Source organism: Theobroma umbraticum, unplaced genomic scaffold (assembly GCF_002168275.2).
Source record: "Theobroma umbraticum cultivar Fairchild unplaced genomic scaffold, ASM216827v3 scaffold_20.0, whole genome shotgun sequence".
In the NCBI taxonomy this organism is placed as follows: Eukaryota; Viridiplantae; Streptophyta; class Magnoliopsida; order Malvales; family Malvaceae; genus Theobroma; species Theobroma umbraticum.
Window position 1 is genome coordinate 3,761,014 of NW_018397266.1, and position 71,201 is coordinate 3,832,214.

General features: G+C 34.4%; 6 protein-coding genes and 5 pseudogenes across 7 annotated transcripts in view; 5 read left to right on the forward strand and 6 right to left on the reverse strand.

Moving 5' to 3' along the window:
• Nucleotides 1-7,057: 7,057 nt before the first annotated feature.
• LOC110423247 (stemmadenine O-acetyltransferase pseudogene) lies at nt 7,058-10,190 on the reverse strand (annotated as a pseudogene).
• A 937-nt stretch (nt 10,191-11,127) lies between these two features.
• LOC110423224 (stemmadenine O-acetyltransferase pseudogene) lies at nt 11,128-13,149 on the reverse strand (annotated as a pseudogene).
• A 3,461-nt stretch (nt 13,150-16,610) lies between these two features.
• On the reverse strand, nt 16,611-18,200 carry LOC110423342 (stemmadenine O-acetyltransferase pseudogene; annotated as a pseudogene).
• Nucleotides 18,201-26,146: 7,946 nt separating this feature from the next.
• Nucleotides 26,147-29,182, forward strand: LOC110423310 (putative carboxylesterase 11). The gene is made up of 2 exons (XM_021437497.1): nt 26,147-26,990; nt 28,305-29,182. Exons 1-2 carry the CDS (start codon nt 26,341-26,343, stop codon nt 28,840-28,842), a joined length of 1,188 nt encoding a protein of 395 aa, XP_021293172.1. The 5' UTR covers nt 26,147-26,340; the 3' UTR covers nt 28,843-29,182.
• A 1,299-nt stretch (nt 29,183-30,481) lies between these two features.
• LOC110423574 (GRAS family protein RAD1 pseudogene) lies at nt 30,482-32,005 on the forward strand (annotated as a pseudogene).
• Nucleotides 32,006-32,767: 762 nt separating this feature from the next.
• Nucleotides 32,768-35,425, forward strand: LOC110423045 (multidrug resistance protein). Its single transcript, XM_021437144.2, has 5 exons — nt 32,768-33,275; nt 33,893-34,030; nt 34,728-34,814; nt 34,967-35,014; nt 35,279-35,425. The coding sequence occupies exons 1-5, from the start codon at nt 32,982-32,984 to the stop codon at nt 35,423-35,425; spliced, it is 714 nt and encodes a 237-aa protein (XP_021292819.2). The 5' UTR covers nt 32,768-32,981.
• Nucleotides 35,426-35,790: 365 nt separating this feature from the next.
• On the reverse strand, nt 35,791-38,952 carry LOC110423044 (tryptamine 5-hydroxylase-like). Its single transcript, XM_021437143.2, has 2 exons — nt 37,650-38,952; nt 35,791-36,606 (listed from the first exon to the last, which is right to left on the reverse strand). The coding sequence occupies exons 1-2, from the start codon at nt 38,577-38,579 to the stop codon at nt 35,986-35,988; spliced, it is 1,551 nt and encodes a 516-aa protein (XP_021292818.1). The 5' UTR covers nt 38,580-38,952; the 3' UTR covers nt 35,791-35,985.
• Nucleotides 38,953-44,799: 5,847 nt separating this feature from the next.
• Nucleotides 44,800-46,068, forward strand: LOC110423399 (small heat shock protein, chloroplastic-like). The gene is made up of 2 exons (XM_021437621.2): nt 44,800-45,272; nt 45,383-46,068. Exons 1-2 carry the CDS (start codon nt 45,053-45,055, stop codon nt 45,856-45,858), a joined length of 696 nt encoding a protein of 231 aa, XP_021293296.1. The 5' UTR covers nt 44,800-45,052; the 3' UTR covers nt 45,859-46,068.
• Nucleotides 46,069-47,862: 1,794 nt separating this feature from the next.
• Nucleotides 47,863-52,389, forward strand: LOC110423157 (TPX2 (targeting protein for Xklp2) protein family). The gene is made up of 8 exons (XM_021437307.2): nt 47,863-48,291; nt 48,701-49,279; nt 49,362-49,958; nt 50,218-50,276; nt 50,364-50,435; nt 50,788-50,890; nt 50,985-51,056; nt 51,920-52,389. The coding sequence occupies exons 1-8, from the start codon at nt 48,223-48,225 to the stop codon at nt 52,196-52,198; spliced, it is 1,830 nt and encodes a 609-aa protein (XP_021292982.1). The 5' UTR covers nt 47,863-48,222; the 3' UTR covers nt 52,199-52,389.
• Nucleotides 52,390-52,518: 129 nt separating this feature from the next.
• Nucleotides 52,519-57,537, reverse strand: ARR11 (response regulator 11). The gene is made up of 5 exons (XM_021437308.2): nt 57,055-57,537; nt 55,127-55,279; nt 54,615-55,001; nt 54,353-54,429; nt 52,519-53,805 (listed from the first exon to the last, which is right to left on the reverse strand). Exons 1-5 carry the CDS (start codon nt 57,182-57,184, stop codon nt 52,807-52,809), a joined length of 1,746 nt encoding a protein of 581 aa, XP_021292983.1. The 5' UTR covers nt 57,185-57,537; the 3' UTR covers nt 52,519-52,806.
• A 12,955-nt stretch (nt 57,538-70,492) lies between these two features.
• The window catches only part of LOC110423160 (E3 ubiquitin-protein ligase AIRP2-like), a 2,916-nt pseudogene continuing 2,207 nt past the window's right edge, over nt 70,493-71,201 (reverse strand). Inside the window, exon 5 of the transcript XR_016351686.1 lies at nt 70,493-71,201. This exon is cut by the window's right edge and continues 72 nt beyond it. The product of XR_016351686.1 is annotated as an E3 ubiquitin-protein ligase AIRP2-like (transcript).

The following is a 71,201-nucleotide window of genomic DNA, read 5'->3' on the forward strand; positions in this document are numbered from 1 at the left end:
CCCACATATGAGTTTATCAATGTTTTGTAATCTTATCATGTGACTTAAAAAAAACCTTATTATACCCAATAATTCCATACTCGAAGTTTGCTTGAATCTTGAATTTTGAATCTTAAGTGTGTCGTGTAACTGTAGGAGAACCCAAGGGGCAGGCAAGGAGACAGACATCAAATCACATTGGATAATGGCATAGCCCGCATGGCTCTCATTCAAACACGCGAGTAAGGGTCATGCAAACCGCATTCCTACTGCATAGGGTTTCACCCATCTCAATCATTGATTTATTGAGTAATGGTAGGATCCCCTCTATTGGTTGGAAAGATAATATCTTTGTTTTTCTCATCTTTGATTATTGAGCTAATTAAATTTTTTTTTCAAAGCCAATAGATAATTTTTATTAATAAAAGATCAACAATAGAATTAGACAAGCTACTAAAAACCCAAAGACTTGTTTCAAAATAGAGAGAAAAATTAGCAAAATAGAAGTAAAACAATTCACCTCCAAATCACTTAACATTCCTTCCTACTACGTTGTATGTCATGAACTACACTCTTTTATTTAAGTATATGATAGTCTATGCGATGCTTGAATAGATTCTTTCATACAAATAAGTCAATAACTCATTTATATTTGAACAAATATCAATAATAGTCATAAATTAGTTTAAGCCAACTCAACATCGAAATCATAAAGGCATAACAAATGTCATATACGTAACCACTAGAGTCACATAAAAAAAATGTTTTCTTAATATCAAAATAAGTATAAAAGGACCAAGTTACGCCATCATCGAGTCATAGGAGTAGCCCCAGATGGTTAGCTACAAATATACCTTTACTAGTGAGGCGATCCAACAATTCATCGACTACTCACTCCCTAAAAAGAGTTTACAAGGTTTTATAAGTATTTCACCAAGAACCGTTACAAGACGTGAGATAGGGATATTTCTTTCTTAAAGGGTGTTTCCCCTAAGGACTTAACGAGCATTTTTAAAGATATCCCCAAGTCCCATTATAATGTTTAAAAGGGGAACATCTCCCTTAAGGGTACAAAAGACTTAATCTCCTAAGTAGTTTTACCCTGTCATAGCCTTATACAAGGTTGGCTCATGACATTCTCCCCCACTCAATTTGTCGATGTCCTCATTGATTGGTTCACTTGGAAGTCTTCAATCTTCTACTTGAAGACGTGAAGATCAACTTCTTTTTCCCAAGTGATTTCATCTGTCCCCAAGCCTTCCTTTTTCAGTAGACACTCCTATGTTGCTCGTCAGTTGATTATGATCATATTCTTTGCTAGAATTTCCTCTACTTGGTGTTATGATGGTGGCTTAGTGGTGATGGTAGCTCTCATGGCTTGATTCTTGTTTGCATCTGCTAGATTTGCATGGAACGACTTCAGGTTGCTGACGTGAAACACTAGATGCACTTTCATCCACTTGGGTGGATCAATCTTGTAAGAGGTCTTTCCTACATTCTTCATAATCTGTACGAAGCCTTTATACTTCTGCACTAGTCATCTATCTCTTTTTTTTAAGAATCTGAGTTGTTCGGGTACCAATTTCAATAGCACAAGATCCCTCACGTTCAAGTGTTGCTTTCTTTGATCTTTGTTTGCCCACTTCTTCATGTGACTAAAGGATTTTTCTAAATAAGCTCAACGATTTTAGCATTCTGTTTCCACTCTTTAGCAAAGTTAAATGCTTGAGCACTTTTCTACTTATAAGATTCCACTGAGGTGTGGGGAAGTCTAGGTTGTTGCCTAGTGACAACCTTAAAAAGGGTTTTGTTTGTGGTTGAACTTTTTTGCAAATTGAAACATAATTGAGCCACATCTAATAGATTAGGTCAATTCTTTTTATTTACTTGTATGAAGTGTTGTAGACATTCCTTTAATAGTTTGTTGAAGCATTTTATTTGACTATCTATTTGTGGATGATAATTAAAGAAGATGTTGAGTTCTGACAGAATAACTTGAAAAGCTCTTTCCAAAAGAAATTAGTAAATCGCTGATCTCTTAATTGAGCCACATAGATTAGGCCAATTCTTCTGATTTGCTTGTACGCAGTGCCGTAGACGTTCCTTTAACAGTTTGTTGAAGTGTTTTATTTGACCATTTATCTATGGATGATAATTAGAGAGAATAAGATCATAAAGAGAGACTAAGATTGATTCAAAAAGTTGGGGTATTACATCATAAAGATTCTTAAATGTGCCTTTTAACCATTACATTAAGGAAGTGGTCTTTAAATCCTTGTACATCTTTGTAACAATAGGATGGATTATATAGTTACTATAATGAGCTTATTCCAAAATTTTCTTCTTTAGTTCCAAATCATTCGGAACACAAATTCTAACAATAAACCTCAAAGACCCATCATCATGAATACTAAAGTTTGGTTTGAAACCAAATTTAACCTCAAATTTCATGTGTTGGAGTTAAGGATCATTTGCTTGAGCAATTTTCATCTTTTGAATTAGAGTTGGTTGAACTAGTATGTTAGCCAATATTACTCTAAAACCATGCACCTACACATCGATATCCATTCTTCGTAAGTCTTCTAAAATCTATCTTTGGGAAGTAATTATTACAACCATGCTCTTAAAAGTTTTTCTACTCAAGGCATTAGCTACTTTATTTGCCTTACCAGGGTGATAACAGATGGTCAAGTCATAATTTTTCAACAACTTTAACCATTTCCTTTGCCACATATTCAACTCCTCTATGTGAATAGATACTTTAAACTCTTATGATCTGTAAAAACCTCACAAGACTCATCATACAAAAGATGTCTCTAAATTTTAAGGCAAAAACTACTATTTCCAACTTTAAATCATGGGTAAGATAATTTTCCTCATAAGGTTAAAATTGCCTAGAAGCATAAGTGATCACCTTGTAACTTTGCATAAAAACACTCTCAAGTCCTTTATTAGAAGCATCACTATAAATGGCAAAACCTTTCCCACCAACATGTATAGTAAGAATAAGAGCATATATTAACTTTTTCTTTAACTCATCAAAACTTTTTTCCCCATCATTCAACCATGCAAAACCACTCGACCATTAAAAATGAACTCCTTTCCGTATTAATCTAGTCAAAGGTAGTGCAATACTAGAAAAGTCCTCCACAAATTGCCTGTAGTACCTTGTTAAACTTAGAAAACTACAAATCTCAAAGACATGATTCGATCTCTTCCAATCCACCACTGCTTTAACTTTCGTTAGGTCTATAAAAATCCCATCCTTTAAGACCACATACCTAAGAAAAGTGTTTGTCAGATAAACCACGTAAGTGCACATATCATTAACAAGTAATAGAATGAAAGTAAAGTTTGTTTCCATGAAGAATTGACCAAATCTTTTTGCTAATTATTAAATTTAAAACAACCCAATCTTATCCAAACAACCGAATTTAAAACAACTAAAAATTAAATAAACTAAAATTAAAACTAAAACTAAAATATCAATTTAACTAATTAATTAATTATATTCTCTCTCTACTTACTAGATAGTTGAGTTGTTAACCCAGAGTTCTAATTTATTTATAAGTCTCTTTCAATGTTCATCAATATCTTTAAGAAATTACACATAAATATTCCTTTTACTGAAGGTATGGAACAAATGCCAAGCTATGTCAAGTTCTTAAAGGACATCTTCTCCAAAAAGAGAAAGGTATGTGAGTTTGAAAGTGTCTCCCTTACAGAGAAATGTAATGCCATTCTAAAAAATAAATTGTCACCAAAACCCAAAGATTTAGGTAATTTTACAATACCTTGCACTATTGGTAATTTATTTTTTGCAGAAGTTTTGAGTGATTTAGGTATAAGTATAAATTTAATGCCTTGGTCAATTTTTGAAAAGCTTAGTTTATGGGAATGTAAATTCATTTTTGTTACTTTGCAACTAGTTGATCGCTCTTATGTCTACCCAAGGGGAGTTATTGAAGATGTTCTTCTCAAGGTAGATAATTTTATTTTTTCAATAGATTTTATAATCCTTGGCATGAAAGAATATAGGCAAATTCCAATCATCCTTGGGAGGCCATTCTTGGCAACTATTAAAGCCTTGATTGATGTTGAGAAAAGTGAGCTCACTTTGAGAGTAAGACCAATAGGTAACATTTAATATTTTCAAAGCTTTAAAATTAGCTGTGACATCTAAAGATTGCTTTTTTGTGAGTGTGGTAAATGATTTTACAAAAGATGTCATTTTAGGAGAATATCCTAATGATCTTCTTGAAACATGTTTCGTTGCTAAATTTGACAAGGATAATGATGAATTTATTGAATATTCAAATTTGTGAAATACTTACTCCAAACTTAGAACTAAGCATCGATTTGAGTCTTAGATGTTTCAGCTTCTTTGATGCTTGCTTCTAATCCTTCCATTGAAAAACCACCTACTTTGGAACTCAAACCTTTGCTCGCACATTTAAGGTATGCTTTTCTTGGAAAATCTTCTACTCTTCTAGTTATTATTTCTACTTCTCTTACTAACATGCAAAAGGAGAAGTTATTGAAGATACTTAGAGAATTCAAGAAAGTAATAGGGTGGACCATAGCTGATGTTAAGGGAATTACCCCTTCTCTTTGCATGTACAAATTTTTTTTTGAGAAAAATTACAAACCCACAATTGAACAACAAAGAAGATTGAATCCATAATGAAAGAAGTGGTCAAAAAAGAAATCATTAAGTGGCTAGATGCTGAAATAATCTATCCTATTTTTGATAGCTCATGTGTAAGGCTAGTTCAATGAGTTCCTAAAAATGGGGGAATGATTGTAATTGCCAATGACAATAATAAGCTCTTTCCAACAAGAACTGTGACTGGATGGAGAGTTTGCATGGACTATCATAAGTTCAACAAAACTACAAGGAAAGATCACTTCTCTCTCCCATTCATTGATCAAATGTTGCATCGTTTGGTTGGTAAGGAATATTATTGTTTTCTAGATGGTTATTCTAGTTATAACCAAATTGCTATGGCCCCTGATGATTAAGAAAAGACTACATTTACATGTCCTTATGGCACCTTTGCTTTTAGAATGAATGGCATTTGGATTATGTAATGCACCTGTCACCTTTTAGAGATGTATGATGGCCATCTTCACAAACATGGTGGAGAAATGTTTAGAGGTATTTATGAATAACTTTTTTGTCTTTGTAAATAATTTTGATGATTGTCCTCTAAACCTTGCTGAGGTACTTAAGAGATATAAAGATACAAATTTAGTGCTCAACTGGGAAAAATGTCACTTTATGGTGCAAGAAGGTATTGTTTTTGGGCACAAGATCTCTAGTAGCAGCATTGAGATAGATAAAGCAAAAATTAAAATAATCTAGAAACTACCACCTCGAATAAATGTCAAAGGTATTAGAAGTTTTCTTGGTCATACTGGTTTTGATAGAAGATTTATCAAGGACTTTTCAATAATTTTCAAACCACTTTACAATTTATTGGAAAACGATGTGCCATTTAACTTTGATAATGATTGTTTTGTTGCTTTTGAAGAATTAAAGAAAAGATTAATTTCAGCACTTATCATAATTAGTCTCAATTGGACTTTCCTCTTTGAACTAATGTGTGATGCAAGTGATTATGTGGTGGGAGCCATTTTGGGACAAAGGATAAACTCTTTCATTCCATCTATTATGCTAGCAAGACTTTGAATGAGGCACAGAAAAATTATACCACAACAGAAAATGAGCTTTTAGCTGTTGTTTTTGCTTTTGGCAAATTTCGCTCCTATTTCCTGAGGACAAAGGTGATAGTGTATATTGACCATTCAGTTATCAAATATTTGATTGTCAAGAAAGATGTTAAGCCAATATTAATAAGGTGGATTTTTTTTCTGCAAGAGTTTGATCTAGAGATTTGTAACAGAAAAGGAACAGAAAATCAAGTGGCATACCACTTCTCAAGATTGGAGATTGAAGCTCAAGGTAAAGATTCAACCTTAATCAAAGAGACTTTTCCTGATGAACAAATCTTTCAAGTTGGTAAGAAATCACTTCCTTGGTATGCTGATTTTGTGAATTATTTGGTAAGCAATATTATTCCCCTTAATTTAAATTTTCATCAAAAAAATTTTTTTTGCATGATGTTAAATTTTATTTCTAAGGTGAGCCTTTCTTGTTTAAGCAGTCTAGAAACCCGATTTTTAGAAAATGTGTCCTAAAGGAAAAGAAACTCAAAGCATGGTTCACCATTGCCATTCTTCATATTATAGAGGACACTTTGGAGGAACAAGAACTGCTACTAAAGTCCTCCAATCAGTTTTGTATTGGTTTACATTATTCAAAGATGCTCATAATTTGGTTTTGCATTGTGACAAGTGCTAAAGAATAGGTAATATCTCAAAGTGACATGAAAACAAGGAGACATTGGTGAAGATTTCAAACAAGGCAATTAAAATCTGTAATTATTTGAGAAACTATGCAAAGGTGAGTATAGCCAAGTCGAGCATGCCAATCTGTAAGAGACAACCGTTCTCTAGCCAAGGCTTCTTTCTTTATTGGCAAAGTACGAAGAACTTAAATTCCATCTTTACTTGATCCTTGCAATAAAACCTTCCTGGTGTTCTGATCCTTAATAAGAAAAGTGTTAGGCTAGAATTCAAAAGAAGAAGAAATGTCAGTATCAAATTTTTGAACAGATAAAAGATTCTTGGTAATTTGTGGGATGCATAAAATATTTCGAAGTTTGAAATTGTCATGAGAAGAAAGAAGAAATAGAGTGCCAGTATGAGAAATGTGCAAACCTTGGCCATTACCCGTATAAAGTTGATCACCACCTTTGTAGACATTAGCGATTGTGAGATTAGAAAAATCTGAGATAGTATGATAATTTGCCATAGTGTCTGGAAACCAAGGTGTAGACTAGCCAGCATGAGTGAAATATGCAGATCGATAGGGTGAATAAGGAACAGATGAAGAAGATGGAAACGAGCCATAAAAGAGATGGCGAGCTTGTGGATTAGAAATTTGTCATGGAATATAACGCTTTTTGCATTTATCTGTTGTGTGATTCTTGAGTCCATAAATCTAAAAAGGGCTCTATGGGCAACATGAATGGGAGATAGAGGATTTCAGTTTGGAAGATGGTGGCATAAAAGGTGTACGAAGGAGAGGGGCAAAATTGTTGGAACAGGTAATAGATTTATGAACAATATTAGCAATTGGTTGTTCATGAGTGCTTTTAAGAAGAACAGAATTGTTGGAAGAGGTAGTAGATTTATGAATAATGTTAGCAATTGGTTGTTCATGAGTGGCTTTAAGAAGAATTTCATGAGCAACTAATTGACCATGCAACTCATGAAAAGGGACAAAATCAAGCTGAAGATTAAGGGCAGTGATAATATTATGGAAATCATTACCTACATTTCGATAAATAATGGCATTGAATTCAGCAAAAGTCATTGTTCGCCCAACAACACTCAATTCATCAGCGAGACTTTTAGCCCGTTGTAGATATTCAGAGACAGAAAGATCATTTTTCTTGAATTCTTGAAGTTCAATATGAAGCTAGAGTTGACAATTTTGAGAAATAAACCCAAAAGCATTGGGAAAAGCATGCCAAACAGCGAAAGAAAAGGATAACCAAACCACATATAAAAGATCTCTTCAGTTAGAGAAGATAACAGCCAAGAAAGAAGCATCTGATCTTTTTGAAACTAGGATTGATATTCACGATTGGAAATTTGTTCTTGGGGTATGGTGGGAGGAAGAATAATCTTGGCCGGTTCAAGAGAGGTTCCATCCAGAAAGCCATTAAGGTTTTGATAGTTTGTTTTCCAGGCTAGGTAGTTTTTGGTGGTGAGTTTGATAGAAAAGGTGTGATGAGCAGTTATAGGAGTAAAGAGAGGAGAAACAAAGGTTTGAGGAATAATACTCATGGTCATAAAGCTATGATATCATGTAGAGATTGGAAATATTAAGTTTTATTGATGGACAGAACGATATAAAACTAATTGATAAAACTAAGTATCTAGATAAAGCTAAGATGATAGGAATAGAAATTACAATAATAGATAAGGTCTCTGACTGTGTTTTGGATGTTGGTGGGAAGGTTTGTGTCTATTTCTTACGTTCTCCAGAGGGGCCTTGGATGATGTTCTTTACTTTTGGCCATGATGAGGTTCTGGTGACATTGACTACTACTGTTTTTTGTGATTCATGGTGTGAGTGGTGGACTCTGGTCTTTGAGATGTGCAGGAGATGTTGATGGGTTGTCTGTTGAAGAGCACCTATTGATCAGTGATCGCTTGGTTTGTAAGACCTTGGTAGCTGGTGCTGTGATGATTAAGGACTGTCAACCCTAAAAACACTCATTTATCTTATCACTCTAATAAAATTTCACTAGTATTAGACTTTTGTTTAGGGATTTATCCAGAACTTTACTTGTTTTTGAGATTATCCGTGTTGAGATGTTGCCAAGTGCTCCTTGAGCAACTGCTCCTCTTGTAATTGTTCAGAACAGGCTCTTTTTATGATAACTTCCATGCCAACAGGAGTCTCCAAACCTCAACGTTGAAGACTCCCCACGGCATTCCAGCTTATCATTAATAAAAACTCATCTTTTAAAAAAAAAACAACTCTTTTCCTAACGTAAAAGAAAAAGAAAAACAAATAATGTACATCTGCACCATAATATGCAAGAGAAAATTAGAATCTTTCTGACAAAAAAAAAAGAAAGAAAATAAAAAATAAAATAGTTTAAGATTAAAAAACCCCGATACGTCGAAGCCGATATTGTCACTAAACAAATACTGCAAATATCGATCAACTTCACTTGGTAGAAAGATAAGAAGTTTAAATTCTTTAGCAGCCTCTTAGGGAACACAACATATGCGAGTAATACTTCATCGCTTAACATAGCCATATCTTCCTCTTTTAGGCTGACCCAAGCCTCTATTCCATCCCCAGATACAGTATCCATGAAAACTACTAGATTCTTAAAAGTAAGGCTCGCGGAACTCACCCAAATAGGTTTCCCCCAACCAAAGTCAGCTTTATACATAGGAAACCTACATAAACTAGTGAAGCTAAAGGAAACCATCTCTCCTCTAATGAAACTTTCAGTGCTCTCTTTCATGACGTCCAAGTGACTCTGCCCATTTTGAAGTTGCCTACAATATTCCATGTCAAGTTTTCTTATGGAGTCCCTTATCTGGTAAACGAGACTACAACAATCTTCTTCAGAGTTTATGGATGGAACTGTCATCGCAACGCGGTAAAAATTTCCAAAAGAATGTTCTGTTAGCGGCGGTTCTAATCTTGGGCGTAAGTTTACTGCATGAATGATTGTGTGGAAGCAGTTATCAGGGATTGGTTTTGCTTTGGTTGCAGCAACAAAACGACTCCATATGAAAGCTGATAATGCCACAATGCGTGATGGGCCTTTTTGGTTTTCGGCACTTGCAGTACTCTTAGTGTATTTTGCTTTGATTTCCTGTATTTTGGAGGCAGTAAACACAAACCTCTTCGTTACAATTCTTTCTGTTGATATGCCAGTTCTCGGGTCAAACCCTAATGTGCTCTTTGGAGGGAACAATTTGGCCGATGCAAATTCTGGAGACACTATGTAACTCTCTCCACGAGCAATGGCTGCCCAAGTATTCACAAATGTGAAAAACGACAGGGCATCTGCAAGTTTGTGAGAAATACACACACCAATACCTATGCCTCCAGAATAAAAAACGTTGAATTGGATTCCTAGGGGCAATTCCTCAGCATCATCTAGTACAAAGGGAAGTAATTTGTTGAGTTCACTAGGAGCAGGGTTTTCTAGGATATCTGAAAGTTTGCACTTGACTTGGGCTTCCAAAGGGTATGCCCTCATCATTGCAGTCTACAAGCTGGTTATCCTTAATCCGTCCGGCTAGTGGGTAAAAATAGGATAGGGCATTGGACATGGACTGTTTAAGGTGGTCGGTAATCTTGGTTTTGTTTACTTGGATATTGCATTTGGTCATCGGGTAGAATAGAACCAAAGGGTTATAGACGGGAGGAGATATTTGATCAAGAAAAGAGAGTTGGTAATGGCGAAGATGATCAGGGGTTGGGGATGATGGCTTGATAATCTCTTTGGACATTACTTCAACCTCGAGCTTCATCTTTGCCCCAAGCTATCTTCGTGAACAAATTATACTTTGCTGATCTCTGTACCGTCCTGTTCCTGCTTAATGCGGCTCCAATATAACATATATTTATATAGATGTTAATGAGAGAAAAAAGGTTCAAAATCCCAAAATTATTTGTAAGGCCAAATCTCGGCTGTGATTCGAATGAATGGACAGCAGCAATTACGTAACAGCATACACGGTCCAAAGATATTACAACCAAGCATTTCTTTTCTTGCAGCAATTTTCTGGTTAACCAAACATGGTAGATTATGATAGGGGTAGCGTGCTTGCTGCTCTCAAGAATACAAATAATATGACTATAATAATTGTAGTAGGTCTAAGTATTTTATCTTCCATAAGAGGATTAATTTGTCTATCGACAAGACATAGCTAGGAAAGAAGAAAAGTTGCAGGCTAATTGTTGTAGCCATCACTCATCCCCTTGTACCTAATGAATTTCACATGGCCAGAGTGATTTCTTCTGAATATTAAACTTATCTTTTTGACTAAATATCTCAATTTTAGCGATCTTGTTAAGGTAGATTGTTTGAAAGATATTTTGTTGTGACAGATTAAAACATCTCTGGAGATATCTTCATTTACTATTTATCCAAGCATAAGGTTGTTACTCAGATGTTTCTTGAGCTAATCAGGGAGCAGAATATTTCTTGGCTCCTGGAATTATCACTTCTTGGCTATCGTTTACAGAATTTACTTCTCGCATTTCTCCGAATGTCTAACAATATTCACTTACCATTTGAAAAAAAATGAAGCTTCCAAACTTGGTGAGTTTGTTATAAATTGGTTCTAATTTTCAATTTATGCGGCAAATTCTCCTTTTTCTTTCTTTGTTATTATTATGTATGACTTGTATCTCATTAGAATTATTAGGTGTTTTAAAATTCAAAAGAATTATTTTTAAAAATTGACTGCCAACTACTATATTTTCAACATGTCAACAAACAGGGTACACAAACCCACACGCCTTGACTTCCTAAAACATAAAAACAAAAAATTATCACTTATTTGATTTCATTTGTCTTTGCATTAGACATGTTGATTCAATACATGTCATTTATTTTTCATTTTTTTATTACATTGGACATGGCATCTAAAGATATTAAAACCACTTCCAAAAACTTCAAAATTAAAAAAAAAAAAAAAAGAAAACAAATTAAGTTTTTAGTTTCAAACATTGAAGCAAATATCCATCTACCCTTTCCAAGAAAAGCATGGGAGCAGATTCGGAGGTAAAGTAAACTAAAACCCACAAGTTTAAGCATCCGAAGCTGAGCAAACAAACGCAAGCAACTCCTCATCACCTTCGAACCTAGCCATGTCTTCCTCCTTCATATTAATCCAGGCCTCAATGCCGCCACTTGAACCTGTGTCCATGAAAACCACCAAATTCTTGAAGGTGAGGCTAGCCGAGCCAACCAAATAGGTCTTCCCCACCCAAAATCGGTTTCATAAGAGGGAACCTGCACAAACTAGTAAAGCTGAAAGAAACCACATCTCCTTTTGTGATTTTCTCAGCTCGCTCTTTCATAAAATTCAAGTGTCCGCTTCCTTCCTGAAGTTTCCTCACGTAATCGCCATCTATCTTCCTTATTGCATGTCTCACCTCGCTCACGATGCCAAAACACTCTTCCTCGGAGTTTATAGACGGTATTGCTATTGCAAATCGGCTGATATTACCGAAATAGTACTCTGGCAATGGCGGATCCATCCTTGTGCGCAGGTTCACTGCGTGAAGCACTGTGTAGAGCTTTTCAGGGTCTGGTTTTCCTTGAGTTGTAGCCATGAAGCGGCTCCAAATGAAGGCTGAAAGTGCTTCGATTCGTGTGGGGCGCCTTTGGAATTCTCCATTACTTGCACCATCATCAGCATACTTAGCTCTAAGTGCGGCAATCATTGAAGCACTGAACACGAACCTCCTTGTCACAATCTTGTCTTTAAAAATTCCAGTGCTGGGTTTAAATCCGGATATGCTTCTGGCAGGAAAAAGGGTGGCCAAATCAAATCGTGGAGGGACCGTATCACTGTCCCCACGAGCAGTGGCAGCCCAATTATTAAGAAACATGATTAGAGATAACGCATCAGCAATTTTATGAGAGATGCAAACGCCGATAGCCATTCCACCACAGTCAAATATATTGGCTTGAATTGCCAAAATCAAGTCTCCTACGTTATCCAATTCATAAGGGAGTAGCTTGTTGAGTTGGGCAGGCTCGGGTTGCCTTACGACATCTGAAAGTTTGCACTTCACTCGGGATTCAACGAAAGGGACGCCTTCATCGTTGCAGTCAATGAAGGCATTGTCTTTGACACGTCCGGCTAAGGGATAAAATCGAGTTAAGGTCTCGGACAGGGATTTCTTCAGCCACTCGGTTCTATTGAAATTACCCACATTGACATCACAGTCTATTGTATAGAAAAAAACCATTGGCATAAAAACAGGGGTAGCAATTTGGTCAAGGAAAGAGAAGTGGAGATTTCGAAGGTGGTCAGGGGTTGGAGAGGAAGGCTTAATAATACCTCTGGCAATGACTTCGACCTTCATTTTGGCTTTTAGTCTCGAAGCGAAGTGGAGATTTCGAAGGTGTTTAGGAGTTAGAAAGGTGCCTGCTTGGCATTTGGCGGAGATTGCCCCTAACTGCCATCTTATATAGTGCATGCACAGACAGGAGGCAGAAAGCAGATGCATGTGGGTTTTAGTAACATTATTCTCTTAGCAAAATCGAATTTGCATTCTGTAGTCAATATGGCAGGTTAAGTGGAAATTTCTCCTGAATCTCGAGGCCCCGGGGACTTTGATTTAATTAGCATTCACACATGAAAGACGCGGATTTTGCATATCGGTAGGTTTTTTTGCATATTCAACGCACTAAATTAATTTACAGGCCAAATCCAGTGCACCCCTTTTCTATTACTTAAACATTTACTTCCAGTTTTTAAGTATACACTACTCCCATCCCTTTGTCACATTTTGTCTCCTTTTACTTTTCACTGTATGGCTCTTATGTCACGTTGAGGTCAGTCTAAGCTAAAACTTCACTCTAATTGATTACTATATCATCATTTTGTGTGTGTGTGTCTATATATATGTATATATATATAATTTGGGGGGCTATATGGCCTAATTGAGAGCCTATCTTCTTCCTAGTCCTATTGCAGATTAAGAGTGTATTTATTGCAAAGAACATAAACATTAACACATACTGAATCATATGGTAATTAATGATCATTTCATAAAACGGCTCATCTATGGTAATAGACACTCTCATTCTTTGGACTGATAGCTCTAATTAGAGTCACCAAATTCTTTTAGAAGATTTGGCAGAAATATCCTTGTTTTTCTCTCGTGTTTCTGGGCCCGGCTGCATATCCGATCTCCCTCACCAGCATGCCATATACCTGCTCAGCCATCTGACCTTACGGTTGCAATACTTACCCCAGGGGTTAGAGGGATTAATGTCAAAGAGCTAATTACATGCAATCCATTAATTGGAAAGGGAAAGGCAAACTCTTAACCATTGGTAAGCAGAAAAGGCCCCATAATCAATGGATGATCAATCATATTCACATATTACTATCAAAGAGAAGGAAATTCAAACCAACAAGCCTAGATTACTTCTAGAAAATCATCACTATGACTTTTCTTTCTTCATTCTTTCCGTGTGCTAAAGTACTTATCCAAAATTTTGAAGTGGCCATTACTATTTTCAGTAGCAGGCCACGGATTTCAAAAGCAGAATGTCAAATTAATTAAGCATTGCCTGATAAACGAATGATGGATATAATATATGTATGCATATATGAATATATATATATAACCCAATTGCATTGCAGTGACAAGGATACGTACGGTAGAGAACGGTATTGTTAGAAAGATTTGATTTCAGCAAATGTTAACCCAAGCCTTGGTGTTTAGTTTATTATATGGACATATATTTTTAGAAAAACTTGAATTTCTAGAGACACTATGTTGAAGAATAATGATTGTTCCATTTCTTAGAAGCAGCACAAAGCTGAATTTTAATTCATATTATCAACTATAAACATTTTATAATTAATTGTAAAATAAATTACTCATTTGGTCACTTAACTTTCGAAGAATTTGTTTTCAATTACTTTTAAAATAAATTACCCATTTCATTATTAAACTTCTCAAAAGCTTATGTTTTAATCACTCGATTTTAAAAAATTACATTTCAGTCATCAATAATTATAAAAATTAATATTTTAATCATTCGATTATCAGAAGTTAACGTCAATCTACGTGACTGTCAGGGAACCCCTAATTCAGTGATTTATAATGAAATATTCTATCTTTCAAAAAAATAATTAAGTTATTAAAATATTAAAAATGATTTTTTTAAAATTGAGTGATAAAATAACTCTTAAAAAATTAAATAATTAAATAAGTAATTTACCCTTAATTCCATTCTTCGATTAGAATATGCATCTGATCAAGGTTCTTTCGGGTTACAACTTACCAAAGGTATTAATTTCAGATTATTTAGCTGAATGAGGTGTTACCTTTTGCCCTGCTATGTCGTGTTAATCCAGAAAGAGCAACAAAATCTAAACAAAACTTGAATTCTCGCATTCAAGCAATATTGTTTAAATTTGAAATATGCTTTATTTTCATCTTTTATGAGTATAAGATACAGGATCGCTACTCAAGTTTACTTATAATCAAGAATCTACCACCATAGATAAGTCTCTTTTTTTCTCCAATAAGAAATTCCAAACAAACTCTTCCTTCTCATTAGTACCTCAATTTGACAATGCTTTAAGCTGACTTGCAGGTGATATATATTGATTCTTCATTCTGGCACATAAATTAATTGTTTTCCAGATTTGGGAATGCAGTGTACGATCAAACCTTTTGTCAATCAGTTTATTACCCGACAGGCAAAATCTTCATTGAGAGCAAGGATTACACTATGCATTGTATTGAAGCATATACAGTAGATGAAATCATCTTGAAGTCTCGGAGCAGGCCGACTAACAAAAACAGAGAAGATCTCATCTGCATCTTTGCATCCTTCCCCACTACAAAAAGGGCTCTCGAAAGTTACCCACCTCTTCAGAACCTGTTGCAGCCCATCATGGCAGCCAACTGAATGAATTAAACAAATTTTATTACTACTATATTTAGGTTGTGAACATATTGGTTTTCATTAAATTTGAAGTTACTATCGACGTTCTTTGGTGTACTCTTTTTAAGTTTTAGAAGGAAGCAAGAGTAGTAATCAAACCCCTAAAGACTGGGGTTTATTAGAGGGGGATATTTTGTTGAATTCTTGGACTTGGAGATATGAGGAACTAAACCCTAGTTAGACTTCTTGATCTAGATTCTTTTACCAGCTTGGATGCAATAAAATGCTCTAATTTCATACGCCGACCCGCTAGATCTAGGTCGTCATTAATGAAATCCACTTGTCTGAGCAGTCCTTTTATTGGACTTATCATCACTGCTCGGGCTTTGAAATTAAAATTGGAGATCCGGTTAGGCAAAAGTATAACCTTGCCATAATCGGTAGTCAATTATAAACATAGTAGATTCGACTTGGGAAAATAATAAGGCTAGTTAAGACAGGCGTAATTAATTCACCATCAGACAATAAATTTACCGGCATATGCATGCAGTTGTTTAGCAACTAATTTAGGCCACAAGCTGGATTAAATTTAATTTATTAGAAATCGTAGGTGATTATAGCTCAGAAGTCAGAACCCAATCTGCTTCGAGGGTTACAAGCGTGAAACTTGTCAACGTTCAAAATTGTCTAGGAACGGCCCGTACGCTTATTTCAACAATTTTTGCTGTTGAAAACAGAGAACCAGAATCAACCAGGTCGACTTTCCTTTTGCGAGAATGTGATAAGAAGGGGGGACAACATCAACTTGGAGTAAAGCAAAAGGAAACTTCTTAGTTACGGTTCTATAACAGAAGACTTTTTGCTTTTTTGGCCCAGCACACAATGTTGGCCAAGAAGAAAAGAGACCTGCCCCCGGAGGAGCAAAGATGAACTCTTTCTAAAAGTTGGAATCTCTTTATTATTTTACCCTGAAACAGCACATCTAAACAACTAGACAGAGCATCGATGCTAGCTTAAAACCGAGCCCAAATCAGGAGGGGCTGGAAGTCAGCCCCTGGACAAAATCTCAACCAGGGAGGAAAACTGTCGTGAGTCTATTTCAGCAATAACCTTTTAGGAACTCTTTCCCTGGGCTGCTGTCTAGATCACATTTTGTGTATAATATTGGTACGGGATATGAAATTAACTGTATATTATCATTAAAATTATTGATTTATTCAGGATTTTAATTGACATTGAAAGGAAAATTAAAAAGAAAAATCTCATTTATAAACAACCTTGTTTATTATTATTATTATTATTTTATAATTGAAAGAAAGGAAATTTGAATCTACTCTTTAAACAATAACTAATGAATCAAATGTTTGGATGTAACTTTGTTTATTACTTAATTAAATAATAAGCTAATAAATTAAGTAATAAAATCTCAATGCTTTTTCACACTTACAAAGAAACAAGATAAAATGAACCAGTAATGACTTTTTTTTGCCATTTGATTCAGATTTCAGTCCTCAGAATCCATGAAGCTACTTAACTCTGACTAGATTCGTGAAGGCCTAAAACCCAGAAGCTTTGACGTTAGAAGTTGGAGAAACATACGAAAGGAAATCCTTGTCAGCTTCAAGTTTAGCCATGTCTTCCGCTTTCAAGTTAATCCATGCCTCAATTCCATCTCCATATTTGGTGTCAAAGAATGAACACAAGTTCTTGAAAGTCAAAAGAGCAGAGCCAAGCCAAACGGGCTTTCCCCACCCAAAGTCAGCATCATACACAGGAAACCTGCACAAACTGGTGAAGCTAAAGGTGACCACCTCTCCTTTCATGAAGCTTGCAGCCCTGCTTTTGATGAAATTCAAGTGCCCGTCAGTTTCTTGAAGCTCCTTCACATACTCGGCATTCACTTTTCGAATTGCTTCTCTCATCTGGTTCAGAATGTCATAACATCCATCTTCCTCATCCATTGATGGCAAGGCAATCGCTGGTCTGCTGATATTCCCGAAATGGTGATTTGGAAGCGGCGGATCCATCCTTGTACGTAAGTTCATAGCATGAATCACTGTGTAGAGCTTTCCTTGGTATGCTTTTTCTTGAGTTGCAGCCATAAAGCGGCTCCATATGAACGCAGATAAGGCCTCAACGCGAGTTGGACGCCTGGCATCGATGCTTTTGTTGTCAGTGTATATGGCTCTGATAGCTGCTATTGCAGCAGCATCAAAGACAAATCTCCTAGCCACTAAATTCTCCTTTATAATCCCAGTCCTCGGGTGGAACCCAGAGATATCCTTTGGTGGGAAAAGGATGGCAGAATCGAACTGAGGACTTATCATATCAGTGTCACCACGAGCAAAAGCTGCCCAGCAGTTTAAGAACATGAAAAATGACAAGGCATCACCAACCTTGTGCGACATGCCAAGGAAAACTACCAAACCGCCACACTCAAGGTAGGTGACTTGCACCATAGCAGGTAAGGCAGTGGCTTCATCAAGCTCAAGAGGAATGAACTTGTTGTGATTATTTGGATTTGGATTTTCAAGAATATCAGAAAGGTGGCAACTAGCCTTGGCTTCCACAAAGAGAACACCTGCATCGTTGCAGTCAATAAAGTTATTGTCCCTGACCCGCCCTGCCAGCGGGTAGTACACAGATAATGCCTCGGATAAAGATTTTTTTATCCTGTTACATTGTTCTAAGTTGCTAGCACCATGTTCTTTGGGGTAGAACATAACCAAAGGCATGAAAATTGGGGGTTGAATCTGATCAAGGAAAGAGAGTTGGTAATGGCGAAGGTGGTCAGGGGTTGGACATGAGGGTTTGATCATTTCTTGGGAAAGTACTTCGACATCAAGCTTCATTTTTGGTGTGTAACAAAATGGCAACTCAGAATTGATGTGATACGCAAAATGGAAATTGGATATCTGCACCCACGACTACCAAACTGGGGTTTATATAGAGGAGATAACAACACAAGTCTAGCACCATTGTTGGTATTATATATATCTTATAATTGATAGAAAGGAAAATCTTGGAAAATAATAATGTGAAAACATGCAACTTGTGGGCGGTTATTGATCTCGTCTAAAAGCATAATGACTAAATTACATACTGACGGGCAGTTAATGCTGACATGGTTTCATTAGAACAATCGCTGTTTGAAACTTGAGGCATTCACAACTTAACCCAACATACTTTCAGAGAATTACCCAATTCCTCTCATCTTGTGGTACATGCATTGCTTATAACAGATAAATTTACGAAGCAAGAAAGGTATTCAAAGATTAACCACTTCTTTACCTACTCTGCTTTGATTAGAATATATCCATGCGTACCATTTCAATTCAAAAGCTAATCGCCAATTAAGACCTCATGTTAAAGCCTAGTTTGATAGATGAATAAAATTAAGGATTATATGCATCCGATATACTAATGAATTACTCAATTAAAATTTTATGTATTTATCTCGTATCTAGTGGTGAAAATAAGCTTTTTTGACCTCAAATGTGAATAGTGATCAGCTCCCATGGGCCATTGAGGAAGAATAAAACTAAGAGTGCCAAAAATTCAAAAAGGAATATTGTACAAAAAGCCATGAACCGACATATATGTCTAGGTATGTCTAAAAGAAAAAGTGAGATTTGACAATACTCATATTCATGCCACTTGGAGGATTAATCGTATTTCCATGATTGTGATTGAATAATGTCTTTGCATCCAGCCCTTTCTGCATCTATACAGCACTTTTTTTGTCTTCCTCCAACTTAATTCCCTTTTCTTAGTCAAAATCCTTCTTTCTTTCCCATGGAATCAAGAGAATAAGTGAGGCATTCAAGTATGACACGGTTTCCTGGGGCAATTGTTTAACTTAAGAGTTTACTTGCACATATAGATTAACATTGTAATTAAAAGATTGACTTGAAGAGTAGGGTTTTTTGTTTTAAATTTAAGAAAAGGAGTTTTTTCCTTTTAGCAGGAGATGCATGTATGTACGGTTGTACTTTTTCAACGGATGTCAATTATTGGATTTAAGTAGTATATATACACACACACATGGGTACTAAAATAGGAAGATATCAATTTTTCATTTTTAACTTTTCTTTAATACATAGTTTTGAATTTACAGTATAGCACCAACTTCCATCTAAACGACCACAAGGATTTAATTTACATTATCTTACCACATGCTTTTCATTTACAACATGATAAAATTCTTGAATATTGTTAATGATGAGTTTAGTTGGTAAAGCCTCACTTAAATCCAATATAAGAATTAATTCCTTTCCAAAGCTGGACGTGGGCAAGTGGGGGACAAGACCCATGCAAAGTGAAGGAGTTCCATTTAAGTTTATGGATCATACTGACGGTTGAGCAGTTCAACATTTTAAGAAAACTCCCATACAAAAATTCTTTCTTCTTTCTTGAATAAAACAGAATTTCTTCAATGAAACAGGCACCAATACAGAGTTAAAGGAAATGGAAGGAAAAAAAGAGGAAACTAAATAAAACTTTTTTCTTTTAGTAAAACGATATGTTCTTTTTCTTTTCTTTTTTTTTTTTTTGAAGGAAAGAATAGAATTCATTTCATTATAAATTTACAAAAGACTACCACATGCGGTAGTGATGGCAGCTTCCAACTGCTTAAAAAAATCCAGTAGGCTGTAGAGAACATAAAATCAGAGGGCAAGCCACTGGTTGCCTTTGAGATCAAACCTACTGCCCATTGACAAGAAGAGAAACCCCTATCAAGAGTAATCCCATAGCAGCCAATTGTAATGATGTGCAATAGCTAATAATTTGAAGAGTATTCAAAACTGTAATCATCGTGTATAAATTTGAATGATATGGTCCATAATATTATATATCGTACAAAGTAGGGGAGCTAAAGCATGATCATACCAAGTGGCTGGTAGCGGTACTAATTTCAACATATAAATCTCCCATTAATTACTCAAAGCGTATTTGCTTAAGCTAAATGATTACAGGTGCAGCCAATTAATTATTTATCACATTTTTTTTGTTCCATAATTTACGTTGCTATGATCACATTTGTTTTGTACACAAAATCTTAACCATAATAGTTAATTGGATAAGCTTTATAGATCATTTCAGGTATATATCCATTATCACTTGTAAAACGAAAAACCCATCAGTTTTCAACGCTTCTTTAATTATTAAATAAATTTCCATTTCGCAAAACCCTAAAAGGCCAAAGCGCGTGTTATTGATTCGCTGAGTCAATAGAAAAAAGGATTCAAAAGCTGTCCACATCTACGGGGAGATTGCAGGCAAACAATATTGCAAAGGGCAAAACTATTCAGAGAATAATATTCACTGCAGCCGACTGTAGAGTCTTAATCAAAGAAACAAGCGATCGTGATGAAATTGAAAGGGTAGTTTTTATTATTAAATTACTAGAAGAAAAGAAAATCGTGAGTTTATCCAGAAATTAAAGAAGGGCAAAACTGAATCAAACTCAATCTTCTGCGAACAATTCAAACATTTTTGCTTAGTGCTCAAGGTAGCCAACGGGGAAGCACTTTCTCCTACACGTTTTTGACAAAAAGGAAAGCGATTAGTTGAATGATACATCATACACGTATATTTAGTTTCAAATGTCAATGGACTATTATTTAATCACAGTATTTTTATATATGGAACCAAAGCAGCTAGCATCAGGATTCAAGCTATGGTGGTTAGTGATTGCTGCTTGCTAATTAATGGCTGCTCTAGAAATTCAGATTACTTCTCTAACACTTCATTTACTATTTGAAATATCTTGTGCTCTTAAAATTGAATTAGCCTTCAATTACCTTTTCTATTATTGAAGAGGTAGTAGCTTTCATATATTCCGTGAAATTTTCTACTTCTAGATGTCTCAAATTTCTTTTCCTTGTAAGCTTTAGTTGATGTTAGGATAAACTTTGTGAAGGATTTTTTTTTTTTTTTGAAAAGCAACTTGGTGAAGGAGTTAACATATTTGATTTGTTTTGTTTATTATTAAAATAAGATAATAGAAATTTGAACTTAATTCTTTAAACAATATAATATGTACAATGATGAACTCAGGATTTTGCGTGACTAAAGAGTAATTATAAAAATAATTATACAATATATATCAAGTTTTATACACATGATAAAGAAAATTAAAAATTGAAGGGTGACGACTGTCACCACCTATTATCCTCTTGATTTCTTTTTCACCTTTGAATATAATTTTATATATATATATATATATACTTATCCAACCATAACTAGTCGTTAACTATATATTCATTTAAGATTAACATAATCTATAGCTATATTTAAAAAGACTTCCTTACTTAACACTTTGTATTATTACTTTTTCTTTCTTTTTTTATGATTTTTTAACAATTATAATTAAATATTAAGTCATATTTAATAAATAGCATAATAGCACTTGAAATGTAATTATCTTTTCTTTACATTAAAAGTTAAAAAAATTTAAATCCAACTATTTACTTAAGAATAAATATATATACATGTCAATTACTGAATCAAATTATATAATATAATTTTCTTTTATCAAATTAAACTATATAGTTTTTATTTATAAAAGTTCAATTTTAATTTTTATAAATCTTAAATTTTAAAAAATAAGTTTTCTTATATTTAAATATGCTCTCCATTTTTCACTTTTTAAAATAAAAAATGCTAACTAATAAAATAACAATCTAAGGGAACTTAAATATGTCCATCGACATAACTATAGTGTTCATTTGCAAACATGGCAAGATGGAGGAAAAAGAAAAAAAAATAGACTCGTACATAGTCTTGCTAAGATATAAGTATGGCCTTAGGTAATGTTTGGTACAAAAGACGTGGGAGCATATTCTTGTAATATGCTCAATTAAACTAGATTGCAGTATTTATTTTATAACAAATCACTGCAATGAATGTGATTACAGTCTAAAATCAATACAATCAAATTGTATTGTACTCTGTAATATTATTAAAAATAATTTTACCTTTCAATGTTGTTACTTTGTTAGAAACATTTTATAATGTTATAATTTTTTTTATATAAATTTCGATGATGTCTTTTTATTATTCTCAATAATTATGGTGACTGTCAATAAAATTTATATAATCTTTTCAAAAAATTAAAATAAAATATATAATATATAAAATTATATTAAGAAATAAAATAAAATATATAAGATTATAATAAAAAAATAAAAATAAAATATATGATATTAAAAATATATTTAAAAGATGATATTATATAAAAATTAATAATAAAAAATACAAGAAATGATGATTACAATAACAATAATTATATATTTTGTAAAATAATATATTTTCATGTCAATGTACACCAACAATTAAATATAATAATATAATTACTATGCATATCCATTTTACAAAGTATTCTCAACTCAATTGAAAAAAAAATATTATCATCCCGAATACATCACACAAGTAACAAATTAGTCTTAAGAAGAAAGATTCTTTCATGCATTCAACATTTTCTTTGTTCGTATAATTTTAAATGCGAAGCTAAAAGATAGGTGGACTTGTCTCTCATGTTTTTTTGTTATATGTTATTAGACTTACTTCGAGGGGACAAGAGGATGTTCAACATCTACCAAGTCAAAACCATGCTTAAAGTCCAAAAGGCCGACTAGCATTTTTCCATTGAAAATTACTTTTTAAGTTGACTTTTTTAACAAAATAATTATGTAGCACAAATGTTCTGATTTTTATTATCCTTTCACTTAGGTTGCATATGGTATATTATTGGAAATATAATTTTTGAGAATGTGATTATTACTAGGAATATAACTTTGCAGCATTTGGCATAAGAAAGCAAAACAATCATTGTAGGGAATGTGATTGTTGAATGAATTATATTGTAGTGATTAGTTTGTAAGCTCGAGAATGTAAGGTAAATTGATAAAATTATCTTTATGTATTAAAAATATATAAGTTGAATAAATTTATAATTTTTAATATAAAAGTCAAATTTTAATATAAAGGTCAAATGCTTTATAGTCAAATTATATATTTTTTATAAAAGTTCAAATCCTTTATATTAAAATTTGACTATAAAGGATTTGACCTTTATATAAAGGTTAAATCCTTTATAACCCAAACACCTTTTCCTCTCAAATCCTCTCAATTTTTTAGTAAATTTTCTCCATTTTAAACTATTTTTTATATAAAAAACATAAGTTTTTCTCAAAACACTTTTAAATTTTTTTGAAACTTTGAATTAGGGTTTCATAAAACTCAAAGTCCAATCTCTCCAATTTTCGAATTTGGCAATGAAAATTGACCTAAATGTATTGGTGACGAGCTACCCTTCCTACCGGCGGTGAGAAAAAGGAGAAGAGAGCAAGGTGAAAAGAAGGAGAAAAAGGTAGGAAGGGAGAAAGTGAAGAACTAAAGAAGAAGAAGAGAAACGTTGGGAGGTTAAGTTGGGGAATAAAATTTTTTTTTACTTTCCATTTGATGAGGGATTACTTTTTCATCCCCAAAACATCAATCAAACGCTGTAATGTGCTTTCTTGCAAATGTCCCGCACTTACTATCAACCAAACGCCCCCTTACCTTTTTCCCCTTAAATCCAAGTTTGGGCTAGCGAATGGGCCTCGGGTAATGTGTGCCGCTTGGTTGAAAGCTCATGGAACCTTTCTATTCAACTTGGACTCCATACATGCGTTTGTCTTCAATTGGAATTAGGCCTAAACCCAGTTTTATCAGTACCATTTCCGTACTGAAAACTGCCTGTGCCCCATATCTTGCAGGTCCAAAGGTATAGTTGAGAATGTTCAGGGTTATTGATGGTCTTTTGGGCCTATGAGTACCGATCTAATCGAATGAATAATATAATAAATATTTTCTTAAATTAAACTTAATTTTCAACATAATTTTCCAAAAAGCCCATTAGAACTTTACTAAAAAAGGTAGTCATTACAAAAATTAAAATAAAAAGAAAAATTAATCAAAGTCTTGGTACTACAACTATAAAAGAGTTAGATTATATCAAGTTTTATACATTAAATAAGCGTTTTGATTTTTGAAATTATTAAAAATATTAAAATAAAGTCTTTATATTTCTAAAAATTTTTGAATAGTAAAATACTTTAAATTTTAAATATAAAATAGATAAATTTAAAATATTACATCAAATTATTAAGAATTTTATATCAGCAAATTACAAAATAAATATTAACTTTATTTATAAAATTTTGTATTTAAAATGTGAGATTATAGTAAAAATACATGGATACGGGTACATAGTAGTATGTTTAGAGCAAAATTAGTAACTTATTACTCGCTATAATAAATATTTGTGATGCTATGTGTCAGAGATTTGGGGCAGTCATCTCGAATGTCTCATAGCTTCATCAAAGACTTGCCGCGGCCCTGGTTCCTTATTCCTCCACTATTAAATGTCATTGATTTTTTTTTTGAAATATATGATTTTAAATTGTATAATAAAAATAAATTTTGATTTCTTAAATTTTATTTTTCATATTTCAAAATTTTAATTTAATATTTTTAAAAAATTTTAACCGTAATTGATAGAAGGGTTGGATTTGATAATATATAAAACATGGCTGTGTAGTAAAATTGTCGGCATATAAAATCCCAAACCACATAAATTTGGGGAAGAAATTGAGCTTTCGAAAATTTTATTTAAAGAAAATATTTGAAGGGTATTTAACAGCAGAAAGAAAGGAGGAGAGAGGTCCTGCGCATGTGTGGAGACTGGACCCAGACTGGGATGCCACCACAAAATGTTAACAAGAAAACACATGGCAGCCACATGAAATGGAAACAGAATTCTGGCTAGCGAGACGTGGCTGCCAACAACTCAGCACATAAAATCATTTGTCTTCCAGTCCTTGTAAAATATAAATTCGGAACAAGAGAAAGAAATACAATTAGATCTTGCAATTTGTTTTTTCATATATTTATCATGTAACTTAAAGTATTAATAGTTATTCAGATAATTATAAACATGACATTTAATTATATTAGGATCTTAAATACATATATGAAAATGTTTAATAATTGACTAATACAATTGGATATGACATAATATTTATTAAATTTGTAAGATTAAATTTTATATGAGATGACATGAATAACATGATTAATAGGATTAACATACAATTGACACAATTTATTTAAGATATGTATAATTCAAAAATAATTATATTATTACTCAAATTCATAATAAAATATTATAAATATCATAATATAATATAATTCAACATCAATAAATCTTAATTATAATATAAATATTTATATTTATATATATCAATAAATAATTTTTAATGATGTACTAAACATATCTACATGACATGTGAATATAATTAAATAAATAAATAACAAACAAATCATAAATTATTTTAATACACAATAATATATATAAATATATATATATTTTAAACGAATTAAACCAATAATAATTAATATACAAAATACAATTAGGTTAAACTCAAATCCATTTAAATTGATACGATATTCTTGTGGAATACAAAATTATCAAGTTTAAATCAAAAGCTTCCCTGTTTGATGAACTAATGATTAAGCAGGCGGTGTTGATTAAAGCAGGTCCCACATGCCAACGAAGATCAAAATTGGCGCTGATAAAGCAATTATCCTCTACTCTTCCACAAAGTTTCATTCCCAAACTCCCTTGCTTCCGCATATTGTACCTTTGTAAAATCAAATCTATTTTTCCTCGAAGAAAAGCCTGAGATATTGTTAAAACATGAGTCGGGTTTAAACTCGTAATTAGAGTTTGAGTTAAAATTCCTAATTAGAGGCAGTAAAAATTCTATTCCTAATTTGACTCTGATATGTAATTTAAGTGTACAAATAGGTACATATAATAACGAAATTTCATTCTCAAACCAATTCAATTCAAGTGTGGAATCAAAGAATTACAGGAAGCAGCATTTTTCGAAGCTTCTGCTCTGACTACAAGCCAGGGCAGCCACCAAAAAATCCTAGACCCGTCTGCAAGGTTTCAAGAAATTGAATCCGTCTACCTCCCAAGGGTCATCACTGACGTCTACACAATCCCACAAGTCTTGAACTCCACCCTCCTTCAACGGTTTTCTTGTTTCGTAAAAACATGCCAAGCTTAACGGTGAAACTCAGTAGCATCTTCTTCAAGTTTCAGCAAAGACACAAGCTAAATAATCTAACACAAGCTCCTCTTCACAATGTTGATCCTTTTGGCATAACTTCACGTCATGAGGAACCGACCATCCCCAGCAACCCTTCTTTCAATGATGGAGTTGCCACCAAGGACATCCACATCGATCCCTACTCATCGCTTTGCGTCCGCATATTCCTTCCAGAAACGGTTGTTAACTCAAACGAGGACAACGACAACAAAGATGTTAATTTTGTTTACAGAGGTTACTGTCCTCGGACAGGAAAAAAACACAAGAAACTACCGGTGATGTTACAGTTCCACGGCGGGGCTTTTGTTGGTGGAAGCAATGATAGTGTGGGGAATGATGTGTTTTGTAGGAGGATTGCCAAGCTTTGTGATGTGATCGTGGTTGCGGTTGGCTACAGGCTGGCACCAGAGAGTAGGTACCCGGCGGCGTTTGAGGATGGTTTGAAGGTGTTGAATTGGTTAGGGAAGCAGGCGAATTTGGCAGGGTGTGGGAGATGGATTGGGAATGGGAGAAGAAAAATAGATGCTCATGTTTTTGATGGATTTGGTGCGTCTATGGTTGAGCCTTGGTTGGCTGCTCATGGAGATCCCTCAAGGTATGTTTTCAGTTCTTTACTTTAATCAATTTGATTCAGTTTCATTCCTTCGACGGATGAGGAATTAGTTAGACTAATGAACTATGTTCATGTTTATTCTTCTTAATTTGAAGTGAAGTTACAATCAAGAGTAACCATAAGAGAATTCAGTTGAAAATTCCTATCAAACCTTAGATGCATTGAGTTTCTGTTTCCCATAAGACCCAAACTCTGTTTGGGTTACAGAGCATGATGTCAATTCTTGTGGTTAACATAAATGCATTAATCAAGAGAACAATATCATCCGTTCGTTCTCAAAGAATGAGCTTAGACTTAAAAGAGTTGATACTTCAAGCATGGGGATTGGGTGGGATTAAGGCCTAGAATTACAACCGTTTGATTGTGGATTTGCTAATTTTCTGGAAAGGCCAATTCTTGACTGCAATGTCTAGTCAAAACAATCTGAAAAAGGTCCCCTTTTCGTTCCTCTGGCTCTACATTTCTTGTTTAGTGACTAAATTCCCCTAGTCTGAGAAACTATTAAGAATGTGGCTTGAGAGAAAGATAATAAGCCCATTGTAAAGTAGAGAGTATTGAAGTTCAGATGACTCAACTTACCTAACGTAGTTTCAAACAAAACAAGTAGAAACTGATATTTGAAGTTTCATACGGTAACAAATTGCAACCAAAGTAAAATCGAGCTTTTAAATGTGTAGTGTTTACGATGACCAAATACAATAAACTTTTTACTAGAATTTTAGGACAGATGAACCTGCTCTTACGTTTAGAAGATGATGGAGTAATGTCCCTTGCTTGTAACTCTTTCAAACATTTTGGTAGCTACCTTTTAGGAGAAATAAACACTGAACAAAGCCTTGTCAAATTGCACATCACCAAGTTAAGTACCATGAGTTAGCTTAAATTTGGTACCATCTGCCCGGAACTTCCACAATAAACTTTAGAACTGCAGAAAACTTATAGCATTGTTTAAATAGGGACATGACATATTCAGTTTCCATTTTCCATGATAAGAAACAATATCCTGGGGGCTTGAGTGAAGTTTTGAAGACAATTCTTCTGACTTTCTCATTGAGATTCGTTAACTTTCATACTAGTCCTATTCTCCTACTCCAAAAGGGTGTTGTAATGAACATTTATGCCTTGTTTGTTAGTAGTATCATGCTGGCTAGTCAATCTAACTTGCTTGGAAACATGATTACTAACTCTCCTTCACTTTCATTTCTAGCTTCTGGTAATAATTTTCCATTCACCTTTTCTCTTGTTTCCTGTTCTATAAGGTAGTAATTGACTAACTTGGTCTTGTCATCAAAGCAGGTGTGTACTACTTGGGGCAAGCTGTGGTGCAAACATAGCAGACTATCTGGCTCGGAAGGCTGTTGAGGCTGGAAAGCTCTTGGATCCTGTCAAGGTGGTGGCACAAGTCTTGATGTATCCATTTTTCATTGGGAGCAATCCCACAAATTCTGAAATTAAACTGGCAAACTCCTACTTCTATGACAAGTCTATGTGCATGCTGGCGTGGAAACTTTTTCTGCCAGAGGAAAACTTCGACCTAGATCATCCAGCTGGCAACCCTTTAATCCCAGGGAGAGAGCCTCCACTGAAATTCATGCCCCCAACACTGACAGTTGTGGCCGAGAAAGACTGGATGAGGGATCGGGCAATTGCTTACTCTGAAGAACTTCGAAAAGTTAAGATAGACGCTCCCCTTCTTGAATACAAGGATGCTATTCATGAATTTGCCACACTTAATGTGCTCCTCCAGACGCCACAAGCACAAGCATGTGCAGAAGATATTGCTATATGGGTCAAGAAGTATATATCACATAGAGGCCATGAGTTTTCTTATTGATAGATCAAAAATGAAGAGAAACAAGTTAAGGGTGAAAAAATAGCATCAGAGCAAAAGAGTCAGTAATTTTGTATCAGGAGGAATAGAGTTTCAGGTTAAGTCTGCGGAATCGTTTATTCAGTAGCCTATCAGGGTGAGGGGCTTGTCCTCTTTTTGTACAAATGAGGTGTTTGTCTAATTCCTTAGGTTTTCAGATGCAATCTCTTCCTCGTTACAGTTCACTAGGAATATTCATTTGTTCATATTCTTTACCTCAATAGTGAGATGTCTAATACTATATGTGAGAATAAACTAAATGAGATCATTATTTGTTAGAAAATAGTGTATTTCATAAGGATTAAACATCCCATATTATCAAGATATAACAAAAGTGAATGCTTTATATATGAAAATAAAAATAAATAAGTTGGTGTGCACACATGATTGAGTTAGATTTTAAAAAATTTAAAATTTTCTTTTTAAGATTTTTTCTTTCTCAACTTCAAGTTTATTGAATCTTGAAAGATAACCGTTACAGTTTTTTTACTCTTAATTTTATATTTCAAAAAAATAAAAATTATATTTAAAAGATAATAATACCGCACTTCAAACCTTTTAATATTTTTACTTGCTTTATTTTATTTTCATTTGTTTCTCAATTTTTCTAACATTATTATTCCTTTTCTTTGTGATTTTAAATTTTAAAATTGCGCCCATCAACACTCACAACAATGTGCTCTTACTCAACTGTTTCTCTCTTTGGCTGAAACTGTCACTTGGTCCTGCTGACGAAAATAAAATAAATTAATCAGCCGGTACTAAGCATGTATTGCTTATCTTGCCGATGCCATGCCAGGCTTGTATCTATACCATCTTTCTTAATGGATATTTCTTCATGCATCAAAAGGAATATCCTATGCGATTTTCTTGGAACCCCATTGCACAAGCATCTACCAATCATTACCCAACACTTTCGATAAAGTAATCCTAGTTGTATTTTATATTAGCCTTTTGCAACAACAATCTCACAAGACGGCAGAAAGATGTGTTTTAGTTAATCTGTATACAAGAATAGTGACAGATTACAAGGAAATCAAAGTAAGTTGGCAACCGCGTCCCAATTGCTATCATTGCCTACTTCTATCGTTAACAAGACAGTCTAGTTGTTGACGATATTTAAGACAAAAGCTGAAAAACCAAAAAAAAAAACAAAAACAACTTGAGATAAATAAAGGGTGAAGACTTAGTTTTTTGGTTTGACTTGTGGTTCAGCTAGCCCCAAGATTAATTTGGTTGAACCTTGTTAAGTACCTGATGAAGGAAGCGACATTTAAACGAAGTTCCAAGGTTGTCTGGGAGTATAAGGCATATCTATAAGCTGCCACTCACGTAGGGAAGCAACTTCTAAGGTGTACAAAAATGAGATACTAGAAAGACAACGTAAAATTCGAAATTCCAAGGATTCCACGAAAATGATAGGGAGGAAATATACTCCAATTGCACTGTGTTCACATTGTCTATGCCCAGCAAAAGCAAGACACCTTTTAAAAATCATTATCTTGTGTACTTTCTATAGGCTTTGGATTGAAGGTATGACTTCGAAAGGTTCGCTCAACAAATGAGCACACATAAGTAGCCCTTGCACGTCAGATTAGTTCTTCAGAGGATCAAAGCTATGGAGCCTGTTCTGCGATTGCGACCTCGGCTCTATGGTGATAACAAAAGCAGTGAAGTGATGACTTTTGATCTCAATTTACCAGGCATTCAAATTTATCCCTTTAGTTGTCCAATTTATCAGAATTGGCCAATTTTTTATGAAACTAGAAACCATAAAAGGTTAAAGCAAGAACACCTTATGGATGTATCCATTGGTAGCAACGGTAACAGCGACAACAGCGACGGAAGTACTAATAGCTTGACTAGATTGCCAAGACTCCAATTCCGGGATCATGTATGGGCTTACGCGCAGAGATACTTAACAATCGTGGCTATGGAAGAAGCAGCTGTTGCCATGACGGGAGGCGACGAAAATGAAATCAAGGAAGAAGAGGGTGGAGAAGGGATGAGACTGCTCCAACAACTCATTACTTGTGCGGAGGCAGTGGCTTATCGTGACAAAATACATGCTTCAGCATTACTGTCAGAGCTCAGGGCTAATGCCCTTGCCTTTGGAACTTCATTCCAGCGAGTTGCTTCCTGCTTTGTCCAGGGACTTGCTGACCGTCTCGCTTTGGTTCAACCACAAAGGGCGGTTGGAGTGGTAGGAGCACTTGCAAAAGCAAAGGCTGCTACATTTGAGAAAGATGAAGCCTTAAGCCTTGTCTATGAATTATGTCCGCAAATCCAATTCGGTCATTTTGTAGCGAATGCATCAATATTGGAAGCCTTTGAGGGAGAGAGTTTTGTTCATGTTGTGGACTTAGGTATGACACTTGGCCTGCCCCGTGGCCACCAATGGTGCCACTTAATGCAGAGCCTAGTCCACCGTGCAGGCCACCCACCTAAACGTCTTCGAATAACAGGAGTCGGAACCTGCTCTGAACGCCTCCAAGCAATTGGGGATGATCTAGAGCACTATGCAAAAAGCTTGAAATTGAACTTTGAGTTTTCCGTCGTGGAAAGCAATTTAGAAAACCTGAAACCTGAAGATTTCAACACATCGGGTGATGAGGCCTTGGTCATCAACAGCATTCTTCAATTGCATTGTGTAGTGAAAGAGAGCCGAGGAGCATTAAACTCAGTTCTACAAAAGCTCCGTGAATTATCTCCCAAGCTTCTCATTCTAGTAGAGCAAGACTCGAGTCATAACGGGCCTTTCTTTCTTGGCAGATTCATGGAAGCATTGCATTATTATTCAGCTATATTTGACTCGCTAGACGCAATGCTGCCCAAGTATGACACTAGACGTGCCAAAATGGAGCAATTCTATTTTGCAGAAGAGATAAAGAACATTGTAAGCTGTGAGGGGCCAGATAGAATTGAAAGGCATGAAAGGGTTGATCAATGGCGAAGGAGGATGAGCCGGGCTGGTTTCCAACCTGCGCCTATCAAGATGATAACGCAGGCAAAGCAGTGGCTAGAAAAGATTAAGGTTTGTGAGGGTAACACGATTGTGGAAGATAAAGGGTGCTTGGTTCTCGGCTGGAAATCAAAGCCCATTATTGCAGCTTCTTGCTGGAAATAACCTTTTGATTCAAGGACTCTGAACGAGGAATGATGTTACTTGACTACTAAAGAAAGATGAAAAGCCCATCTGCGATAAGTAACCTGGGGGTTGTGGAAGGCATGGAGCAATAGTGATCTCACATGGGGAAACAACTGCTACTTTGGTTTAAGTTCACCAAATCAAAAAAAAAAAAAAAAACTTTGAAAATAAAGATAATAAAGTAACGTGAATAAATAGGACATCAAGCCCATTTTATGTAACATTCTTGTGTTATTAAGTGCGTGAAAGAAAATTATAAACGTTTGTTTTTAACCAATACATCAAATTAATTTCTATCTATTAAAAAGTTACTATCAGATGAAATTTTAATGCTTTTAATTTATTATTAATTGAGCATTCTTAATTCATATTATTGATTATTTTTTATGAAATTCTTTGATCATTGATCACTATGTTTATATTATAAATTAAAATAAATTAAATATATTTATCTAACAATTAAGAATATTTATAATTAAAACTTCATTTATTTCACATTTGAGTATTTTATTTATTAATTGATGTATGGTTTTTATTTAAAAAATATTTAAATTCTTTTCTTCCAATTAAAAAAAAAACCCCACTTATCTCCGCTTTAAATGATGCAAACTGAGCATCGAGAGGCATTTGGTCGAACAACTTGGCGGCATACAGTTTGGCTCATGCGTTAAAACGCACCGTCTCGAAGAAGAACTCCATTAGGTTGGACCCAGAGTTCTTACTAACCTGTTAAACCATGTAAGGCCACGTGTCCGGTGGATATTCTGTAGTGTATGGACCTCTCTCCCCACTGTCTTTTCCTCAGAAATTCTGAGGGCGTGGATAAGACCCACTCCACAGATAATCTCATCCCAATTTTCAAAGAAGAAAAGACAGTTAGCAGTTATCAAGACACGAAAAGTTTTGAAGGCAAAAAAAAAAAAAAAGAGGAAGGAAACGGTTTTGTGTGTCAAAAATGGAGGTGGGTATGTCGCTAAATGCGCTGGTGAGGCTTCCTTTGTCGAGTACTTCAAGAACCCACCACGAATCACTCGATGGGTTGGTGAAGCACTCGCTCTTCAGTTCCAGAACAACGACGTGGCAGCAGCAGAGTCAGAGACGGCAACAGAGAGGAGGGATGCTGGTGGTAGAAGCCAAGGGGAAAAAAGGAATGGCAGCTCGTCAGTTTCAAAGGCCTCCGCCTCCTCCTATGCCTAAGATTGAAGACGATGGCAACCCTCGCTTTGTCATCTTCATCCGCATGGCTGGTGTTCGTCTCTTTTCTTCATTTCATTAGGGGCTTTCTTTTGTTTATTTATCCTTTCTTCCAATCTTCTGTTGGAGTTACAAGGTTCTTGTATAATTGCAAATTGACAACCTGAAATAGAAAAGTAAAGTTGAGGCAGAGGTAAAAAAAAAAGGTTCTGTATTTAAGTTTGAGTTTAAAAACAAAGTTGCATTGATGTGTTGATAGCTAATATCAATTAAACTTTTTGATGGATAGAAATATCTTAGATAGTATTTAAAATAATTTTAATACGACAACAGCTCTCTTTTATAGCAGCTTAATTGCTCAGGCCAAGTAGGCTCAAGCTTATAGTTTCAACCTTTATTTATAATGTTTTACACTTTTGCTTTAGTGGTTGCTGCAATTTTTTTTCTGGAAAACCCATATCAAGACGGAGTCATGGACAAGAGAAAGAAAATTACTCCTTAAGATCTCGTTAACCTCATCTGGGCTTGGTGCTAACCATCCACCTGTTGGAAAAAGAAATCCATAGATTTTCATCTGTATGCTATGAATTTTTTTACTTAATCTGAACTTTAGAAGAAATTGTAGAATAGTCACATGTTCGTTGAGTTAAAGTCTCATTACTCTCGTTGCAGGTCAATCTTTGGTACCCGCTTAGTCTCATAACAGGTGGCACCACTGCTAAAATCATGGTGGCAGCAAAGGATAATTTCCTCGGAAAATACATCTACAAAGATACACTTGCTAGAAATCTTGCAGCAGTTATATACAGAGTAAACTAAATTCTCTATACCTTGATATTGTCTCTTCATAAGATAATTATGTTTCTAAGAATCGAGAGTTGTTTAGTCTTTATGGATATGATTGTTTGGTCCAGAGTAACTGCCAGCCTCTTTTTTATTTTATAGTTACGTTGCTATTTGGTTTTCTTCATTTTTTGGGGGGCTATTAAATGCTTTTACTTTCTTCAGTATTTCGTAAGGACAAAGAAGTTAGCGTAATGTGATCTTTAACTCTGTCATTACTTATTGCTATTCCTTTTTTTAGAATGCATAATGCATGTATGTCCTTTTTTGCGACAAATGAGGAGATAACGCTTTCTGCTCTAAGGAATGATGACTTGATTCCAGAATGTTAGTGTCAAACTCTATGGACTCATGGAATCTAAAATCTACATTTTGGAAATCACCTCCAAGTTGTTGTTCTAGTTTGTTGTTTTGTATTAGTCTATGCTGTAAGGAAAGAACTTAGTTTGAATACTTGGGTTTTTAGCAGATCAACCCTCATGACTATATTTATTATGAGATTTGAAGCTTTTCCTTTTGATGTTAATAGAATTCCTACCAGTTTTAGCACCATTTTGATAACATATTTATGTTTCACTTACCAGAGATAACTTTTGTATCTTGACTTTGCATTATTTTCAACCTAGTTTCAAGTGTGCTGACTACTGGGCCTCTTTTCGAATAGGATGAGAAGGAGATACAAAAGACAGCTTTTAAACAATTCCGTGTATTGCAATCTGCAACTGACTTCAGATATGGCTACAAACTTGTTGTAAAGTTCCTGTTACTCCCATCCTATATTATATAAAATTTAGTTGATGGTTGGTTTTCCTAATTATGGTCAAAACTATTCATTTTATCCCCAATAAGATGATGGAGAAATTCGCCAATTCATTTTCTGAATTGTGTGCTCTAAATGTACAGGAAAATGGTAACGTGAGATCTGCGCTTTCTACCAATGATGTTATCGAGGTGAGCATAAAATTTTTTGGGTTCTATCGTTCTAACTTATCAAACTCTACATTACTTGTCTTAACTCTTAGTTAATTTTAGTTACCAGATTCTTGGAGAAGTGTTAAGATTTTAGCTGGCAGTATAGACTGAGTTTATATTAGAACTTTTTTTACAGCTGTGGTCTACTAGTTCTTTTCTGCTTTTGATTTTCCATTCAGATTTGAATTACAAAAATTTCCCTTTTTCTACTCCTAATATGCTTTTATTCCAAATTGATTTCAGCTTCCAACACAAGACCAGCTTAAAACAGTTCTTGATAAAGTGAAAGACTTCTTTGGCGATGCAAAAGATTCTTTTGGAAAGATAACAGCGCTAAATTCTGGCTCAGATGAGGAGTCAGAGGAAAAAACTGCAGAAAAAACCAAGTAAGTGTAGTGGATATTAGTAGTTAAAAGAAAGAAAGTTAAATAAATATTTCACTGCCATAGTTTTTGAAGTGCGAGACCGTCTTTATCATTATGTGTTGCCCTTAGTTTGATTTCATTGGCGGGTTGGAATGATTTTTCTTCTACTTTTGTTTCACTTACCAGGGTTAGAGGTTGAGGATAGACTAGCCATTTGATTGTGATAGTCATTGGTCCTGGATATGGATGCTTCATGAGCTACAGGAATGTGCCAAGCAAAAGTGATGAGCACCAAAAACCTGCTGCAAAGTTTTGGTCTTGGATCCATGTTTATTGAGCATGAATTTTCTGTCAGTAACTTCTAAGTGCCAATCAAGCATATTCTGCACATATATCAAATACTTGAAGTATATTACCACTTTATGGAATGAAATATCCGGTGAGCACTGGGAACATTACATAGGGGAGAATTATTTTGTTATAAATATTAAAACATTATTAGATGGACGACAGCAATTGAAAGAGAACTACTTTTATCAATATGACCCCAGGAGCTCACTTTTGACCATCAATTCATTATTCCAATTAAATCGGTAGTCCTTTGTTCACCGTTGGGACTAGTACTAGAGGGTTTCTTTTTCTTGTAGCTAGACCAAAAATCTCATTAAGGTCCACATCATCAGTGCCAACACCTTGAGGCAATGCCCAATCAAAATGAAACAAGAGCCGAGCAAGTGCAATCTCAACTGTTGCCAGACCAAAGGTGTAACCAGGGCAACCTCGTCTACCACCGCCAAATGGTAAAAATCTAAAGTCTTGATCCTTGACATCAACGTCTGTATCCTCAAACCTCTTAGGATTATATTCCAGAGGACTCTCCCATGAATTCGGGTCCCTTCCTATAGCATAGGTATTGATAAGGACTCGAGTTTTGGCAGGTATTTTGTAGCCATCAAGAATGCATTCATCCATGGATTCTCGTGGAACAAGTAAAGGTACCGATGGATGCAATCTCATTGTCTCCTTGATCGCAGCTTTCATGTAGTGAAGTTGCGGTAGATGGCTTTCATCAACTTTTCCGGTTCTACCTGCAATGCTTCGAACCTCTCGTTGTGCTTTCTTCATCAATTCCGGGTGTCTAGCCAACTCTGTCATTGTCCATTCTAGGGTTGCAGCTGTTGTATCAGTTCCAGCAACGAACATGTCCTGTTGAAAAATGCATTTTAGTAGGGAGAACTCAATCATTGACTATTGTGCTATATGAACTCTGAAGTCTGACCCCGGACCACTTTGTAATCGAATCTTTCGCAACGAAAGAAAAGACTCTACAGTGCTCATAGTCCAAACTCCAAACGCATTCACGTGTGGTCTCAGTCCTTAGGTTTTCTTGGGCTTGACTCTTAATCACCATTACATGCTAGGAACAACTATGGTAGTAGGCTCTGCATCCGTGGAAAATATGCAAGTGAATTAATGCCTTTATCTGGTGAAATTTATTTCATGTGCGTTTTACTTACTTTATTAATAAAATTTCAACAAGTAGTTGAGTACTGCACAAATTTCCAGGCTTACAGAAAAAAAACTATGGTACTAGACTCAATAATACAGCCTGTAGGACCAGCAATAGGAGGTGTCCTAAGCCCGTATTCCGCGGTATCAAATTCATAAAATGTAATTGTTATTTTTTATTCACAAAAAATGCTTTTATGTACTTGAATAAAAATACAAAACTTTGTACGCGACATAGGTTGACGTAATTGATAAAATTGTTCACTTACTTCAAGTAATTAATAGTTATTAAAGTTATTAAAATAACACTCAAAATTAATTGAAAGTTGAAACCTTTTAAACACCTAAAGTCGTCCCCAAGCAGTACCTAACCACGAATATGGTGTTCTCAGGTCAAAAATGTAAAAGGCCGTGGCCGACGGATGAAGGGAAAGACTGGTCCTATATTAATTAATACCTCTTTGTTCTTACATCATTATCCTGCCTAACATTTTTGCGTATCAGATAAATACACTTCCTTGACTTTAAAACAAAACCACGACCATGACAGACGACGTGATCTTATTAAACTCCTGCATGCAACAATAGTGTCCACATCCATCCCTCTTATATTGATATATATAATACCTGCTTCGCTAAACTCAAACGGAGTCATCATTACCAACGCCAACTCAACTCACTGCAAACTACAAACCGGGAAATGAAAAGACAGAAATAAAGGGGGAGGAATTAATATTTACCAGAACAAGAGCTTTGAGATTATCATCTGTAACGGGCACTTCCAGGTCATCCCGTTTTTGCACCCTTAACAAAACATCTACGAAATCCTCTTTGTTCCCTTCCTGCCCTCTCCAGCGCAAATGCTCCTCTATTATCTCATCGCAAACCCTCCTTAACTCTTCCAAATTCTTCATCAACCTCTTCTTGTACCCACTCACTGAGTGAACCCACTCCCACTCGGGAAAAAAGTCGCCTATGCACAGCCCAGCGAACAGCTCCTGCGTCTCGGTCAGCACCCCAGCCAAATGTCTCTTTTGCCCTTCTGACCCTACCCCTTCCGTGAACCTCCTTCCAAATGCCACTCGACATAGGATATCATTCGCCAAGGAGAAGAAAAGCTCGCTTACGTTGACCTCTGACTCCGATCGAGTTGACAACGCCGTGAGCAACCGGTTCACCTCTTCGTCTCGTACGAGTTTGAAAGAACTGACACGCTTCGAGCTGAGCAGCTCGGTGACGCAAATTTTTCTAGCTTGACGCCAGTAAGGGCCGTAAGGGGAAAACGTGACGTCAGAGGAATTGAAGGAAAGGTATTGAGCGGAGACGAGTTGAGGGCGATTGGCGAAGACGTGGTCGTGGGTCTTGAGAATCAGTCGAGCGAGTTGAGCCGAGGAGACGACGATGGTGGGAACTTGGCCGAGTTGGAGGTAGATTATGGGACCGAGTTTTTGAGCTAGTTCAGAGAAGGTGTGATGTGGCATGTCAGTGAGGAGGTGAAGGTGACCAATTATGGGGAGTCTTGTCGGTGAGGGTGGCGCTACTGACCTTGACTGTGAGTTTAGCTTCGACCTGTAGTTTGCATCCAACTTTCGTCTGTAAAGGATGAAGTAGAGGGGGACAAGCAAGAGTAGGAGAGAAAGGAAAATGGTTTGAGGGGTAAAATGGTCCATTTGCTTAATGGAAGTAACTATTGTATCAGGCCTGTAAGAGCTAGATACGAAGAAAAGCACAAAGGCTTTACGGGTTATATCGACGGCGAACTATTTTGTTATGACTGAAATAACCCTCTTGTTGCGCGTGTTCCACGTTAGAACAAGGGGTATATTTGAGAAATGATGTTGATGCAGATAGATAGCTACTTTGAATAGAGACCAACTACCATTCTAACAAAGTTGAATTCTACAACTTAAAGATACAGGTGCAGAGCTGTCCAAGCATTCTATCTTGTCTTGGCTCTTATGTATATTTATGTCCGAAATTTAAGTTCAAAATGGGATGTGCCCAATTTTACGATCCACACACAAAAAATATAATGATTCTAAATAGTTACAACAAGTGCCATTCCAATTCTCTTTGTGGACTTGATTTTTGCATACGGAGTTTCCTTCCATTTATGTTTATCCAATTCTCTGGCTGCTCTTTGTCTTTTGATTAGATATTTTGCCATTCTTTGCTTGCCCATCTTTATGTTGGCTTACATTTTTATATGTATCGTTCCTTTTCATTTTCCTTTTTATTTGTTGCGATTTAGTCTATGTTTGGGATTTCTTCTCTATTTTTTGACTCTATGCGTGGGTTTTATTTTTTTAATCGCTTCTGCTTTGTCTTGCTGATGGTTTTTGTTTGCTCTTGACCATTTTGGAATTTAGGATTTCTTTGTCTTTTATGCTTTGTGGCTTTTTAGTATTTTTTTTTATCGTGGTTTTGGATTTGTCACGATTTAGGGTTTATTTTTACCAAAAACAATTATTATGGGCTTTTAGTATTTGTGGTTCTTTATTTATTTTGATTTAGGGGTTTTTTATTCGAAAGATTTTTTTTGCGTGTTTAGCAATTTCTACCTATATGATTGTTATATGTGTATCAATGTTGTGCACTCAACAGTATTCTTTCATAGTCAAGCTCTTGTTTTTGTTAAAGATTTAAATCATACGTAACGAAATATTATTAAAATTTTAATCCCTTAAGTCATGGACTACTTTAATTGAAATTAATTTAGATCACATCCAATTGAAGTCAAATTAATTTCAAGAATTCACCTTATGTGTGTGACCCATTAAGTTCCTAACATGTTGATAATAAATATAAATTAATTCAATTAAGAATTTATATTTATATTTATAGATCATGAGCAGTATCTAGCAATACATTATGACCATCCAAATGTTAAAAAAGTCAAGATAATTTAACTAATCTTTCAGTGTAGTATATCTCATTGTAATTCAATCATTTCATCATATATCCTAAATAGATAGAAAGTTTGGCTCGATGTCTACTTTTTAACTTATCCATATTAGTCTTGCAGCTTCTATATTGACATTGTCTTAGTCAAGGACTTTTAATCAATATAAGTCAGTAGCAAATGAGATATGTCCCCTTTAAATCACTTGAAGTGATAAATCCTTTCTGGACTACTTATTCATCTTCACATGTTTCATGCTATACTCAAAAGCACCTTATTTAAGCATTTAATTACCTTCAGACCTGTAAAGGTGAAATCAAAGCATGACAATTCACATACAAGATGACCTGATATCATAAGTCTAAGGATTACTTACACTACTAACACATAAAAGTATTTTCGCAAACACTTAAGTGAAATCCCAAATGAAACTCTCATAGTGGGTCATGTTCAGTAAACTTGTTTTTTAACAAGTACCCACATACTATCCCTAAGTATCTCACATACTTTAACTATGAGATCAATTGCTTACTTCTAAAGTAAGAAGGCTTAATATGAACTAACTTTTGAGCATTGTCAATACCTTTATTCTTGACAATACAATGACTAGGAACATATTTAGGAACAAGGTTTTTATCCATAAGAATCTCATAATTATAACCTTTATAATTTCTTTGCAAAGCCATTATGTTCCAAAGACGTTATCTACATAAGTCTCTCATAACTTTTTATAAATAAACCCATGAATAAAGAAATACCTCATATATTATATAAAATATGCATAATGTATTTAACATGAAATATGATTAATTAATGTAGTATTTTATAAACACAAAATCGATTGGCTTGTAGAGCTTACACTAACCGTTTTGTTTTTTTTTTGTTTCCTCATTTGTTTTTTTTTTAATTTTCTTTTTTACAGTAAACTTTGGTCATGGGATTGCTTATTCAGGTGCGGTCCAGTTTCGATGTATAATTTATCTCAAGTTGAACATTTGGCTTTATAACCATTATTGTTTGAACTTTGAAATTAGATGGTTTGATTTTCCTTTTAGACATGTTTTTGTTCTTTTTTCCTTTTTAGTTTTCTTTTACAATGAGTTTACACTAAATAATTGTTTGTTTATATGAGGTTAACTCTCAAATCAGTTTCTCTCTGACATTATCACATTAATGCACATAGTTGATCAGGAATTATAGATGATGAATTTCGTATTTGCTCAGTCAACTTTCTTCCACTTCTCATTTAATGTTGCCTAGCATTCATGACATTAGTATTACCTTTAGTATAAATTAGCACTCATGATATTGTGTAAGATACATGAATTACCTTTATATTCTATCCAAACAAGCATTATATATTTGCTCTACCATATAAGGGTTTAGGGGTTATTATTAAACATCACAAAAAAAATTAAATTTTAGTCCATAAAAAGTGATAATAATCTACTACATAACTAATGACTCATTTATTATTCAACATTTATCACTAATATGGATTATTAGACTTAATTAGTGTTTAGAGAAACTATAACTAGATTTTGTCCACATTATCTGATTTTGCAATGCATTATCTGTTTTTGCTCATTTGGTTTATTATTAAACTTTTCAATTGCAGTGTATTATCTATTTTTGCTCTTTTGGCTTTATATTAAATTATTTTTCTTTGACTCACTATTTATGTGTTATTGAGTCAAGCACCAATTTTATATGTTTTTATTTTTTTTTTGTCTCCTCATTTGTTTTCTTCAAAATTTCTTTTTTTTTTCTTGCAACAAACTTTAGTAAGACGATTGCTTATTCAAGTGTGGTCAAGTTTCAAATAACAATTTATTTAAAGTTAAACATTTGGCTTTATAATGATTACTGTTTGGATTTTCAAGTTTAATTCTTTGGTTTTTTTAAGATTGTTTGTTTATTTGAAGCTAACTCTTAAATCAGCTTCTGTGTGGTATTATGACATTAATCCACATAATTTATCAAGCATTATGAATGATAGTTTTTTTTTTGCATTCGCTTGCTTCTTTCTCAGGTTAATGGATCTTACCCTTTTAGTTTTTTTTTTTCTGTTTTGGATTTAATATGATGGTTTTCCTATGCTTGTTTTTGTTTCTTAATCCTTATTTGGGTAACCCAGATTTGGGTTTTGTTCTTTCCCTATTTTTGCATTCGTTTCTTTTCTTATTCACTTTAACTGGTTCAACTTTTCAACCTTGTAAAATTTCCAACATTTATCGTTGATTCTTTCATTTTAAGGTAGTTTTATGTTTATGTTCTTTTAACTTTTTATTTATTATTAACTTCAATATGGGATTGCCTTTGAATTCTTTTTCCTAATGTTCTTATTTCTTTTATTTCATCATGTTTTGATTATTGTGGATTTTTTTTATTGATGTTTTTGCTATTGAGCATGTTTTAAATTGGCTTTGTCATTGCTTTTAGTTAATAAGTGTTTGATTCGTCTTTTTCTTTTCATTAATGATGGTTTTTTTTTCCATATCTGTTCATAAGTATATGAAAAATTTAACAGGTTATTCTTATTAGTTTTGTTCTTGATGATAGATAGTCTTTTTACTTTGTTTGTACTTTTATTTTTATTTCTTTACATATTTGAGTTCGACAATTTGTTTTATTCAATTTTTTTTAAATGTGCTTTTTGCTAATGTTTTCATGGGTTTCTCTTATGGATTTGATTTTTATTTTTGTTTTGCAGGAAACTTGGATCGAGAGGTTTAGTATTTGTTGACTGTTTGATCTTCTTACTATTATTTGACGTTTATTTTCTATTGAATCTATTAACTTTGTTTTAAGATTACTTGACGATAGTTTTTGCCATGCTGTTTTCCTATTGAAATTTAGTGGACTTATGCTTTTTGGTATTCTGTAGCCTTAGCTAAGCACATTCATTGTATGTGCGTATCTTTATAATTTAACATGCTTCCTGGTTAAATAATGTTTATGGTTTACAAATTTTACATACTGACTCTGTAATTTTTGTTATGTTAATTCATGGACTATTATAAATGATTTTCAGTAAGAATATATTTTTTTTTATTGTTGCTTTATTAAATTTTGAGAATCTATGTTTTATTTAGAATTTTTATTTAATGTTCATATTTCTGTCACTATGTCTATTTTGTTTGATCAAGGCTCTAATCAACCAGACAAGGGTGTTTATGATGGGTTTAACAAACGAAACAATCCAAACAGGAAGTGAAAACTACAAACTATTTGATTCCAATCAACCTTAACTTCTACATTGGAATGCTTCAACTTCTGCAACCACTTCACCATCCTCAACACCAACACCAACACTGGAGGCACTGGAAGAACAAACCCTATCCTCACTAATTAAAAACCAAGTGGCTAGAGAGTTTTTGCTAGATTCTACACCACAGAAACGAACCATAATCAGCAAATCAGAGAATTCCTAAAACCAACTTTTATTGGAGCTTACACTGCAAAAAAAAAACCCATTGCCAACAAAAATGAACAATCACCCACCAAAAAATATGAGATTAAATACAATATATGAACTCCTACACTTTTCATGTACCATAATCATCAAGTTTATTTATTCCTCATATACTAATTAACCATAAAATTTCTTCTTTTTTTTCTTCATGGAGTTACCTTCAAAGCTATTCACACACCTAAAAAACAAAACGAGCAAAAAATCTTCACCAACCACTTGATGTTGATAGAATTTGGAACTACAAAGAGACCTATGCCTCAACATGCTTTCTATTTTTGTTAACAAGCACTACTATACATGAAAAACTATTATGTTATTTTTTGTTATTTTATGTATACGTCTGTGTACAGAAGCAAAGCATAGGATCTTGGCCTTAATTTCCATCAAGGACCTTCGTTTTTTGTGGACTAGCTACAAAATGATTAATTAGCTTATAAACACCGCTTTCGATTTTTGTTGACAGGCACAATTGCAATGATGACTTTTGTATATACATAACAACCAGCAAAAAACCAAAATAACATATAATATTTCCACCTTTAGTTTGGCAGCTTATCCCAATAACTATATTTTATTACATTTAAAAGAAATAATCTATGCTTTTAAACAATTAAAGTACACCAGAAGAGTTTTTCCAACCTATTCATCATTTGTCAAAATACATATATTACCTATTTATAGTCTTTCTAAATCGACATTGTAAGTTGTAATGATTGTCCAACTAACATTTTTGCTAGATACATCTAAGAGTACAAAATCAATGAATTCAAGCTCTGTTTTCTTAACTATTAAGTAAACCAACACATTAAGCATGCTTTGTTCATTTGTTGTGGCTAGATTCTGACACCAACTTCTAATTTCTATGAATTAAAAATTACTTCTTAATACTAATCCCTAATCAAAGATTTTTTTTATATATATTTGAGATGATAATTTTTTAATTGATATTTGAGATGACATTAAAATAATAGTATATTTATTAGTTAGTTAACTCTTTAATTTCATTATTATTCAAAGGGTTTAAATATAATTAGACATAATGCTTAAAAAAAATTTGAACTATTAAAAAAATTAAAATAAATTCTTATCTTTGATTACATTCAATCGAGTCCATATATTTTTATTTTCAATTAAATATAAACTTATGACTAACAATTAATTAATTATATTTAGTTAAAATACTACTTGTCATTTTATAACTATGTTACTAACGTAATTGAAGCAAAAGGTTAAAAATGTTATATGATCATATCATTATATCTCATCAACATATCATGTTATCATGTTCATTATGACATGTCAATATACTAATCATTGCCATATACACAATGACATTTGAATGAGTAACAATTAGTCAATCATTTAAGAACTTATTTAAGGGAAAATAAAAATATAAAAAATTTGATAATTTAACCAATAACAATGAGTCGCTGAGAAACGATGTCGTATTAGATGCGTCGGTCCCGCCCGGGCAACGCACGGCCATTTGCTAATTGCTGTGATTCTGCGAAGGAAACCTTACACGAGGCAAAGATTTCGTTCTGGAGAAATACAGAAATTAACCGAGTCCAGTCCATCGATCCGAGTCCAGAAATGTCTACTCATTCCTTTAAATTGTCAACCGTCGGACTCCTCTTCCCATCATCATCCATTGCGGTTCTCTTCTTTCTATTTGACAATAACACTAACAATCAAAGCTCCAATTTCTCTTTTCTTCCTCCAACCGAGCAAAGCAAGAACAGGGTAAACAAACAATCCGAAGAAAAATGTCTCAAGCTCTATTAAATCTGACCATCTCTCTCCCATTATATTCCTCCAATAAAACCAGCGATTTTTGTCACCTTCCCTTTTCAAAACTCCCCCAGAACAGATGCGTCAAGGCCATGGCAGGAGCGAGTAGAGACAACCTTGACTACTTGCAAAGAGCTAGCAAACACCACCAGTCGCAACCTAACAAGAAAAGGGTTGGCCCTGTTGCACCAATAGGTATATAGTATGATCAAAATTTCTGTTTTTCCAAGCTAATTTCTTCTCTCTCTCTCGTTTCTTATTAAATTCCGGATGCTGATCGAATCTTGAACTTGTTATATAAGCAGGGTTGTGGGACAGATTCCCAACAGCAAGAACGGTGCATCAGATGATGGAAACAATGGAGAGGATGTTGGAAGACCCTTTTGCATACTCAGGCACGTGGCCATCTCCATTACCAAGTGAGAACGGTGGTTACAGTAGAGGACGGACACCATGGGAGATTAAGGAAGGAGAGGGGGAGTATAAGATGAGGTTTGATATGCCTGGCATGAACAAAGATGATGTGAAGGTGTGGGTTGAAGAGACGATGTTGGTTGTCAAGGCTGAGAAGGTGCCTAAGAAGAATATTAATGGTCAAGAGAATGGAGAAGAGGAAGGAGAATGGTCTGCTACGAGCTATGGCAGGTACAATAGCAGAATTGCATTGCCTGAGAATGTTGTGTTTGAGAAGATTAAAGCTGAGGTGAAAGATGGGGTTTTGTACATAACTATCCCCACGGCCAGCAGTAATGGTAGAATTTTGGACATCGATGTCCAATGATGATTTTTGTGCTTTGCTTCTTTTCCTTTTCTTGGAAAATAGTAGCTTTCTTTCCTTTTTTTTTTTTTTTGTAACAATTCACAAGATCATAGGCGATGATCAAGGGCTGATAACAAAGGGATTTGAGAAATTCATTCTCCGAAGTTGCTATATCAGTTTACCCAAGGTGTTTGTAACTGTTTTATTTTGCTGATTATTCCTTTTTTTTCTGACGAAGATTATTTCCCTGTTTTAAGCTCCATTGAATGTCAAACAAGAATTAGAAACGAGTTAAAGCTCATTCCGCGTTAATGTTCAATATGAATAAGTTTGTTGGGAGAGCCTGATAGTTCATGGGTACTTCCAACTGAACTGATCAACCTTCTTTACTCAAAAGTAAATGAATAATCTATAGCCTATATTTAAAGGCTAGGCCATAAATGATCAAGGGTTCAGAATTTAGCACTCCACAGCCACTGCTCTGTCTTACATTAATTGTTGAAGGTTTTTGGCAATGAGTTCTGTCCATGGTCCAAAGCATAACCAAAGCAAGGTTGGAGTTATAATTCCAAGATTGTGGAAAACCCTGTTATGTCCAATCACACTGCCTCGATCAATAATTCCTGAACTTGCAGCAACCTCAGAGACAGCATAGATGCTCTATTGTTAATGTGGTCTTGTAAAACAGATTATGTTGAATGCAATGGCAAAATTATCAAATGACGTTTTGACTTGAACAATCTTTCAGCAACTCTTTGAGGCTTTCTCCACTGCTTTGATTGATCTTACCAGTCCCATGCTACTGTTTTTGCCTGAATTATAAGTGGAGATGCTGAGAATTCAAGTGTGATTTTGTTTATGATTTGGATTAACCGTTTTTATTCAAGCAATGGTACAAAGGATTCAGTTCCATGAATCACTCCAATTTTTTACCTCTATCATTGATTCTTCTAATAAGATTTTTTACACCTATAAATGGCTAAACATGTCCTCAAATTTCCCTACTAATTTAGCATTCATATTTCCAGTCCCTCCAACCAAACCCTTTCCTTCCCAGCAGAAGAAAAAAAAAAAAGAGGGGTAACTTTCTCTTATGATCCGTAATATTTTTATTTTAAGTTTCATTTTAGTTTCCCTAAGCTTATAAAATGATTTCTTTCCACATAATACGTCATATAAACACTCTTTTGACATCAAAGTGGATGTTTTTACTTCATTGTTAATAAAAGAACTACTTTAAAGGGTTAAGGATCAAAATAAAATAATATATACAAAGATTAAAGTGGAATCAAATTAAATAAAATTAAATGTTATGGATGGAAGTTAGGGTTGAAACTTTGCCATTGACAATTTTGTGTAGTACTATAACATTGTTGTATCAGCTATGGCTTGCATTCAAATAAATAAATATTGACTTGCACCTGCATGAACAGAGAACAAATAATCTCCCTAAAACAATGCTGCCTCTAGCATTAGCCTTTTTTCTTTTCTTAGTTGCTTTTTTCCTTACCAATCAGACACAATTTTCTTTCCTTGAAAGTGTTAGAATAACACTTGCAGCAATGATACTTAAAAGCCATAAAGATGGTTGTAACATCCTCCATCAAAGTCAAACCCAACCTTTACTTCTCACACAATTGCAGACAAAAGCCGTTTAGAAGCCTATTTTCTTAAGACTGGATTTGTCTGCCTCTATGGCTCCACTACCAATTCTTTCTTTCCCTTTTTTTTATTTTGGTTTTCATGGCTTCCTAATTCAAATTAGTGGCCAAATTAAACTAATGCAATAAGCTTCGGAGATTCTCTGAATCCAGAGTACCCACATTCTTTTTTATTTCTTTTCTGTCTTGACATAAAGTAGTCATAATCATCCATCAAAAAAAAGGAGAAAGGGTGGAACTAGACGTTGGGAAGCTTTCAAATTTCAACTTATGGGACCCAATTCACTGATCGTATCGGACCCAGATCAGATCCATCTTGCTGAAAAGAAAAATGATCAGATCCTTTACGAGCATAGATTCATAGGAAAAACATAGAAAAGAAGACCGTCATAAAGTGACGTTAAAGAAAAAGAAAAACAAAACCAAGCTTTAAAAGCATACAAGAAAACGCCCCACACTAGAGGAGCTTTCTTGCACATCTCAGAGTTGCACCCACTGTTTAGGATGGACATTGAAATGGACCCATGACCCTGAGCCTAGCTAGAGACAGAGCCTTTGTTTCAAATAACGGTTAGAAGGAGGAGCCTGCTATGGTGGGTTTCTTTTTTTCTCTTGCGGAGTGAGAGGAAGCTGAAGGTGTGAAGCACAAGAGTGAACTAGAAGAGCAAGAGAAGAGAACAAGAAACTAAAAACACAAAAAGAAACTTTAGGGTTGTTGTGGGAAATGGGTGAATCCGCTTGTCTTGTAAGACCGTTTTCTAATCCTGCAGATATTTCTCTTGAAGCTAAAGAGGTCAGTTTTGTGAACAAAAACTGAAACTTCACTGACACAAGTTTTCCCATTTACTGTGTTTACTTAATTGGTTCTCTTGATTCAGTTGTTTTGTTTTACCGACACTTGTTTGGTTGCTGGGAAATTATTGGAAAAACTCATAAGAGATCTGAACGACACGTTGGGGCTGTTGATGACCGTTCCCCTTCAGTCGCAGTGACGAAACAGAAAATATTATGATAGCTTGACGTCCCAATGCTTTCCCTAACAAAAAAAAATTTGATTATGCTGTTTTTCTTTTTCATCACTCTTTGTATTAATGAATGGAGATGTCAATAAAGGACGGAGCTTTTTAACAAGCTTTTAGTTTTATTCTTTCGTAGCTTTGAAGCATTTAGTCAGTAAACTGATGATCGATCTTAAAACACAGGGTGATCCGATTCGTGCTCTCACCGAATCAGTATCTTTCGGTAGATTTATGTCAGAATCGCTGGCGTGGGAGAAATGGTCAACCTTCTCTCACAATCGTTACTTGGAAGAAGTCGAAAAGTTTTCAAAGCCAGGTTCTGTTGCCCAGAAGAAAGCTTTTTTTGAAGCTCATTACAAGAGAAGAGCTGCAATGAGAGCAGCTGCCTTGCTGGAGCAAGCAAATACTGTTTCCAATGGTGTCTCTCAAACGGGAACTATCAATGCAGCTTCGATGGACTCTTCCTTAAATACAGATTCAGCCAATGCAAACGCCTCTGTGGCTATGGATGAACAACAGGAGAAAGATGTTTCTGATGCTGAGGTAGCTAATACTGCTGATGTAGATGCAGGCAATCTTAATGTTGGAAGAGGTAATATGGATGTTGCTAACTGGGACAGAGGTCAGGCAGTAATGGACCAAGATGTGAATGTGGAGAACAACACCCATGTTGGAAATTCAAATGCTCTTGAAAATGTTGACAATACCCATGTTGACCATGGCATGATAATGGTCACCCCAGACAAGAAGATGTTCCTTAAGGTAATGTTAACTTAAACAACGTTTTCTCTTTTGTTCTTCGATGTCAAGTCTTTATGGTTGTCCTCATTCTGCAATACTGCAGGAACGTACTGATCAGAAGAACTCAACTTCATCAAGCAAGAAAAGGCGAACAAATTCTTTGTCGAAGTCATCAACTCCCTGCAGAGCCTCCAAACTTCCATTACATCCTTCCAAACGAGTGGCTTCAGCACAAGCCAGGAGTGATACTGGTGTTGATAAATCCACCGGAAACTCAATTGACAAGAAGAAAACAATTCCAAACTCGCTCCACATATCAATCAATTTTGCTTCTGGTGCCAGTAAAACTAGTAAAACATCACTCAGAATGCCGAAAGATAGTTCAACTCCTCTACAAACCCCAACCAGGGCATTAAGGAAAGCTGCTGATCAAGAGAATTTAGCTCCATCAATTGAAAAATCAAATTCCGCATCAAAGTTATCCAATCATGGTGGAGTATCCAAACAAGCAACTTCAAGAATTGGGTATAACCATGCTCTTATTAGTAGGAAGTCTGCAGTAAACTCAGATGAGCAAAAGAGAGTAGTTCAAAAATCCCTTCACATGTCTATGAATTTCACTCCTCATGCTAGTGAAACCAATAAAACATCACTCAAGATACCAAGGGACAATTCGACTCCACAACAAACTCCAACCAGGGTACTTCTTCTATCACCATTTTTATTTGCTGTTCTCCTTATCAGCTCATTAAGAAACAATTGCATGCACTGAAACAGTATTGGATTTTCAATAGTGGATGACAAAATAACAATATTTATGATGTTTCAAAAGGTGAAAAAATCACAGTATTGTTGCCTATGCAATTTTATTTGCAAATTTTTTTAGAGGGTAATGCAGGAGACACCAACTGGTTTTGATTTGTTAAATGACCTAGAGCAGTTTCATTTACAAACTGCAGGCATCTGTTAATGGGTGTTCAAGGAATCCTTCAAAAGATCTTCAGTCACAAGATAAAAGGTAGTCTTCCGTCACAAAATGTCTTTGCTGACACTTTGCCTTAAGGTCTTTTCTCTTCCGCTGACATGATTATATCTACTTTTACAGGACTAGAGCAGTACTCAATAAGTCAGTTTCAGGAGGGGTAACAGGAGATGGGAGATGGCCCTCCCTCTCCAAGTAAGAGCGTTTGCTATTTAACCTTTTACATGTTTTTGCATGCTGGGGGTGCACTAAAACATAATCAGGTTATTGGTATACTCTCTCTTTTTTTGGAAGCTACCAATGTTGCATTATGCTGTACAGTGTACACAGTGCGTTCTGTTTTTTCGGCTGTGCATCCACGTTTTAATTTCAAAGTACTAAAATTAAATTTATGATTCCATGATGTTGTATGCTCCAGTCAGTAGCTTCTCTAGGCTCCCTTTTCTTGATTATACTTTTCATATCGGGTCTCAGTACTATTGACCTGATTATTGATGCCTCTTTCCTATATGAACCTCATAACTGTTCTCTATTGAATGTGTGGCAGCTGTTCCAAATCTTCAAGTGCAAGTGGAACTAGTACGCGATCAACTATCAGTTCCTCTCCATTTACTTTCAGGAGCGAAGAAAGGGCAGCAAAACGGAAAGAGGTAAGTCTTACTGTTATTTCATCTCATGCTTTAATTATCACGATCTTAATTGCACCAAGAATTTAATAGTGTTTCCTTGCTCACCCCGTGCCAGTTCTTTGAGAAGCTAGAAGATAAAATGAATTCAAAGGAGGCAGAAAAATCACAAATGCAAACACGATCAAAGGTACAAGTCAGACAACCCTATTAGGATGTTGGTATCTGGATTATGGAGTTAGAAGTAGCATAATTGATGAAACCCTGCAGTTGCTGAGGCCAAGCTCCTAAATTGCAGAGATGTGAACTAATTCAAGAATCAATTTAGATGAGTTGCCCTATTTGATCTAGATAATTATGTTATGCTTTATGAATACTGTCGCTGCGTGTGTGATACATGCACATTATGTATACTCTGTGCGTGCATGTCTAGATTATGTAATCGTGCATGAGTATAGTATACAACTTATATGCTTCTTTTGAGTACAATAATAAACCTAGTCACAAATAAAGGCAATTTCATTATTGGCATTGCATGTGAAATCGATAAAAGTAAAACATATGTCATGATATGCAGGACAAAGCAAAGAATGACCTTAATAAACTCAGGCAGAGCACTGATGTTAAAGCCAGACTAAATGAATATTTATACCATAGATCACAGTCTTCATACAATCATGTTAAGAAGGTTTCCATGTCTATCTTAACCTGCTTTTTTTTTATGCTGACTATACGATAATGGAATTTTAATCATGCATCAAAGTATCCTGCTTGCCTTCAGCAGTATCTTGAACAGCTTAGCTGTGAGTTTAAATTTTTGGGATCTATGCCATGAAATAGAATTAAAGGTTTTCGTAAGTTTATTTGTTAGTTCAATTCATTTCTCTTGATGGTCAGTAGGTGCACAGGCAGACTTAACTCTGTCCCAATCTTCCCCGAGTGTCATTCCTTCTCCTTTTGATGGGTGTAATTGAGAAAGGATGGTGTTCTATGGCTTTTTTAGATGTTAGCAGCTTTTGTGTTGTAGTTCTCACAGTAAATTTTTCCTTGCAGATTGTTTCGAGTTGGTCTCAATCACCAAAATTTGGAAGAAAGCCATCTCCCAGTACAGCGCAGGAGACAAACTCCAGACCTCCAAGGAGGCCTTCCATCAATACTAAAAGCTCTAAGCGTGTATTAATGAATAATAACAGGATAGCTTGTTCCGTGACCTCATTGCCAAAGAACAGACATGAAAATGCTTCCCCAAATATCCAGCATTCAGTAGGCAAAGAGAGTATTTCATACAGGCGTGACCGTGGAGGATCTATTGCTGGTGGATGCAGCCACTGACCTTTTCTTAATTGATTTAGTAATGACATTATAGAAATTGAAAAATACTGTTATAATGGAAGATAGTACTAAGTGCCTGTCTGTATACATGTTTTGTGGCTTTGGATGTATCTGGGTTTATGTTAGTTCTCTGTGCCAAATTTGTATGAAATGAAACGAATGAACATGATGAACCTTGTGAATTGTTATCAGCTAAAGAGTCCTGGACGCTCAAGGCCATGCAGTACAAAATCAACTCAATGATGAGCGCCCTCTCCCGCAACTTTTTTGCAAAAACAAGAAAAAGGAAAGGATTAAAAGACAAAAATAAGAGGGAGGGAGGAGATTAAATCCATTCTTGCACTCAAGTTCACATGTGGCTTGCATACATGCATATTTATGCAGCACTGAAAGATGCATGTCCCAAGTTAGAAAACTCGTAGCAGCAAAATTATTATGGTCAACGTTTTATCACCACCCATATTATACATGTTTCAACATCCAAGTCCAAACTGATTGGGAAAATGACATCCCCATCCATATAAATGAAGTACTCCACTTATAGATATTACCTAATATACCAAAAGATCCTTTCTTCACCAAGGATGCACTGCAAGAACAACTTCATGCTAAGCAAACAACCCTTGATCTATTGCAGCATATTCAGTAGGGTCAAACAGATGCTCGTGGTCAAACCTTGGTGCATCATACAAGAGGAATGGAATTTCAGCAATGAGTGGTGGATCGTTATACTCAATACACTCAAAATCCTGGAGCCCAATATTCATAGCATAATAATCACCTTGAAGCCAACAGAACTGTAAGTCCTCACTCAAAGATGCATAAGGTACTCCTACTCCCCCATTCAGGTTTCTCTGTGCAAATTCCACGTCATTCAGACTTATGCCCTGATTTTTCGTGCTTGACATAGTAGCAGAAATGGGGTTGAAAACTTGATTATTTAGTGTTTGGTTTTTGCTTGGAACAGGAAACAAGTCAACTGCTTCTGTTGGACTTAAATGTTTGACATGATTGCTTCTATATTCATCATACAAAGGCTTGCTACTAACCTCTTTTTCAGTTATGGAAGGTCCAGAGCTAATGGATGCAGCAGGCTGTAAATATTCAGTCTGGACTTGATGCTGTGAGCCAGGCAGTGGTAGTTGGCTGAAGCCATTCTCTAATTGCAACGGTTCACACTCTTGTTTGAACTGAATTTCAGAAATTTCACTCCAGGAGTACTGTGTCTGGTTGGTAGAATTGAATAATGCAAACTTAAGACCTGAATCAACTGATCCAAGGGAATGATCAAAGCTTATCTGTGAACTCTGGGCTTTACGTGGATCAGGAATATCTAAAGACAAAGCTCCTTTGGCCTCTGCCACAGGCGCTGAAGTAATTCCTTTTTTATCACCTTCATGATTGAGATCCACATTCTGAACAAGTGAGTTATTAACAGAAAAATTATAGGTGCTATTTGAAACATCATCTTGTATCATGCTCATTGAGCTATGGATACCAAAACTGGCAGTAGAATCTTTCGAAGGTGGATCTGAATGCTTCATTCCAAGAAATGAATTTTTGACATCACTGTCTTTCTGCAACCTACTCAAATAGAGGCGGTACTTCTGCAGAAGAGAATATTTCTCAATGAGAATCTAAACAATTTCTTAGATTATAGACAATTAACATCACTTTCTTTATCCTGTTTTAAACAATTTTCGAATACATATCTGCAAGTTATGAACAATTCTTAGATTAATGATCACAGATTCCAAAAGCTTAAGAACATAGAAAATTGATGGTATCGATCTCTAGCAAATGCAGCCACAGCTCAAATAACCTTATTAACTCAAAGGGAACAGGATGGTAGTAAACCTTGCTAACTTTCTCTTAGAAAAAAAAGGTGAAAAATAAAGCATATTAATAAGATCTAAAATAGGCCTCCCCAAATTCTTACAAACTTTTCATTTTTATTTGAAAAAAACATATTAGTGTAATTGCCTTCATCCATTTCTTGAACAATCCTAACAAGTAAAATAGATCACACATATTTTTCCTCCAAAAGCTCTAGTATCTAACAAAATATGCAGTAAAATTGTTAATTAACAGTTATTTGGTTGTCCTTTTCAGTTAACTTGGCACTATTAAGAGCAAAGAGTGGGAGGTATTTACCTGCAAGTGGCTGGCAACATTTTCTCTTGTCAACCATGGTACATTCATCAAGTCAAGTATCTTTTTAGGACCAACTTCTGTCAAACAGACATTACAACATAATGAGTTGTTACAAGCAAAATTAAGAATTATAAGCATAACACTAACAGATATATAACTAACAGAAAAACCTTTGGACTATTGCTACAATTACATAAACGGCTACTTCAAGATGATGATCAAGAGATTAAAATCTAAAAGCAAAAGCTTGAATTATACTTACTATCAAATCCAATCTGATTTACGGCTTTGACAAATTTTTGGTGAAGGTCTACAGTCCAAACAACTCTAGCTTTCTTTGTAGAAGAAGGATCACTGAGGTCTTTATCATCATGCTTGTTTTCAGCATCTTTTCTTTTTCTAGCAGAGTTCATATCTTCTCCACTGAGCAAGGGCCCATCGTCAACCAGATCTGAGCCACTTCTTGTCATCTGAAGACCTTCAATGCCTTCCAGACTTTCAATGTCTTTCACTTCATGTATCTTCTTTCTGAACACATGCTGCCATATATTGCGAAGCTCTTTCATTCTTATAGGCTTTAGAAGGTAATCACAAGCGCCATGTTGGACGCCTTTCATGACTCGGCTTGTTTCCCCATCAACAGACATCACTGTGATATTACATAAATGGAACTTGTCAGAGGCTGGTTCTATTGAATTTGAAATGAATAGCGGAGCAAATATTGACATTTAAAAGAAAGATTCGTATGTAACAGTATAGAAGAATAGAACTGACTGATGACAGGTAAGTCCATTTCCAGTCCCACATGTTCTAGAAGTTTAAACCCGTCCATGTCAGGCATGTTAACATCACTGATTACAATGTCATAGCTATCCTTCCTTTCACGAAGCAAGTTCAGAGCTTCTCGTGCAAGACAACATGTAGTTACTGAAACATGTGGAAGCACCAAAAAAGAATGTCAGGATGGTATAAAGATATGCCTGAATGCTTAATTTATTGTCACAGAAAAAAAAAAGGGAAAAAAGGCTGAAGAATCATCTCATGAAAGCATGAAAAAAGAATACACCTATCTTAGATCAGATGTCAATTTTCACTGATAGAACCCACCCTAAAGAAAAAAAAATCAGGTTTTCTATTCTTTGGGACTACCATCTCCAGTTGAAAAGCATCACTAGTCTAACTTCAAGAATTTTTGTGGAAACCAATATCTGACTGAAGTGGCAGAGATCAAAATGAAATTGTACCTCTGAAAGATCCGAACCTAGAGAAAAAGCATAAGCAATAAACAAATAGGAACACCCTCAACTAGTTAGGCAAACTCAACATTTGGCCTATTAGACCCTAAATACATCTACCTCAATCAAGCTTCAGCCAAGGTTTCTTTTTAATTTCCCCTTCAATTTAAAAGTAGATTTTAGTAGATTTGGCTAAAGTCAAGCTCATTAATACATCCATCTGATCTTGTTCAAATTCTACCACCAGCAAAGCCAATAATATCAAAGACAAACCCAGCTTTCACTAGAAGTCATGATCATAAGTCATAAATTACAGAGCAAAAGGTGACAGGAATTGCTTGAACTTCAAGATTGATCAACCTAGCCATAACCTCCGTCGTTAATGTATGTTCCTAGTTTATATGCATCAATGAACGTATATTAAATTAAGTATATATTCAATTTGTGGGAAAGGAACCAAAGGGTTGGGCGAGGGACTTAACACTAGGTTACACCCTGCCCAATTGACCAGCAAAGGTGCTTGAATGAGACACTTAAAGAGCAAAGCCCTACTTCAGGAGGCGATAGGTCTATTAATCACAATTTCCATTATTATCTTCAAAGTCATAACAGATACTTTCACGTCCATTGATTGATCTTCGCAAAATAAATTTTGGACTTGTTTAGATACAAAATCTATGCATCAACCAACGCAGCCGGTACTATCTCACCAACATTATAAACCTTTTAAAACAAAGGTTTTAAACATATTTGTTTTTCGTGCATCCAATGTCCAAAGAATTAGAAAGATATTTCAAAAATGATGCCAGAACCAACATTTTACACCCATAACAAGCCTTCAGACAAGAAACATCCTTTTCATCCCCAATGCCAATACAATTTTCTCCAATAAATCTGGTCATATAAGCCCCATCAGTATCCTCCATGTGGACAAGATGATTAAACCAAAGAACACTAACAGAGCCGAAAAAGGATAATTGCAATAGAAGTGGTAAAAGGCATACTTTTCAATTAAGTCGGTTCAATTTCATGATCCAATATCACAAAATGAACCCAAAATTCATATCTTTTCCACAGTTGTATGACATTTATAATAGTCAGGACCCAAGAGTGACGATCAACCTCACTCACTCAACCGTTGCAGCTAGAAAAAAACTTTCATTTTATAAAATATCCGTAGTCTTAATCTCTCAAATAAAGCATGGATTATGAACTTTACATGCACTTGGACTTGGTAATTGTGTATAAGCTTTGTCCAAATACCCCATATAACCAAAAAACCACCATAAACAGAAAATGAAACATGCCTACATGCTATCCGACCAAACTCGAAAAATGAAGAGGTTACAGCAAAAGAAAGCAAGACCCAACGAACAGTGCATTAAAACAAACAAAAAGACGCCACTAGGGTGTAGTAAGGAAGAAACAGTAACAAAGTAAAGTTGGTACAAAGTTTTGAATAATAACCTTCATAGGAACACTTTTTGAGCATCTTTTCAAGGATCTTCAACCACGTAGGATCGTCATCGACGACGAGAACACGGAGGCCGGCAGGAAAAGCGTCGTGTCGAGGAGAAGAGAAGCCACTTTCGCCCATGCTTTTGTGTTTGATAAGTGAGCGTTGTTGAAAAGGACCCAAGGGTTAAAAGGAGTAGAAGAGGTGAGAGTGAAGAGTGAGGGAAAACAGAGAGGAAGGAAGAAGAGTGGGGTTGGGTTTTAAAAGGAAAGAAGGAGAATAAGGTGGGTTTTTAAGGAAGAAACCGATGGAAACCATGGAATATTTGGCGCCGGCTACTTAACGGTCCCTGTGCCGCACGTTTGCCTTTCTTTCTTTGTTTCCTTTCGGTTAGCTGTCTTCATTTTGATGGGAAATCACATAGTTATTTTTGTCGATAAAAGAGAAATGACTAAAGGGGTAGGCAAAGTGAAGAGAGCGAAATGGGGAATTAGAGTGGTGAAAGAATGTTCTTTTCAATAAGAAAGGCATCTTCTAAATGCTGATATGCCTAATTAGCTTCACCAAGCAATCTCCATTTTTGACGTCTCAGATGATAACCGTGCTTTTTTTTTTTCCTCTCTTCCTTTTTATCAAGACCAAAATCAATATATCTTTTTTGGGAATATGTATAACAATATAATAATGCCAAGAGAATTACTACTTTTTGAAATTTAAATTTATTATAATTCAATTTTTATTCCCTAACATTTTTTTACATTAAAACTTGACTTCACACAAAAATCTTAATATAAATAATGTTAAATATATCCTTTTATCATTTTATTATATGAGTATGGTATCTAAAAAAATCTACCCTCAACATTATATTTCTGCGGCAACACTTGGACTAATATGATTGAAATATTACTTTTTTTGCTCAACTAATATATCTATTCGATTTGTTTGAAAAACTTAAACAATGACTCGTGTGTGTATGTGTTTTTGTTATTTATGTAACTACATTTTTTTCTATCAAACTTTTTAAATAATAAAGAATTAAGGGGGACAATAAATGGGTTAAGGCCTAAGGGATTTTACTCTTTTTTTTTTGTAAAAAAGGATTAATTACCTATAGCTATGTTACGAAAAATATCACAAAAAACATAAATTATATTAGAGTGAACTTCAATTTGGTATTTTTTAAAGAGTTTATAGGAAAACCTATATTGTATTAGTGAACTACTTGAATATGTGATTCTTGCTGAGAGAAGAAAAGATAAATTAATATTAATTTAAGATAATTATTTGCTCTCGTTTCAATTATTGGAAACTTGCAGCTACATATATAATTGTAAAACAATACTTATTCAAAGAAAATGATAAACCTATTAAAGATTATTAGATGTATAATAAAACATTAAGAAATGTAAAAGTATATAACCTGACAGATTGAGATAACTAGGTATATAATATAGAATAATAGTATAATGTAAAAATCTTATCAATATAAAATAGTTACTAATTTCTAATAGTATATGCCTTTTACATATAAATGAATCGTGGAAAATTGTCAAATTCAATTGATTTATTTATTCAGTGATAACTGTGTGCTATGCATATTAAGAAATGAACGGACTTTCTTAATTTTTTTTATTTTATTCTATGAATTAGATGAATATTTATTCGAATTTTAACATTCATGTATAAAAAAGATGTCTAAATACTATAGATTCAAGTTCATGCAGAATAAGAGGATATAGATAAAAAATGATATTAAATTGTAATTGATAAATATTAAATGAATCTATCCTCTAAGTATTAAAAGTTAGAAATTATTATTTTCAAGTTTTTTATTGAATAAAATAAAAGTAAAAAAAAACTTCAAATGCCAAAAATTATGTAATTTTGATATAAGATGTACAAAAAAAAATTAATTCAATTAACAATGATAGATGTCAACCAATTAACCCAATCAATTATCCTACTTTTATATATATTATAGATATTTGGGGATGTTTAGGTTTAATCTTCATTCTTAATATATATATATATATATATATATATCGTATAATCATTCACAACATTTTACATATTGAAATTTAATATTAATTAAATTTAATTTTTGTTTCTATTAATCATATTATTGTTGAATGTTGATATAACCAATTAAACCCGTTAAGAATTCATTTTGTATATAGTTAATAGAATGGAAGGCAAAGTAAAACATGAAATTAACATTTAAACATTTTATTTGATGATAAGTATATGTATTCCCTATCAAATGTTGGTTTCAAATCTCCATCCTCAAAAATTATATTTAATAAAAAATAAAATTAAGTTATTTTTATCCATTATATTACTTTTCATAAGATACATATATGATGTATAATATACGTAAACATTTTAAATGAATTACTTAGTCTTTTATGTAACCAATTATTTTTATGTAACATATTTTTCAGTTTCATTTCTTTCTTCTCAAAATTATAGTCAGATAGTATGAGGAAAATACTTTATTAATAAAAAACCGTAAACATATTATATTTACCATATAAATAGACACATAAGCATATTACATTTACCATATAAAAAAAAAAACTTTTAAAAAATATAAAAATAAAATAATCAATTTGCTTTAAAAAATAAAAAAATCAAATTTAATATTTACATTATAATTAATTAGCATGAATTATATACTTTTGTTTATTATGTAAAATTAATAGTTGATTGGTACGTCTTTTTTGTAAAAGTCCATACATGATTTACCATTTATAAAATAATTTAATAAATGATAAAATAAAATAAAAATGAAAATGATAAAAAGATCATTTTTTTTCTTTATTTTTCATTTCTTTTATTCTCCTTTTCTAATAAAAGAAAAAACAAAAAATTAGTTCGGGTCGTAATGGCTTGACAATTGTCAAGCCATCACAGTCCCCCATGGAACCCAACTTCAACCGCAAGGAATAGATTATATTTAAATAAATATTAAAAAAAGCATATTCCGTTTTCCATACAAATAAAACATGCAAAGATATTACGTCACCATATAAAAATAAAATAATTAATTTTCTTTAGATAAAAATAAAAAAATTACTGTCAATTTTAACATTTACATTATAATCAATTAACATTAATTATATATTTTGATTTACTATCTTCATGAACATAAGACTTAACCAATACAATTTTTTATTAAAAATTTTACCTGCGATTTAATCAATCAAACAATAATAAAATATGGTAAACACATAATTTGATCATGAAAGGGCGAAGGAAATGAAAGGTCTGCCCAAAAAAGAGAAGGATAATATGGAATTGGTGGTACATTGTGGAATGCAATTGAGGGAATGAAGAGAAAGTTTAGATTAAAAGAAAGAAACCTGGCAGAACAGATTGGTACCCAAAACCAAAAATCAAAAAGTTTTTCGAGTACCCTTTTGCTTGTCTTTTGACCTTTTATTATTTCCAGCCAATGCAATGTATGACATATGTTCGGCTTCTTTAGAAATTAGACAACCCTTTTGAATTGCCCATAAACATATAACCTTAAATAAATACCAAAACTGTGAGTAATGGAAGAATAGAAAAATAAAATCCTTTCGATTCTCAATAATTCCGCTAATTTAGAGCATCTCTCTGTACTTTAAGAGTTGTGAGAGAGAGAGGTTTTTGCTCAATATTTTACTGCAAATGGTACAGAAAGAGCGTACGTACGAGAGACCCCAAAATCCAGGCCCTGGAAAGTCTTGAACCTCCACGTAGAACATAGAGATTTTTCAAACAAAGAGTTTGGATCAGAATTCAGACATGGAAATAAAAAAGGATGAACTTCAAGCAGAAGCTCCCAATCACGAGAGACAGAACATCCTTGTCAAGTCAAATTGGGGACCTAAGCATGTGACTGTCCCCTTGCCATTGGAGCGTGCTCCCCACGCATTTCACTTGTCTTTTAATTAATACTACTCCTAACCTTTTAAAGGCGAAGAACAAAAAAAATATCGTAGTAATACTACTAGCTAGGAATACAGCCTGGAAGCTTTATAGGGAGATTCGAAGTCGATTTTAATATTTTTAATTCCATTCTCCCCTCCCAACGTAGTTTTCCTTCTTCTCGGCAATGATCAGGATCATTAATTACAGCTTAAGCACTAATCATGGAGGAACATTTAACTTTTTAATGAAGGTTCTAATAGATTAAGTAGTCTCCACTAAGTATAAACAAAACAAAAGCATTTTAATCACTGTGTTTGACGCTGAGGCATGAAAAAGATGATGTGCAAAGAGGAATGACATAAGAATCCATGCGTGAAAAACGAGTCGCTAAGATAACCTGAGAAAAGAAGATGAACATTCTGTTGTCCTATTATTGGAGGAAATGGGGAAATGAGAACATAATCTTGAGATAATCAATCTGAGTCGTGGATAGAGGCCACGATAACCCTCTCCTCTCCTCTCCTCTACCAAATCCAAAGGGGAGAGGCCACGACAGCGCCATCTTTCTCCATTTCGGGTGCTGATAATTAAGTTGGCATCTTTCTTCATGAACTTTCTTTAGAGCTTTAAAAATAAGAATGAATTAATGGGAGCACCAATGAGAGCCATCATCACTATAGTTTTTATTTGGTGGCTAACCAGAGCAGGTTCCCTCCCTAGTAATGGAACATCACAAAGCCATTTGATGAAGACTAAAGGCTACCTTGAACCTCATTAGTGGACTTAATCCATTTTCCTTTAAGGATTAGATTAATGTTGGGTTTAATTTGCTAACTAGAAGGAGTAGCATATTTAAATATTATTATAACTTTTTGGGGTTTGGTATTTGCTTCTGGCGGTGCTTTCTCTCTTTTCAACTTTGAACAATAAGGGGTTTAATGGCATACTTGTAGGGAGTGGGGTAGGGAAAGGACATTCAAAGAAAAACCAAATGGCTGCAAAAGGAAATGCCCATTGTCCACTAAGAAAGTACTTTTATCTTCAAGAGAATTGTTTACTTAAAGAGAGGGTGGGCATGATTGGTGATTAACAAATTGGGAGGATGAACTCCATGCAACTTCACTTGAGTGGGATGTTGCTTTTTATTATTTTAATTAAAAGTTAGAATATGGCTCTACCCTTATGCCCCTCCTATGATGCTTCAGGTGTTTGTTCTTACCTGTTTATTCTTTTTAACCTTTTTTTATATATATATTTTCTTTGGTTTTTCCCACTCTTAGCTTTCTAAGTAGCTTCAAGATGCTGAATTATGAAATGGGGCAATTTGTTCTTAGGAATATGCCAAAGCCTAAATTTTTGGACCAGTTAAAAGGAGGGGGCCAGGGAGGGAAGGTGTCCTGTCTAGAATGAATTTTAGTACGACAAATTCATCCTTGATAATCCGAGTCCCAACATCATTAATCTAATAATTTTTTTACATGATTTTTAAAAACTTAAAGTTAAAGTGCTAATAATAATTGACCTAAACTTTTATATAAATTCGAATAATCACAATCACATTATATATGAGATGAGATTAGCAATATCCTCAACTCAAATTCTTAATATTCTTATAAAGGCAAATATCATATATAATCACAACCAAGATCCACCAAGACCAAAATCTCACCAATATAATATGAAAGCTCAAACCAATTTAGCACATATAAAATATAATATTATTAATTGTAACGGTCTGAATCCAAATATCATTATTAAGCAACTTGTTTAAGTTTAAATTGTTAGTGATGATTGACTTAAATGCGTACAAAGATCTTAATAATCAAACTAATATCAAGCTTACATCTTTGACGTGGATGGGCATCACAATTTCTTCTTTGCATTAATTTTGCCTTTCTTGATTTTTTTTAGTTAAGCAATTATGAAAAACTATAGTCTACAAAATTGTTGTGAAAAATATTCAAGAAAAAAAAGATAATATTCAAAAAAATCAAACGAACAGAAAAGATAAGAATTTAACATGATTCGATCTATTACCTACGTCTATGAAGTGAAACCGTTCTTTTATTAATAAAAAATTAAAGTATAATAAATTGACCTTTATAGTTCTTCAAACTAACTCAAGATCCCTTACACACGTTTTCTTAATAGCCTCTCAAGAACACTTATCCAAACCACTTTAGCTCCACTTAGAGCAAAAGACAAAGTTACAAGATATTCCTTTTCTAAGGCTCCTAAAACACTACTCACTCTTTTAAAACCTAGAGATCCACTTGTATAATATAAAAGTCCAAAGTAAGATATAATTAGGACTCAATGTGGAACAAGAAGTTTAAAACTATACAACTACTCAATGATGTACACAAACAAAAATCTTAGTCAAATAAAAATTAGAATTCTAGTTAACCTAAAACTCAACAAATCTCCACTTTTGACTTAAATTCAATCTCGTTAAACTTTTTCCACCAGTCGTACCCAATTGCAACTCCTTAACTCCACATACTTGCCAACATCCTGAACAACTCTCCAAGCACAAGACTTTCCAAAGCATTGGCTTTCAAAATTATTACCTCGACTACACAAAACCGAATCAAGCATGGTCTAACACTGATTCCACAAATAGCCAATGGACATGTGTAATCTTCAAGTCAATGGCACTAATTGACTTTGAAAAAGGACCTCGATGACTTTTCCAATTCAACGTTGGCAAGATTTTTTTATCTTTTCACCATTTTCTTCACCATGGGAACTTTTCATCACCTTATTGGCAAATGAAATCTCATTTTGGTAGCTACCATTATTATGTACTGTTCCCATCCTTTCAAGACCTCAACTTCTAGATGATATAAACCATTATGCAAATTCCCCCTCATTAGCACCATGTCACCTTGTATGACTTACACCATTCCATCACAAGTAGAATATTGATACCCTTTGGACTCTAACAAGCTCAATGATATTAAATTCTTACACATCTTTGAGACATAGGTCACACCACCTAAAGAGCACATAACCCCATCAAACATTTTTATTTCACTACTCCAATACCCCTGACCTTCACTATTAACTTATAATCCAAAGTCAAATTTCCGGCTACGTTTTTAATCTTAAAAAAAAAAATGATTTTGGCTACCTCTTCTTGAAATAAATCAAATACATGAATGACACAAGCAAAATCTAAATACCAACCAAAATTTACAAAAAAATATTCTAAGATTGCTAAGATTGCACAATCATCATTGTTAGTAACAAAAACACACTCATCATTCTCGTTACTTTCATCTCTTTTTTTAAGACAATCCTTCTAAATATGTCCATACCTTTTGCATCAAAAGTACTGAACAATGCTAGTCTAAACTTGCCACCTATAGATCCCATACCTGTTGACTTATTCTTCCAACCCTTGATCACCAATGTCGAGTCAACCGAATCTTTGCTTCCTTTACGAGATATTAAGACTGCTTATGCTTGATTTAATGCTATTGTATCCTTCTAGTAAATTAGAAATTCAATAATTAGAAGAGATGCGAGGAACAATAATGCCTTCTCTCATTTTGTCACCTTCACATTCACATCGACTTACTTTAACTGATCAATGATCCCATTGAATCCAGTCATATGTTTCATGAGGTCCCCATTCTCCTTCATCTTGAAGTGATACAATTTTTGCTTAAGTTACAACTTGTTGAAAAGATTTTTTGCCAAATAAATATTCTCCAAAATTAACCACCCTTTAGAGTAGAATCTTCATCAATAACATATTGATGCAAAGCCTAATAGTGCTCACACACCTTTTCTCTAACTCTGTCCATTCATCATCCTTCGTGCCATTTGGTTGCCTTTCCTTCTTTCCTAGCAAAGGGTGCCTCAAACCTTACTGCATAAGGAGATCTTTCATCTATCTTTGCCATTTTGTGAAGTTAGTTTTTCCATCAAACTTCTCAACTGAAAAATCTAAATAACTAGTACTTTTGACATCCTTATTGAATCTTGATTTATCAAACTTGAAGCTTTGATACTAGTTTGTTGTGAAAACACTTAAAAAACAATAAAAGTAATACCTAGAGAAATAAAGCAAATAGAAAGCATGAGAATTTACATGATCCGCCCTCTTGCCTAAATTAACCATTCTTTTACGTTTAAGAAATTAAAGTACACTAAATTAATCTCTATGATTCCCTAAACCAATCCAAGATCCTTTGCACATCCTTTCTCAATAGCTTTCTAAAATCACTTATCCAAACCAATCTAACTCCACTTAGAGCAAAAGATAAGTTACAAAGTGTTCCCTTTATAGGGTTCCTAGAGCACTACTCACTCTTTTAAAACATATAGATCCACTTTTATAATATAAAAGTTTAAACTAGAATGTTATTAGGACTCGATGTGGAACACGAAGTTTAAAACTATACAACTACTCAATGTTGTACACAAACAAGAATCCTAGTTAAATAATGAATTCTAATCAACTTAAAACTCAATAAAAGTTAAGACATAGAGGAGTCATTTAGAGGAAGCAAGTCTAAAGCATTTTTTTGAGTTTGAAGACCAAATATGAATATGACTGATTAGCCTATTTTAACTAGTCTCTTAAGCTTTAAAGCTTCGTTCAACCATTTGTTTAGTTGGATCTTGAAGGCCTAAATTCAACTTTTTGTTTTGGTTTTTGGCCAATCTAAATTCAATTATTTAAAAAATACTAATAAATGCAAGATATTGAGCTTGATTTGTTAAAGTTTTAATTTGAACCAAGATAGGATTTAATTTTTCTTCAAGTACATTTATGAGTTTGGTTTTCTAATATTCTTCAATCATCAAGTTTTGTGTTTTTTAACACTTAAAAATTAATGTCGGTAAAACTAAAAATATGCTCAAGTTGAAGTTGAAGGTCGGTACTTTTTGAAGGTAAAATAAGTTTTTTTTTTAAGGTAATAAAGATCTTTCATTTAAAGTGAAGGAAAAAAAATTTTCTCCCTTTGCAGATACACCACCCTATCGGTATATAAAATACGCGGATATTGCCCGGTTTCCTTTAAACAAAAAGAATACACTCCAGAACTTTACAATTTCAATAGGTGTGCAAAACCAAAAATCATTTACAAGCATATACAAAAAGCATTCAACACATTTTTTCCTTTTTGTAGCAACATAGTCTCTACAAATTTCCCTTTATAGAAACATATTGCAAACAACATCAATCTCCAAATAATCCAACAGTCCAAAAATACAAGGTAAACAAAATAAAAAGGACCATGAGTGATTATTCAAATACCCATAAAATATCCAGTTGCGTTTAAGCACCCCTTTTAGCGAAGCTATCTACTTTTGGATTAGCCTTTCGCATAATGTGACATATCTCCCATTCTCCCAACTTTTGTTTTAACCTCTCGATCTGTCGCAGCCACTTGCACTTTCTCCAAGGTGCCTTTGTCGGAGACTATATCCACTTGACCATGTTGCTAAAGTCATTTTCAATAACAAGTTTATGCCATTATTTCCATTGTGAAGCAAAAAAGACAACCATAGCTTTTTTCACAATCAAAACCTCAGCTAAATTTGAGTCAATTGAACCAATGGACTTTACAAATGTGATTAAAACAAGCCTTAGACACCCTTTTGTTGCTCCATCAACATTGAATTTAAGTTTTCTCATTCTTGGTGTCTCCTGATTAATTCCTTTTGTCACTTTTTTTTTATGTCACCCTATCATGCAAGAGAAGTTGCCTATAAGTATCTAAAATTGACAAAAACTCACTAGGCCATTTTGCCCTAACCCATTACACAACTCCTAGTTTAACTAAGTCCAAGCATTTATCCATGCTCCATTCTTTCCCTTTGAAAACTACCTCATTTCTATCCTTCCATATTTTCTAAACTATTGCAAAATAAGCCATTTTTAAAATTTAAAGATCAACAAACCTTAGATCATTACCATTGCAAGCCTTAAAAAAAGATCTATTATTTCTAAGAGTTGTTTACTCATACTCGCACTTCTTGCACCAACCCCCTCATACTTTACAAGTTATTTAACATTAAGAAAAAAAGTGTTACAAGTCTCCATTTTTGAATTACACAAAACACATAATAATGAATTTCTTATAATACCTCCCTCTTTCTTAGTTCTTCCTTCACCGCTATTTTACCATGGATCAAGTGCCATACAAAAGTCTTTACTCTAAATAGAGCAAATCCTACCCACACTAAACTCCATATTTTGTCTACTCTATCATTAGTAACAAGTATATACTTACAAAATGATTTGACAGTGTACTCCCCATTTACTTTTCTTTTCCAAACTATACCATTTTTAAGTTTTTTGCTCAACCTAAACCCTAAACCCTAACAACCTTTCTAACTGTTATATTGGTTGTTCTACTAATTGAAAGTCTGCCTCCTAAGTTAGCTATCCCATATTCAAGTGTCATTCTCCCATCTCCCATAATTAGCAATCCCATATTCAAGTGTCATTCTCCCATCTCCCATAATTAGCAATTCTCCTATGTTTATTAATGGCTAATGCAAAGATCCTTAGAAAGCTTTGCTCCAGAATCATGCCTTCGACACATTCCTAGCTTTAGAACAAAATGCTATCACTATTTCTAGCTACAAAATTGATATTAGAAGACACTTGCAAGAAATATTTGTTAGAAGGGGAAAGGGGATTAATGATCATTTTTTTGTGAAGTTGAAGCACTCCTATTTTCACTCAAGTTTGGCTGGAGATTAGAAGGGTCACTTTTTGATTTTCTTCACAATTACTTCTCTTTGTAAATTTCCTTTTTCTTTCCCGTACTACCATATCCACTTGTTAAGTAAAACATGATTTTTGAATTTCTACATCAATCACCCCTATATCTCCATATTTCCTGTAATTACATACCTTGTTTCATTTAACATAGTGAATTTTTATTTTAAGATTCGTACCCCTTACAAGAAATTTTACTGAATTTTTTCAAGTTCGCTCTTCACTTCACTCAACATCTGGAATAAGGACATAAAGAAGATATGCAAGCTACATAGCACCAATCTAAGTAAAGTAACCTTTCCATCAAAAGACAACATTTTTGCTTTTCAACCTGCAAGCTTTGCCCTCACCTTTTCAAGAACCAGCTTCCAAAATTTAGTCAAGTTGTGGTTAACTCCCAATGGTAAGCCAAGATAAGTTATAGGAAAAGATCCCACCTAACATGATATATGAAACACTTATTTTTCGACCTCATTTTGATCCACCTTTATCCTCATTAAATGATTCTTGTAGAAATTGACCTCAAGACCCAATACACTTTGACATCACCTTAGTACTCTTCTTAAATTCAAGATATTATCAGGGGAAGGTTCACAAATAAGATCATGTCATCTGCATAGTATAAGTGTGAAATGGACAACCCTTTATTTTCGATCCTCGCCCTTTTACAAGTACCTTGCTCTTCAACTTTCCTTATCATACTATTAAGTGCCTCAATTACCATTATCTTAATCCCCTCTCTATTTTAAAAAGCCTATTTGGTGCCTTATTAACTAAGACTAAGACTTGTGCCTTAATAATGCATTCCTTAATCCAACTCTTCCACCTATCTCCAAATCCTATCTTGCGCATAACAAGTTCAAGAAATTTCCAACTAACATTATCGTAAGCTTTCTCGAAATCTAATTTAAGAACCATTCCCTTTTCTTATCTTTTTTTACCTTATCCATTACTTCGTTTGCTCTTCCTTATTGTTGGTATCAGAGCCACTATCCTCTTCCATACGATTTGGCTCATCAACGCCCTTTTCCCAACAATTCAACACATCACCTATTGACTATCAATCTTTTGATCCTTTTTTTTCTATTTCCTCCCATGTGTCGTCGACCCTAAATGTTGGCTCACATTTAATTATATCTGTTATAAACACACGCACAAAGTAGTTTTTACCATTCACAGCTAAATAGGTGTACTTTGTAATGTCTTTCAAAGACTTCATCTTTACCAAAATCATGGCCTGATCTAGCCTCCATTTATCAAGCATGCCTCTATTAGCTCTAATATGCTCACCCCATGTCTCCCTAGTAACGCTGAAGATATCCTCGTGCCAAATATATAAAGGGACTTCTTTAAGCTTCACCTAAGCTTGCCATCTTCTCTCCTCCATTCCTACATAGTACAGAATTGACTCACGAACCATGACTCAAAAAGATCAAAATAATCTTCCAACAAAACCCTTATCTCCTTTTTCTTTCCAAAGGTAACAAAAACAAATGAACCCCTAATAGGTCAAACTTAGGCAAAGATCCCTTCTCGTAAGAGTGAACTTTCCATTGCTCCATAATTAATGGAGCTTTTAAGCTGTCCTACTACACTCCTTCTGAGCCATTCCAAGTCTCCCTTTGCAATAGTGGCCTTATTAACCTTCCCTTTAAAGTCATTGATACATTGAATATCTCTCTTTGTGGCATCTTCACTTATGACTCTCTTTTCCCTTTCTCTTATTTGTATTTTCCTTTTAATTTGCCATAAGGAACTTCTTATATGACTTTTCACAACCTCTTCTTGCTTAGGCACACCAGCTTCCTCCCCTCCTTAACTCCCCATCATCCCTTGGTTTTTCAGCCTCCAATACTCTTATCCGCCTCACTTCTACTCCCTTTCCATGCCCAAAGAAAATTGTCGTCGACATTTTCCTAACATCTTTATATCACACAAAAGCATACTTCGATTCTAAGTTGACTTTTATCCTTGGGATGAATACATCGACAACCACCAAGGGCGGTTTTGTTTATCATAGATTTGACTTTTATCCTTCGATTCTAAGTTGACTTTTATTCTTAGCCAATTCTCAACAAACACAGTAAACAAAGCCCTTCTCCATTTCACCACCCTCCATCGGTCTTTCCTTTCCCCACCGGCAGTTGGCCTTCCCTCTTGCCAAATTCTCTCTCTAACTCTCTCTAATCACTTAAAGGAAAGTAAAAAGGAAACCACCAAAAAAAAAAAAAGGTCAAAAATCTGGTGTGGCAGGATTATAATTAGAGATGGGAGTTTTCATGGCAATTGGAAAAGCTCTCCCCTGCTTTTGCTAACCAAAATTTGGATGAATTCAGTTTTGGGAAAATGTATGATGAGAAGAATCCAGCTCAATGTTGTACTTAAACCAAACACGTCCTTTGGGAGTACGAGAAGTCTTAACTCCCAAATGACACATCCTAAATAAATGAAAGTTAAATGAGTTACCATATGATTATGCTCTTTATGATGTCTTTACCGAGAGGGTTAGGAAACTTATTTATTAGGTCGGGGAAGAGTTACAAAGAATCAAAGCAAGTACATAATCCAGTTCCAGCGGTATCTTAGAGATGCAGGCGAAGTAACATAAAGAAAAAAGGTCTGTATATAGAAGTGTAGAACAACAGAGATTACTGTATAAGCATGATCTTTTGCTTGCTGTTAAAGGGTAGGTAACTGTCCATTATTTCAGTATAACAAAATTGACACCAACAACAAGATCTTAACGTCAAACCCTGGATTCATAGTTAATCTGACAATCAAACTTCTTTTTAACGATGCAAAATTTATCATTCAAGTCTAAGATTTATTAATCTCATGGCCTTCTCTGAGACGAGAATAGTTGTTTCCAGAATGAAAGGAATTCATGACGAGGTGCAAATTTCAGGGAAGATAAATTTGATCCATGCCATTCATCATAGATCAGATGACAGTAAGCAGAAACTGAAGAAATTAAGATACCAAGCGATGAATCTCTTTACATTTCCATTCCAACACTCAGGTTTCGAAAAAAGGCTGAGTTGAATGCCAAGAATACCTTTTTATTTTAAGTTTGCATCTATTTTCTTGCTTTGCTACATACACATTCAGGTTCGTAATCCCTGCCTCTCTGCCTTATCCAGGCCACTCTATATCAAATTCCATAAATCTTCGAAGTAACCTGCTTCCTACTTTTGAAACCCTCAAAAGATGTAGGCAGCGGCTCAGTTAATTACTATATACAGATACCATGGAACAGACCTCGAAGAGATCAATAGATAAGCTAAGCTTTCCCATGCCCGATTGTTAGTACAATGGATGGATAGCTTTTCTGCGGTTAGATACGCAGTCTTCATTCATTGTCAGATCATGTAATCAGATACATATGGATGTGTCTCAGGCATTACAAAAGGCAATTTTTCCATGTAGAGGTAGAGACGCCTCAAGTTCTCTTTTGCAAGAGTTACCAAGTCAATTATATCATTGCCACTTGTGAGA

Coding starts and splice junctions, on each gene's coding strand:
- LOC110423310 (XM_021437497.1), top strand. CDS start 26,341: ATGCCAAGCTTAACGGTGAAACTCAGTAGCATCTTCTTCAAGTTTCAG. Junction 26,991..28,304: donor GCTCATGGAGATCCCTCAAG/GTATGTTTTCAG, acceptor TCATCAAAGCAG/GTGTGTACTACTTGGGGCAA.
- LOC110423045 (XM_021437144.2), top strand. CDS start 32,982: ATGGAGGTGGGTATGTCGCTAAATGCGCTGGTGAGGCTTCCTTTGTCG. Junction 33,276..33,892: donor TCTTCATCCGCATGGCTGGT/GTTCGTCTCTTT, acceptor CTCTCGTTGCAG/GTCAATCTTTGGTACCCGCT. Junction 34,815..34,966: donor GATATGGCTACAAACTTGTT/GTAAAGTTCCTG, acceptor CTAAATGTACAG/GAAAATGGTAACGTGAGATC.
- LOC110423044 (XM_021437143.2), bottom strand. CDS start 38,579: ATGGACCATTTTACCCCTCAAACCATTTTCCTTTCTCTCCTACTCTTG. Junction 36,607..37,649: donor ATCTCAAAGCTCTTGTTCTG/GTAAATATTAAT, acceptor ATTTTTCAACAG/GACATGTTCGTTGCTGGAAC.
- LOC110423399 (XM_021437621.2), top strand. CDS start 45,053: ATGTCTCAAGCTCTATTAAATCTGACCATCTCTCTCCCATTATATTCC. Junction 45,273..45,382: donor TGGCCCTGTTGCACCAATAG/GTATATAGTATG, acceptor TTATATAAGCAG/GGTTGTGGGACAGATTCCCA.
- LOC110423157 (XM_021437307.2), top strand. CDS start 48,223: ATGGGTGAATCCGCTTGTCTTGTAAGACCGTTTTCTAATCCTGCAGAT. Junction 50,277..50,363: donor CTTCAGTCACAAGATAAAAG/GTAGTCTTCCGT, acceptor CTACTTTTACAG/GACTAGAGCAGTACTCAATA. Junction 50,891..50,984: donor GGGCAGCAAAACGGAAAGAG/GTAAGTCTTACT, acceptor ACCCCGTGCCAG/TTCTTTGAGAAGCTAGAAGA.
- ARR11 (XM_021437308.2), bottom strand. CDS start 57,184: ATGGGCGAAAGTGGCTTCTCTTCTCCTCGACACGACGCTTTTCCTGCC. Junction 55,002..55,126: donor AATGGACTTACCTGTCATCA/GTCAGTTCTATT, acceptor GTAATATCACAG/TGATGTCTGTTGATGGGGAA. Junction 53,806..54,352: donor ATGTTGCCAGCCACTTGCAG/GTAAATACCTCC, acceptor TCTCTTCTGCAG/AAGTACCGCCTCTATTTGAG.